General features: G+C 35.7%; 5 protein-coding genes and 2 long non-coding RNA genes across 9 annotated transcripts; 3 read left to right on the top strand and 4 right to left on the bottom strand.

The window, feature by feature from the left end:
- Window positions 1-1,345: 1,345 nt before the first annotated feature.
- On the top strand, window positions 1,346-16,977 carry cd4-1 (CD4-1 molecule). Its single transcript, XM_042740594.1, has 11 exons — window positions 1,346-1,459; window positions 9,018-9,133; window positions 11,768-11,861; window positions 11,963-12,118; window positions 12,217-12,360; window positions 13,221-13,481; window positions 14,270-14,647; window positions 15,431-15,685; window positions 15,774-15,880; window positions 16,005-16,051; window positions 16,479-16,977. The coding sequence occupies exons 3-11, from the start codon at window positions 11,810-11,812 to the stop codon at window positions 16,513-16,515; spliced, it is 1,437 nt and encodes a 478-aa protein (XP_042596528.1). The 5' UTR covers window positions 1,346-1,459; window positions 9,018-9,133; window positions 11,768-11,809; the 3' UTR covers window positions 16,516-16,977.
- A 5,871-nt stretch (window positions 16,978-22,848) lies between these two features.
- On the bottom strand, window positions 22,849-24,308 carry LOC109072065. Its single transcript, XR_006156813.1, has 3 exons — window positions 24,144-24,308; window positions 23,890-24,034; window positions 22,849-23,185 (listed from the first exon to the last, which is right to left on the bottom strand). It is a non-coding gene; the product is annotated as an uncharacterized LOC109072065 (long non-coding RNA).
- Window positions 24,309-38,354: 14,046 nt separating this feature from the next.
- On the top strand, window positions 38,355-43,475 carry LOC109070700 (C-X-C chemokine receptor type 3-like). Its single transcript, XM_042740591.1, is given in 4 exon segments — window positions 38,355-39,187; window positions 40,844-41,227; window positions 41,601-41,842; window positions 41,844-43,475. Coding segments are annotated over 3 exon segments (1,107 nt in total). The 5' UTR covers window positions 38,355-39,187; window positions 40,844-40,846; the 3' UTR covers window positions 42,328-43,475.
- A 7,692-nt stretch (window positions 43,476-51,167) lies between these two features.
- On the top strand, window positions 51,168-54,859 carry LOC109070701 (C-X-C chemokine receptor type 3-like). 2 transcript variants are annotated; one of them, XM_042740592.1, is made up of 4 exons: window positions 51,168-51,915; window positions 52,510-52,579; window positions 53,378-53,758; window positions 54,198-54,859. In XM_042740592.1, exons 2-4 carry the CDS (start codon window positions 52,565-52,567, stop codon window positions 54,804-54,806), a joined length of 1,005 nt encoding a protein of 334 aa, XP_042596526.1. In that variant the 5' UTR covers window positions 51,168-51,915; window positions 52,510-52,564; the 3' UTR covers window positions 54,807-54,859. The 2 variants fall into 2 exon arrangements, with proteins under 2 accessions (XP_042596526.1, XP_042596527.1); XM_042740593.1 differs by having other exon boundaries at window positions 51,169-51,915; window positions 52,739-53,758.
- A 566-nt stretch (window positions 54,860-55,425) lies between these two features.
- Window positions 55,426-57,651, bottom strand: LOC122139954. Its single transcript, XR_006156681.1, has 3 exons — window positions 57,293-57,651; window positions 56,344-56,422; window positions 55,426-56,247 (listed from the first exon to the last, which is right to left on the bottom strand). It is a non-coding gene; the product is annotated as an uncharacterized LOC122139954 (long non-coding RNA).
- Window positions 57,652-58,180: 529 nt separating this feature from the next.
- cxcr3.3 (chemokine (C-X-C motif) receptor 3, tandem duplicate 3) lies at window positions 58,181-62,689 on the bottom strand. Its single transcript, XM_019119134.2, has 3 exons — window positions 62,358-62,689; window positions 61,498-61,848; window positions 58,181-60,417 (listed from the first exon to the last, which is right to left on the bottom strand). Exons 2-3 carry the CDS (start codon window positions 61,840-61,842, stop codon window positions 59,659-59,661), a joined length of 1,104 nt encoding a protein of 367 aa, XP_018974679.1. The 5' UTR covers window positions 61,843-61,848; window positions 62,358-62,689; the 3' UTR covers window positions 58,181-59,658.
- A 3,248-nt stretch (window positions 62,690-65,937) lies between these two features.
- On the bottom strand, window positions 65,938-68,909 carry LOC109071960 (C-X-C chemokine receptor type 3-2-like). 2 transcript variants are annotated; one of them, XM_019088255.2, is made up of 3 exons: window positions 68,816-68,909; window positions 67,912-68,040; window positions 65,938-67,829 (listed from the first exon to the last, which is right to left on the bottom strand). In XM_019088255.2, the coding sequence occupies exons 2-3, from the start codon at window positions 67,942-67,944 to the stop codon at window positions 66,723-66,725; spliced, it is 1,140 nt and encodes a 379-aa protein (XP_018943800.1). In that variant the 5' UTR covers window positions 67,945-68,040; window positions 68,816-68,909; the 3' UTR covers window positions 65,938-66,722. The 2 variants fall into 2 exon arrangements, with proteins under 2 accessions (XP_018943800.1, XP_042596524.1); XM_042740590.1 differs by having other exon boundaries at window positions 67,912-68,036; window positions 68,816-68,857.
- Between the last annotated feature and the right edge of the window lie 3,180 nt (window positions 68,910-72,089).

Here is a 72,089-nt window from a genome sequence, read left to right as displayed (position 1 = left end):
TGCAAATGGATCATTCAGTATTCTGGGATGAACAGACAGTAGTGCAAGTAATAACAAGTGAACTATTTTTGTTTGTTTGTTTGTAAACCAGATGTAGTGATTAGGAGGGGTGAGGAGTCTGAGTGTTTGGTGTGTGTGTGAGTGTGTGTGTGTGTGTGTGTGGGGGGGGGGGGTGTCAGAGGGCAGAATTCAATAAGGAGACAGCTGTAGGGAAAAAGCTGTTCCTGTGTCTGCCAGTCCTTGTCCAGAGGCTCCTGAAGCAACTTCCGGAGGGCAGGAGGTTAAACAGTCTATGGTCAGGGTGAGAGGAGTCCTTAAGAATGCTGCGAGCTCGACGTAGACAGCGTTTTCTATGGAGGTCCTCAATAGCAGGAAGTGGTGTCCCTGTGATGCGTTGGGCGGTTTTCACCACCCTCTGCAGTGCCTTGCAGTCAGCAACTGAGCAGTTCCCATACCAGACTGTGATGCAGCTGGTCAGGATGCTCTTGATCACACACCGGTAACAGTTCACCAGGATGGCTGAAGACAGCTGGTTCTTCTTCAGTGTCCTGAGGAAGAAGAGGCACTGGTGAGCCTTCTTGACCATGCTGGAGGTGTTTGTGGTCCAGGACAGGTCCTCCGAGATGAAGGTTCCCAGCAACTTGAAGCTGGAGACATGTTCAACAACCATCCCGTTAATGTGGATGGGGTCATGCGTGCTTCCTTTCTTCTTCCTGAAGTCCACAATGAGCTCCTTTGTCTTGCTGGTGTTAAGGTGCAGGTTATTGTCGGCGCACCATGCGGCCAGGTGCTGTACCTCATGTGTGTGATACTGCTGTCGCCGGTGTTCTAATATAGAACCCAGATGCGCTGCGTCTTGTTTACAAGCAAAGGAATGCACACACATGCATAGTGGTACTCTCATCAACGGGACTGATGCGGAAGAGAAGAAATTGTTGAATAAAGTCATTATTTTTGTTTTCTTTGCACACAAAAATCTTTGGTGAACAAACCCTTTAATACTTTTTGTAAGGATATTGTTTTGTACCTTTTTTTGAGTTAAGGATATTCACTATTTAGAAAGGCAATGACATTAATGTAAGAGAAAGGAGCTTTAAGAAAAGCCATCTGATGCAGACAGAAGGCCGTTAGTGTGATAAATCATGTATGACACTGATAGGCTATAGGAGTAAGTACTTAACTGTCAGAGTAAACACAAAGGCTATCTGATGCAGACGGAAGGCCGTTAGTGTAATAAATAATATGTGACACTGATAGGCTATAGAAGTAAATAGTACTTAACTGTCAGAGTAAAAACAAAGGCATACGATACCACAGACACATGAGCGTAGAGCTACGCAAATCACGTTACAGTTTCCTGTCGTGTGTGTATGACAGAGTGTGTTTGGAAGAAAATGTCAGTGTAGCTCTAAGACCCTGAACAGAACACACACTCATCTCATCTCATCTCATCACAACTGTAAGTATTGTTCTGTTACTATGACAAACACAAACCATACTGCTTTTTGTTATTAGCCAGTCTGAATGTCTTTGTTTTCTCATATAGTGTAAAGTGTTTTGTCTTCAGCTAAATGTCTGACACAAATAGTGAGCTATAAAATATTCCAAACAAAATGACAGTGCTGGAGATGTGTTTGTAAGTTGGTGTGATGTTTACAAACAGCTTGTTTTGATCAGTACAATCATATGGTCCAACAGACATTTTTAATACTCCATTGTAGCGTGAAGTTTTGCGCGTATGTTTCAGATGCCGAACTGACGTTTCTGATGTGCTGTTTGTAATAATGTAATAATGGTATTGAATGATAAAAAATTTAATTGCTAATAATATGAATAACCATTTGAAAAGGGATTTTTAGGTGTACTGGTATATATTATTTACATATAAATATTTGGGAATGTTTTTCAGATAATTTAATGCATCCTTATAATGTTTTTGCGTTTGGTAATAAGTGTTTGTAGATTACATCTTATTACTCTCATTGTTAGCCTTCTTAATGCAGAATATTAACAGATATCCTATTAGAAGTTTTATTATTGTGTTTAAGTCTATCTGGTCTGTAGGCCAAGGCCTCAATATGGACCGTTAATTGAATATTTAAAATGATTTGTTGTAGACAAGCTAGACCCTTGAAAACTGGATGAAGATTAATCCAAAGACTTTATATATTGTTCAATTTTAATGTTTTGTAGTTTTCTGTGATAAGCAGAATATTTTTTGAAGTTTTAACAGTTTTGTGATACATTGAATGTTTACACGGTTACATTGGATCAGTCAAATTGGATACCTTTTGTAAAGGCCTTTTTGTATTTGCGACATTGAATTTAATTCATATGAGGTTACTGAGACACTATTATAAAAGAAAACAATGTGCACATTTAAGTAACGTAAACAAGCAGCAATTTTTCTTAACCTACATAAAACATAATTCACAAAATAAGACGATTTTACATTTATAAGTATTTTTATGTTAAACATAGTAGACATAAACATAAACATAGCCTAAATAAAAAAAAAAAAAAAAAATTGCAGGTACAGAATGCCAATATTTCTCTATCATTAGTTTGATACTGTCTGTACAGGAAACAAAAACTGAGGACAACTTATGCGCATAACAGCAATGAATAATTTATTTTAACAGACAACATCCTCACTTCTACCTAGTTTTACTAATGAAAATCCATCCACATTAATTGCAGTTTATCCAATTCCTTGTCTATACATTGCCCACAAAAGTCAGACTTGAAAACTAATGTCATTGCATTATATAATAACAAATATAACATCAAAATATAAAAGCAATTGGCATCTGAGAACAAAATGCTGCTAGCACTTTGCTCTTATCTTTTCTGATTCCTATTGCTAAAACAGTGTTAGCAATGGCAAGGTTTGGATGAAAGTCTGCCAAATGTATACCCTGGCTTTAAAATGTTATTGAGTGGCTGCATGAAGTAATTTCCCTTTAAGGTTACACAGGTGTCTTAGCAGATGAAACCACAGGTGTAGCTTATCACATTAACTCGTCTGACAACCTAAAAGCATCCAAATACTTCTATTCTTCATCTGTACAGTAAATCTACTATAATATTATTTAATATAACTCATCAAATAGTTTGCTTGAAAATTGTGCTATTGAAAAACCAACAATACAATTTAATGTTATATTTTGTTATCTAATGCAATGACTTTCATATGTTTGGCTTAGGTGTCCAAATACAATATGAAAAATAAGGTACAATAGAAATACAAACGGATGCCCGATGAAAAACAACAACCGTGCATCAGTCAGACATCTCTGTCTTCTGTTGAAGATCTAGTTTTGTTCTTTCTGAGGAAAAATTGCAAACAAAACATGGAAGAGATACTTCGCAACCACATTAATTTAAGTTTTTTTTCAGGAGTCCAACACTGTAACACATTGCATCCCTTAAGTGAATAAAGCATGCAAGCATGTCGAGGATGTCATGTAGGCATTCTATTCATCAGTGTATACTATTGTACTCGCAAATGTCTGGATATGGACTAACTTTACAGAAGTCTACTGACCTTAAGCATAAAACAACATGTCTTTTAGGAATTCTATTGATCTTTGTATTATATTGTAATAGAACAACAAAAAAACAACAACAGTGCTTTGAACAAGTAGTGTTCAGAGGAACATGTAGGAGACACAACTAAAATGAAGCTTTATTATATTTTCGTCTCGTTCTGTCATGGCATGATAGACCGTTGGAAAAAAAGAAAAAATAAACATGCAAGTCATCACTTTTTAACCTCAGTTGCAGTTAACGCCACACAGTAAAATCATTGACATATATTTTTAATAATCACCTTGGGTTAGACTTTATATTAAGGTGACATTATTATAATGTAATTACACAAGCAAGTACTGAGTAACATTAATTAACTAGATATACTTACTATATAGGGTTAGACTTGAGCTTTGGTTTTGGCTTGAGGTAATTATGCATCATTTACTATAGCATGTACATGTAACAAGGGTAATATCATCACCTTAAAATAAAGTGTTCCTCATCTAATGTTTTTAGTTATTGTAGATACAGCAGTATTAATGATGAAAGTGTAAAAAAACAGATTATAACAGTGGATTTTGTCTCTAGCTGTTTGCTGTCTAATTCAGCGGCCGGTAGTTGTGGAGCGGCTCATAAAAACACTTGTAGGTCAGACACAAAATGCTTCTAGACATACACTGAGATAATAAAAAAAATCTGGATCAAAATAATTAAATGAGCGCAATCATGAAATGTAATATCAGCTGTTTGCACACACCTTACGTATACCAAATACCTTACAATGGGTAATTATGCACAAGACTCAGGCAAGGAATTGTTTGGTCACCGTCGAGATCATTTGCTATCATGTTTTTCTGCCTATATGACCAATAACATAATATTATGCTAAATATAATACATTACACTTATGATTATCCTTATGCGCAGGAACAGAAAGTACAGTATGTTGTTTATCATTTAAAAAATTATATACAATAAGCCATTAGCCAAATACATACATACAGATAAACATATACACAAGGTTCAATTATGTACATACATGCATTTATATCAGCTTATGAAAGAAGTTTGAACGACATATATATGCAGTATGCCATACATGTACAATAATCTTTAATATAGCAGCAGTCCTACATTAACGTGCCGGTCGTTAGATGCTTACACTGAAAAGAGAAGGAAAGAAGAAGATGTGGAACAAGTGTGTAACATGTTTAGAGTATTACTTTCATTCAGATTTACAGATCTTAGAATTAATACCTTCTCATTTTGTTATTTCAGTAGCTGAAATTTTAGTTATTTTGTGTTATCAAATGAAAGTCCTAACAGTATTTTATGTACTCTTAAATAAAGTCACAGGACAACAACATGATCTCTTGATCGTCTGAAAATTCTGTCTGGCAAAAAACATCCTCCTCTGACTGTAAATAAGGAAAAATAAGCCAGCAATTGCCTTGAAATCATTAAGTCAAGGGAATTAGATATAAACAGTCAACCAAGTGAGAAAAGGAAGAGTGAAATGTAATGCAAACTAAGAAATATTATAAATGTGTTTTATAATAAATGGGTGACTCTTTATTTTCATTAATGCAGTACTTGACACATATTGTGAAACGGTGACTTGAACAAGTCTGAAAATAGAGTGCACCTGTGTTTGATTTTGGTGTTTGTGTGCTGCTGTTCTGAAGGATGGAGTGATTTTCATAATGAGAGCAGGATTCCCTCTTTCACAGTGTGTCATACAGACATTTTTCTGTATTTCTCATCCTCTCACTTCAGCTTTGTCCCACACACATACCACACATTTTGTCAGAGGGTTTTCCTACCTGACCCTTAGTTTTATTATATAACAGAAAATGCAGTTCATTAGAAAGAAATTAGCATGTGGCTTTATGGATGGTCTGGGACTACTGTTATGGGTGAGGCATTCAACAAGTTCTACTTAGTATGTTTTTGAATGCATGTTTCACTGATGTCTAGTGATTTGTTCAGCTCAGTGTAGTAAATAACCATCATCATATCCAAATGTGAATTGTAAAAAAAACAAAAAAAACAAAACATTTTTTAATGTATACTCTGCATTCAGAGGAAAAAACTCCACGTGAGAATGAAAATGAGATCACATAAATATAGGAAATGACACAGCAGATGGCAGATTCCTGAAAATGAGTGTGACCTTTTTAAAAGCATTTCTGTGAAAATACATCAATAATAATAACAATGATTTGCAGACTTCAGCAGAAAATGCAATAAAATGACGTGAATACAATTACGCAATGGAACAGAATCACGATCTCTACTGTGAGATTTCGAAATTTGCAGTCTAAAATATGATCTAATCTTCTGTACATTAATCTAAAAATACACATTTTCGTAAGCATCAGACCAAATGTCAGTAATCTCTCCTTCTCTCGACATCTCTTTCCACTGACATTTAGCCAAGCTTGCATTTCAAACCTACAGGACTTCATTAAATGGAGGAGGTTAACTGAAAACTCAAGAGCGAGAGAGACAGATGCAATTTGTCTTTCTATGTAATTTCCATTAACTTTTCCGAAACAGTTTGTCTACCATGTGAAACTCTTACTGTAGAAAACCAAAAGCAATGGCGTCCATCTTAGTCCTCTTCAGCGCTCTGCACACCTCAGACTTCTTCAACATTTCCTACGGCCCACAGTCTAAGCAGATGTGTGTGAATCACTGAAAGTTTCTGAGGATTCAGATCTGTTAGAGGGATCCCCTCTTAGTCACATAAACATGACAAGAATCTCTTACAATACATGCATAAAATTCTCACTAATTTTAGCTGACCACACAAAGACTGTAGATAAAATGGCAACAAAGAAGAAAGCTGTAGAGTTGTTCGCCCCAAAATACCTTGACACAAGTAACAAGGGTAAAATGTGTGGGAGACGAAGACAATATCAGCCTTCAGTTCTTCAGTCGAGTACACACCGAAATGACTTGCTGAAGGGGAAACACGTAACGAAAACCTGTATGGGACATATTGAAATAAATCGCCCACTTTTCCTGCTTTCTTTCTTTCTTTCTCTCTTTCGGTAATGATTATGTTGGTGTCTCAACACCTTTTCAGTCTATGTGAGTAATGAGGGATCCCTCTAAAATGGGTCTTTCCTTTCAGCTCTGAGAGAAAAGAGATAGATACATAGTTAGATAAATAGACAGATAGATGTGAACTGTGATATAAACAACTGTGTAAAGCTAAAGGTACTGTATTTTTTGAAGAAGACGAACAGAGCACGGCAGGAAGAGAGAATGACAGAGGGGTGAAACCTCAGACACAGATGTGAGGCAGGCAACGTGTTTGTTTCAACCTTTATGTGGTTCCCCTTAGCAAACCACTCCTGTCCTACAGCGCTAAAATATGCTCTACAGTACCTGACGCTTTCTCGTGCTTTACTTTAACGTACTTATTCTTCTACAGCAGGATGCTTTATTCACCCTTAAACATGTTACAGTTTTAAATACTGATGCCACTGGAGAATGCACAAATAACTTGTTTTTGTGTCTGGTCTTAAAAAAACCCAGACAAAATCAATGAACTGGTGCTTACACCTGAATAACTGAATATGGCCAAAATATGAATATGACCAAAAAAACAAAGATAAACCTTACAGTGTTGGTTCTCGTTAAGAATGGTGTTCTTTGCCGAACACAAACAAATGACTGAAGTATCTTCATTTTTAAGGGTGCAGCTTGTTTAGATAGGTGTGTATGAAGCCTTGTGAATCACTTATGGGCTTTTAAATCCACTGTAATGCAAATGTAACAACAATCATAAGACTTATAAAACAATAAATCTGTGCTTCTCTTTTACTAAAAATCACTTTGTTGACTAATGTAATTCCATAAGCTTTCATTTCAGTATTTATTTCATTTGTGTTCCTCTATGGAACCGGATTGGTTTAAATCAGCAAATCTTATAGCAGTAGTGAAACATTACAGATAAACCTTCTTTCAGGCATAAAAAACAGCCAAGTTAACATATGGGATTTGTAAATTTTTAGAGGAAGTTGAGTCGTGATAAATTGCAGCATTTTAATAATATCAGAAACAATAATCATTAGTTTATCCATTACATTGCTTCATTAAAAGGCATGATCTATATATATGAATGCATTTAATCATTATGTGCCTCATAATATCTTATTACATAAGTATGCATTAAATGATAGATGGATTCAAAGAATTTACACTAAACAAGTTCACGAGTCGCATTTACACTTTAATATTTTTTACAAATACTTTCTCTTTTCTGTTTTCCATATGTTTTTTAAATGCACAGAAAAATAACATAGATCAAGAAAATATTTGTTGTAATTTACAGTACTGGGCATTTTTGAATATTATTTTAACTCTCTGTCAAATCAAATTTATCTGTGCAGGTACAGTTATCCAGTTTAAAGTCTGGATGTGGTGTTTTATGCTGATTTAGCAAAACACAGAGATAGTTTGTAAAGGTTACAGTGATTCGAGTTTTAACACAAAAATTTACAAAGAAGGATCTGTTCATAGTGCAGTCGCTATACGTTGTAACATGCCACCCATATTTGCTCAAGCCGTATACGCACTCGGGGATTCAGATGAAGGTTGATATTAGAATAAAGGATCTCTTTGAATCTCTTTAAACAAATAATAGATTAAAAGAATGTGTAAATGTAAGGACAATGGAACAACTCAAAAAAAAAAAAAAAAAAAAACACCCCAGAGGAATAGAAATTGTTGAAATGTTTATTCTGTTGGGCTCGGAGGGTCAGCACTGATAAAGAATTTTATTTATAATAAAAAGTGTTTTTAAATGGAGGAGATTTGATTATTATTAGAACTTATCAATAGCTCTGTAGCAATGCTGGTTACTAATAAAACACTGAATTTAACAAAAAAATATATAGACAAGATAATAAAGTCAATTATACAATAATCTGGGAAACAAACAAATCAAAACAAACAGACAGACAAACTAAACATAAAACTACATAAAAACTAGCAGTTCAAAAATAAAATAAAAGTAAAATAAGTAAAATCAGAGAACGTGTTATTCTTTACATGATAATCAAACACATCCGGTACGCAGACCAGAAAAACCTACTTGGAAAAAAATACGTTTTTTTTTTTTTTTTTTAAGTGTAACACAGCGATGTTTAATTTTTTTAATGTATTGTGGGAAAACGTAGAAAAAAATTACATTTTATCAGTTAATTTAATTTCATGATTGTCATCCCACATGGATCTGACTATACATTTCTGTTTTATTCTAAATGTATTATTAATTTTTTTTTATTAGTCTAACAATAATGTTTTGGAGGGAGAAACAATACGGTTAGAAAAGTAACTTGTTTGACAGCTCAAGATATTCAGTGGAAAAAAAGATTTATTTATTTATTTATTTATTTTTATTTTTTTTTCAAATCTACTGAATTCAACAGGCTCATGTCAATAACCGGACGTCTTCTTTTACCTCTCAGGCCAATCAGACGGAGGGGAGGCGTCAACGAAGGTTAAATAGAAATATTTTGGCCTGTAAGTGAACACATCCGCTGCACGACTTTGAAGAGGAACGATAAAGAATTTTGCTCATAAGGTGAGTATATTTACACATAAATGTTCATTTAAATATACCCTGTTATTTACACATGCCAACTTTAATTATTTTTTATTATGGATGATTTAATTTACTGTTTTTATGTCTTCTCAAGATCAGAATAGGGATTAAAATCATTTTTAGTGTTGATTCTTTAAAACCTTTTTAAGTTATATATAAAAAAAAAACTAAATTAATCTGCATTATTTACTGCGAATAAAGTCTGGAATACAGTAGAAACTAATGGACAAATTAGTCAAATTTGTACTTACATATTTTCAGTTCAATTAATCTGATGGCATATATTATACATTGATGAAAAACTTGGTTTATTTGAAAGTTTCAAACAGAAATATGAAAACCTTCCAAAACACAATATATAACACTAGACATCAAATGTACGGGATGTAAAACAGAAGTACATTCTCCTAGTGTAGGCGATGCTGAGAGTAGCTGTGAAAATGAACAGCAGGACTGTCTTCCGCTCTATTATAACATGAACAATTAATCACATATTAGATCAATGTTTATATTTCTAATCTGAGCATTAAAAAAGCTTGGAATTCCATCAGAATAATTTATCATAATCTCTAAAATTCATTAAAAAAAACGAACATGAATGAAAATTAACAGGCTTAATCCATGCATCAAGTCCATTCCTTTTTTCTAAATGTTTTGTCAGGCATTTAGAAATTGAAGTTCTTGGTCTTACTAATGTTCCCCTCCCTTCTCCTCCATCTCTGTGTGTCTGTTTGCTGTTTAACCTCCATCCTGACCACAGCCCTGATCATCTGTCTTTCTGGGTTACTTGTTCAGGTGCAGTCTCTGGCTGTCTTTATCTCTACATCTATCGTTTGTGTGTTTTTGTGTGCTTCTCCTTCCTCTGTTTCTGTTTCTCATTCTTCACAAACTTTTCCCTCATTTCTCACAAATTTCTGTGCTCAGCTGGAGACTTAAAACTTAAAACTCACAAGGTTACAATTTTCCCATTAGACATTTTTGTAATAAATGGCAGAAAAAAAATCAAGGCAGATTTTAATTCTGAATCAGAGCATTAAAAATATGACTGAAACTATTATGAATTTATGTCTCAACTAATGCTTTTACATTTACTTTTATTCATTTAGTGGGCGTTTTTATCTTACATTCCCGGGATGCAACCACTGCTCATTGGGTGATGCTGATTTAATTTAGTAATTGATAACAGAATGTGTCTGAAAATGGCACTTTTTTATACTGAAATTCACTTTCAATTCAGCCAAATCATAGACGCATAAATAGCCTGTACCACAAGGCCCAAGTGAATATTTAGTACCCCACTCTGCATTAAAATGTATATTTCCTATAACTAATTGCGCATTATTGTGGATTATATGTTTTTGGATTTTTAGTACTTGTAATAAAAATTTAACTGGCATGAACAGAAAGTCACAAACTGTTCTAATGCAGTATATTTTGCATACTTTATTGCTTCAAATTATGCTGCAAAATTATATTTACTATTTACTATAAGAAAGTACATTTGTCACAAGAAAGTGCTACTTTATTTATCAATAAAGTGCATGTAGCACAACATACCTATATCTTGTTTTATTTTACATATCAATCTAATTATTAATCCTACGAATCTTGAGCCACTTTTTTCTTGGTGGTTCTCAGTGGTGGACAGGCAAAAAAACAAAACAAAACAAACAAAAAAATACAACAACAACCATTTTAAAACCAAAATCACAAAACTTTTTAATTGGAAGTGGAACAATATTGCCTGTATATGATTATTTGCCTATATTTTATTATTTCTAATTATTTATATTTTCCTAAGTGTTCATTTATGTTGGAGTATCTGTATCTTAAAATAGTCATCATTTATAATTAGTTATGCATTTATCAGATGATTTATCCAAAGCGACTTGTGTTGCATTCAAGTATATACTGTATTTTAAAAAATTTTGCATTCCTTGGGAAATAAACCAAGACCTTGGCGTTACTAGTTTAGGATTTTTTTTTTCTCGAAGAATAAAACGGCTTACAGAGTGTAGTCACAATGATATTGCGTATATTCAGTATAAAACATTGTAACAAATAAATTAGGTGTCTGCATCAATCTCTTCAAAAGAAGTAAAAAGAGAGATTTGTGTGAACAAATCACACTGCACAAAAAGAGAAGAGGGAAAGGTAAGATATGATATGAATGGCATAAAAAACGCAGTACTAGAAGAGCGGCGCTTTTTTCTGTGTGTAAGCGTGGAGAGATCCGCCTTTCGTGGAACGAGGGAGGAAGAGAGGGGGTGTTATGGAGGAGGAGGTGAAGAGGTGAAAACGAGAGGGATAAGAATCTACTCCCTGTACAATCTCAGCCCACCACAGACACACCTCCCTGCGTTTTTTTCTCGCCATCTTTCTAGCTGTTGTTCTTTTATGTTTCTTCACTGACACTCGTCTTCCTTTCCGTCTGTAACCCATAGCCCACCACAAAGCTTCTGTCTCCCCCTCACTATCCTATGACTGTTTTTCTCAATCACTCAAAAAAAAGAAAAAAAAGAAAAAAACAATCTGAGCCCACCACAAGCCCCTTCCTTCCTCTGTATTTTTATGTTCTTTTTTGATGCATTTCTCTGTGGCTATGTCTTACAGATCACCCTCCATCTTCTCTGGCTCTGCTCTGAGGACAGAATCATGTTGTGTTGGATACTAATATCACTGTTTGTTGGATTTCTTAACGCGCAAGGTAGTTGCATATATCTTGATAGTTGTTATATGACATAGGGTGTGAAATGCAGTCTGTGTAAGCATTCTTTTTTTCTGTCCAATCTGTTCTTCTATCATCAGAAAACCCCATGGTAATTTATGCTCAGATAGGAGGGACTGTTACCCTACCGAGAGTGAAGGTAGAAGAAAATGAAAATAATGTTTATGTGAACTGGTACCGTGGGTCAGAAAACACCCCAACTATCATGAAGAATCCTCAGAGTGGGATCCAAAGGGGTGAGATGAATGTTTTTGAGTTCATGCATTTTCACTCTACAGTAATAATCAGGCTTTCATGTTTGATATAACCACACATGTATGTTTGTCTTTTGTAGCGAAAGACGTGAAGACACATGCTAATCTGTTGCCAGATTTCTCTCTCCAAATCTCACCAGTACAGCATTCTGATTATGAAATTTGGCGCTGTGAACAACATGTATTAAGGACTACTTCAGAAAAGACCTACAAACTGTACAATGGTAAGAAAGAGTGTGTGTTTGAGAAACAAGTAGTAGAAAAAAGACAAATTATTTAGTCAAATAATCTCTTAAAGGTATAGTTCACACACAAATCTGTCACCCTCATGTCATCTGCCACCCTCCTGTCTCTTTCTTCTGCGGACCACAAAAGAATATATTTTGAAGAATGTTTTGAATTGTTTTCGTCTATACAGTGAAAGTCCAAAAGTGAAGGTCCAAAATAAGCATTGGACCCCACTGAGTTTCATTGTATGGGAAAAAAGAAAGAAAGAAAAAAAAAACATATTTCAAAATATATTTGGTGTTCCACAGAAGAAAGAGTGGAAGAAGAGTAGTTTGAATAAACAATAAAGAAATTTGTAAGGGCGAACTATCCTGTTAAGTGCTCTCATTTAATTTCCCAAAAATACATGTGAGAAATAAAATGATTCATTCTAATACATTTTTCAAATATGAGGAAATGACACTAAGCATACTGTTGAGCTCGTTTCAGGATGTGAACACAGAAGGAAATTCCCCCCCTTTGTCATTCAGCGGAACTGCAAAATAAATAAATAAATAAAAATAATGCATGCCACCTTAATCTATAATTTTAAACTATTCATCTATCTTCTTATTACACACATGAAGGCAATGGATTAATCAGGTGTAATATGACCACTAGAATTATATTAACCTAAATTCTGCACAACATATTTGGCAGTATGAACAGAAATAAATCGGTTACTCCAGTTACACACACACACTTTGACATTATTGGTATTTTGTAGTGTAGGCTATAACTTTACACATTACATGATAAGATTCTTCTAACACTGTCAAATTACACCTTTCAACATTTTTCTTCTTCTCTGTTTCAGTCACTATACCCAAAGTGCCTGCTGTGATAGCTGGTGACCCTCTGTCTCTGGAATGTAAAATGGACTCTAGTCCAGTTAAACCCAAAGTGACATGGATTCCACCTGAAAACTCAGATTGTGATCCAAGACAATATAACACAAAAACCTTACCATCATTTCCCATCAGTTATGCATCTGTCAAGTGTCATAGTGGTGTATGGACATGCAAGTTGGAGTATGATGGAAGAGAAACAGAAGCAAAAACAACTGTTTTTATAATAGGTCAGACTATTGTGTTATTAAACTCTCTCTCTCTCTCTCTCTCTCTCTCTCTCTCTCTCCCAGTGTATCTATCCATTTACTTGAGTTTGCTCATTCTCAAAGCAATAAAGAATATAGGTCTACAATACACAAGAAAGATACACTCTTAATAATAAAGGTGCTAAAAAGGTTCTTCACAACGATGCCACAGAAGAACCATTTTTTGTTCCACAAAGAATCATTCAGTCAAAGGTTCTTTAAAGAACCATCTCTTTCTTGCCTTTTTATAATCTGAAGAACCTTCTTTCGCCACAAAGGACCTTTTGGGAAACAGAAATGTTCTTCAGATGTTAAAGGTTTTTTTATGGAACCATTTAGATAAAAAGGTTCTTCTGTGGCATCGTAAAGCACCTTTTATTTTTAAGAGTATACACAATGATTACAGTCAGGATCTATAAGCAGATGAAGGAATGTAGTGGATTAATGAGAGAGCGCTGATAAAACCTTTTTTAATCTCCCATTATAACCCCATCTTAAATATAAATATATAATATGCTAATATAATTGCTGCAATGTATATAGGCTAGACTACTTTATTAAATAGTTCAAATGAATTTTCTTTTTCAAAAAGTGACAGTTAGATTTATTTAATGAATTCAATTTAGATACCCCTTCTATAATAGAAATAAAGAAATAAGAAAGAAAATTGTTTATTTATTTTTATGACACAACAACAACAAACAACAACAACAACAACAATAATAAAAATAATAATAATGTTTCCTTTATTTTTATTTATTTTCTTCCAGAACTCTCCCCTTTTCCAGATACCATTTTTACCTCGTCCTCGTCCTCCACAGTTGACATTCCTTGTTCCTTGTCTTCTAACATTCCCTGGTCGGTCTTGAAAGAATTTGGCCTCAGGGGTGGTAACTGGAGCTTCACTCCTCTCAGCTACCCAAATTCAACACAATCGCTCCTCGAGCTCAGCATGGATCCGGTGGTCAGTTGGAGCATCCCACAGGGCGCAGACAATAAAGTCAAGGCAGAAAAACGGGAGTTGAAAGACCAGGATCTATCGATTCGTAATCTGCCTGTATCAGAGAACGTTAGGGGGGTTTACACATGCGATCTGATATTTAACACCAAGAAACTTAGCAGGAAAGTCACGGTGGAGGTTCTGAAGAGTAAGTGAAATGACAAGTCTTGAGGGTCTAGTAACTAATGAACAAACTACTAACTTAGCTACTTTCAGTCAGTAGTATGCCAGAACTTATATAACAATGTAGTTTTCACAATAACGAGCTACGGTTTGCAACAAGTACCCTACAAAATGAAAAAATCAATGTTTGTTACATTGGTACTCATGCTGTTCCATGGCCTCTTAAACAAGCGGTATTCACTGAACGGATCTCTCACATGTAATGTCATGTGCTTTAGTACTGTTAAGTTTTATTAGTTTTCCCCACAACATCTACATTGATTTTAATGTAGACATCTACATTTGATTTTCATATTCGAGTGGGGGATTTTTTAGTTTTTTTCTTTATAATCAAAGATTTTATTATATGCTAGGACAATATTTTTAACTCCTAAATGCATTACAGTTTTGTACTTGTAATCTGTTTAAATTTAATGACAAATCAATCTCTCCCACCAGCTCACTAGAACAACTAGTAAAAAAAACTAACAAACAAACAAACAAACAAAAAAATTAAATAAAATACCTCTATCCTATATAAAACAAAGATTTTATTAGGTTATTAATATAACCATTTTCACCTAAGAGTATTATTAACTGGTATTCCTTTAAATGATGAGTTACATGTAGCTTGAAGTTGATTCCCCAGCATTGGAATAAAGGATTGCTGTGCATTAACTATGGCTTGAAACAGATAATGTTTGCACTTACAGTGCAAATATATCTTGCCTTATTTAATCTAAACTTTCTAAATTTCTCCTTCTATTAGTTTCCTCTTCTGGAGGATCTCGAGTATATGATGGCCAAAGTGTGAATCTGACATGCACACTAGGACATCAACATAGCTCCGACCTCGAGGTGAAATGGAGCTGCTCGTCTTGCTCCTTTATTTCCAGTCTGAAGCCTCCTCATCCATCTTCCCTGTCCATCCCTGAAGTGAAACTGAAGGACAGTGGGAAATTGACATGTGAACTCTGGAAAAATGGGAAGAAGCTGACCTCTGCTGTGCTTTCATTAAGGATTGGTAAGAGAAGTGAAAGAAAGAGGGAAAGAGTGATACATGTGCAATAAAAAGTGTGTAATACTTCTGCTGTCAATGAAATGTTTCGCAGTGAAAGCTCCCGTGGACATCTGGCTTTGTGTTGCCATCAGCGGTGGAGTCGTGGGCTTCATCTTGCTCCTTGTGATCGTCATCATATGCATTCGTAGACACAGACAGGTTAATGTTCACTTTGATACTCAGAGCGGTTTTATCCAGTTCAGCACACTAGGATGTCATTTGTAAAGTGTTTGAAAGGTGAAAATCAAATGCCTTATAGATTTTCTCTCATTCCTCTTAACAGATGATGATGTACAGACGACGCAAAACCAAATTCTGCTGCTGCAATAAGTGAGTTTGGTGGTTGTTAGATATGCTGCTTTCAAAATAACACATACAGTTGCCCTAAGATGTATTTACACACAAGCCTCAAATATATGAATGTCATTGGTACTTTTATTTTTAAATACACCTGTTTCAGGAATAAAACATATCACAAAAAGCTGTTTTAAATGATAAACTACAGATATTCTCCAGTATTTGGACACATTTCAGCTGCTTTATCACATGTTTATTCTGGTTACTCTGATAGGTCGTCTGTTTGAACTGACTTCATTTAAGTTGGTGGAAAAAAACTAAAATATTTTGCAAATATCACATTTGCAGTGTAATCACATTTACATACAAATTTAAGTGTCATACATTTTGCTGTTACTGAATATATGAACATTTATCATTCTAAAAATCATGTTTGTTTGTCTGTCTATCTCTGTCTCAGTCCCCAGCAGAATCAAAAGGGATTCTACAAGACGTGAGGATTTTCATTTTTATTACCATATTAATGTACAGTTGTCTGAACAAATCCTCCCTTGCCAGAAGTGACTGTCATCATTGTGCAGATGATGCTGGATTTTTATAATTGTGTCAAATACTTTCATAGCCACTTTATATACTAGAACATGCTTGATCACAAACTATGTTATATGCAACTCAAACAATATGCTGTATCTCTTTCTGTGTATTTAACATGATATCTTTTGTTTGGAGGATAAATGTGTTAACTGGATAAAACTCAGTGGCTATTGTAATCTAAGCCCAAAGTGCCTCTTTATATTGTTTGTATATTTTTATCCACTCCTGCTTACCTTATCTTTTGAATGCCCTTTTCCTTTTTTAAATTAACATTTTTGTTTGTTTGTTTGTTTGTTGTTTCTTAATGTCAGAAAACAGGACCTGAAAATATTGATGTAAAATAAAATATATTAGATGAAATAAAACTGTATGATCATTCTCGCCCTAATATGTCATTTAAACCCCAAATAATAACAGTAATACAAAATCAAACAATCAAAAAGCTGGTTCGTATCTGATCCACTAATAGCTGCAGTCTAATCTGGAATAATTATGTAGCTAAACACACAGGTGTATACAAGATTGATTATTTTTGTATTTATATTTACTGATGTAGTCACCGTAACAATCACCTTAAGAGCAGTGCAAAGCACTTGTGTTTTTAGGGGGCACACATTTATCTAAACCTGTTTTCAAGATTAATAGAAGTAATTTTACTATGTCATGCATCACATTTAGCAGACACTTTTATCCAAAGTGACTTACAAATTAGAAATACAACAAGCAATTTACCAGAAGCAATAAACACATGAAGTAAAAAGAAGTGTGATGTGGGCTCTCTTGGGCTCATTGAAGACCAGTCGTGCTCCTGCGTATTGGGATCATTTGTAGAGGTTTGATTGCACATGACGGACATCCAGCCAGAAGAGTGTTGCAATAGTCCAGCCTAGAAATGACAATGGCCGGGACGAGAAGTTGTTCAGCATGCTCTGTTAGGAAGGCCCTGATTCTGTTAGATACTGAAGGGAGGATTCATTCATAGCTTCTGTCATTTGACAAATGAACAAATGACTCGGGAGCTGCAGTAATCATTTATGTTTACTGCATAAATACTTACTGAACACTGCATAAAAGTGTACAGTAAGTGTACTTTTCTTTCTGCACTAACACTGCAAACTTTGCTTGGCTTATTTATCCTCTCTAAAATTCTCCTGTTAGTTTTCTCTTCTGGAGGATATCGAGTATATGAAGGCCAAAGTGTGAATCTGACATGAACATGAAATGAAGCGGCATTAAACCCCTAAATTCACTGCTTGTTTTCATTTGAGCCACAAATGTCTGTATTCTCATCTTGTTTAATTAGGCCCTATGTAGCCGATAAGTGACTGAATGGCCGTGGGCAGGGCCTATGGTGAGATGATGACTATTCCTTGATGTCTTGCCCTGGAGGTAGTGTTTATGCAAATGTGTTTGCACTTTTGATGTCACATGCCTACTCAGATCTAAACAGGCTGTTTTTGGAGCTTGATTAAATAAATGCTTTGTTTATAATGAGGAGGATGTCTTAAGCTATGAAACTAGCAGGATATTTTAATAGTACAAAGACTTCTTTTATTCCAAAAAAGGGCAAATTTGATTTCTTATGTCATGTAAAATGTGCAGAGCAGGGGGTCCCCAGGACCAGGATTAAAAACCACTGTCTTTGAGCAATTTCTTTTATGTGGAGTTTAAAAAGTTGTGACAATAAATTACTGTTTTCATCACTACCGCAACATGTAGCCTATTGTATCCAGTTTTAGACAATTGGTGTGATACGATTCCAAATTTAGGGGGCCCAGAGAGGGGGTTCAAAATAAAGGTGGTATATATTAGAGAGTTGAAGATGAAAAGTCAAACAGGTTTGGAAAGATATGAGATAGGAGTTTTTACCAGTTTGTTGGTGGTTTCTGCCACAGGTTCAACAGTCTTAGGATATCAATTGACAAAAATAGAAATTAAGAAATTAAATATTAACTTGTTTATTAAACTATTTTAGGCTATAAATTTCGCAATTGCGCTGTTCAGCCCCTTCCTCTGTATTGTGATGCTCTTTGTGTTGCATTTTTTCTATTGCTATGAATCCTCACGACATGTAGTCTGAATTCTCTCTGGCTCTGCTCTGAGAACAGAATAATGTTGTGTTGGATAGCCTACTAATAATGCTGTTTGTTCAATTTCTCAGAGCGCAAGCTAAGTTGCAAACATCTTAGGGTTGTATATCAGAGCACATGAAATACAGCCAGTATACTGATTCCCAAATTTGTGTAGAGAGTCAAACTGATTTATATAAACTATGACAACATATTAAAAAAATTTTTTTTTTTTTTTTAATAAACAAGGAAGTGACACGCCACCCACTGTTGAGCTCGATTTCTAGTCTTTGGCTCGATTCAGGATGTGAACACTTCAGAAGAAGTAGGTCGCCCTCTTGTGTTATACGGCCGAACTGCAAAAAAAAAAAAAAAAAAAAAAAAAATTCTGAATTAACATACCCCCCCCCCCAAATAAAAGTGATTATTTTATCTCTATTTTATTTGATCAGATAATCAAATAAAAGTGATTATTTTCACTAACAGAGAGGGCTGAAAACTAACCCGGGTTAGCACAAGCAGAGCACTAATAACAAGAAGTGAGATTTCAGTGATATTTTGACCACTGAACTAATGTCACGGTTTACATTTCAGATATCTTGTCACCTTATTCAGTCAGTAGTGCGACAGCACTTCAATAATAATGTAGCTTTTACAACAAGTAGGCTACCCAACAAAATGAAAAATAGCTGTAGGCTAATACTCAGAATTAATGGTTCGTTCAGACGGTTCTTGTATACGAACAGACAAAAAGATTAGAGTGGGCGATTTTTTATTTTTTGTTTATTTTTTGTTCTCTTTATAACAAAATATTTGTACACACAGTGTAATAAAGATTCACAGTTCATCAGTTACAAACCATATACTAACTATAAATTAATGTTTCTGACACTTTTCTAACTGCACGTACAATGCAATCACTTCTGACCTCGAAGTGAAATTGAAATGTCGGTCTTGCTCCACTAATCCTCTCTCCAGTTGTATCCTCTGACATGTTCATTGTGGTTACTCTGATTAGACACCAGGGGCCAGCATAAAGCCACCATGTTAAGTCTGTGTCTTAAGAACTAGTTTGATCAGCAGCTGCCAAGGGGTAGGCCTAATCAGTCTCACTTTTCCAATACAAATAAGACCAATCTACCTTTTCATTACTGAATTAAAAACGTTATGACGAGTCTTGAATAAAAAATTAGATGACTGACTTTTTAAGACTAGTCTAAACAGCTTATGCAACTGGCCCCTGTTTGAACTGACTTTATAGCCTAAATTGGTTTAAAATAACTGCAAATATTGTTCAGAAATGCCTAGCCTAATTTGTTGGCAAAAAGGGAATCTACAAGACCAGAGGATCCTCTGCTTTTCATTTTTAGAATCATATTAATGTACAGTTGATTGTCAAATACTTCCATAGGCACTATATATACTTGAACATGCTTGATCACAAGCAATGTTATATGTAATTTAAACAGTATGCTGTAGCCTATCTCTTTCAGTTTATATAACATGATATAATAGCCTATTGTATATTTGAGGATGAGGAGGATGTTACTGTTCTGATTACTTTATTTCAAAAGTAATTAGTAATTAGTTACATTACTAGTTACATTACTTTTTTTCTCCATGAAATTTATGAAATCCAAGCATACACACTCCTGATAAATATTTGTTATTACAGCATCAACATTCACAGAACACTGTTATTTTGAAACTAAAGCAAGCATAGACTGCTGCGTGCATGGTTTGGCAGAATGCCAGCAAAGAGCGCTGCATTTATAATCTCTAAAAGACATATCAATTCATCGCAATCTCACTAATATCTGTTATAACACACACACACACACACACACACACACACACACACACACACACACACACACACACACACAATATATTCATAATTAATTTTTCACAATTCCTACAATTCGTGTTATAATGAGAGGATTCGTGAGCAAGCAAATTTCAGCACTGCATTGCTCAACGCTGCAGACACGTAGCCTATCATAGCTTGACTCTCTGCATATGCTTTCACCTGTTAATCGTTTACATTTTATATTAGTTCATGTTGCTTTTGTGCAATAGATGAATAACAATTTATTTGTTTTAGATATTTTATGTTTAGATATTTCTATTTTGCGGGAGTCCCGAGAATCATTTTATTCTCCAGCATCCCGCACACACACACACACACACACACACACACACACACTAGTGTCTACCCGCTGGCACCAGCATCTTGTCCAGCGCCGCACTTGCGTCGGGTCTCGCGGAAGCAGGTCTCTAATCCACTGGCACTTGACTTGACAGTGCGCTACATCCTTTTTACAATCTCTAGAAAACACTGCATTCTGTCCGTAGTGACTATTTTGAAAATTATAACGCGTTAAATTACTCCGTTACTAAAAAAGTAATTAAATTACAGTAACCCGTTACTAAATAATGCGTCACTGCCCAACACTGGTTATTTCCTATCCAGTATAGAACTAAAACAAAGAATAAAATGTTGATAACAGCCTACTCTACTGTGTATTGTAATTGAGGCGCAGTGATTATATCTGTACATTTTATACAGATCATAATAAAAAGTGCCTCCTTATATTATGCTAATATTTTTCATTTACTACTTACCTACTTATACCTCCTTATCTTCTGAATGCTCTTTTGCATGTCTTTTGCACTTGAGCAATTTGGCCAGGAAGATCAAACAGAAATGTGAATACCAAGATGTGCATAGACAGATAGACAGTTAATAATATTTCGCTTATAGCTACTACGGTTACCACACCTCAAGACATCGATCCGATGATTTAGTTAAAGGGTTTCGTCCGGTTTTTGTACTTAAATCGTTACTGCGAGTAGGACTATTTCTTCCGCAATTCATCCAATGCCTCTTTTGCTAGTACCAAAACGTATAGCATTCTAATGCAGTTATTAATGAAGTTATTAGAAAGAGAGCGAGAGCGACAGAGACACACACACACACACATACACACACACACACACACACACAGAGAGAGAGAGAGAGAGAGAGAGAGAGAGAGAGAGAGAGAGAGAGAGAGAGAGAGAGAGATTGTGTGAATTAGGCTAACGTACCTCTGTGTGTCTCTAAACACTCTTCTGCTGCAGCGTCTCTAAAGAGCGCTGTTATTACATTGCTAGTGAGAAATGTCATGTGTAGCCTTTAAGTTGCTACACTGTATAGGCTAACTGATAAAATCGTCACAACACCTTTTTGTGCAAACTGCGTGACCGTTATTATAGCTTTACTATATGCGAAGTGATAAGAAACTGTAAAGCGGTCAGGAGAACTGCCTGGAACTACGTTCGCCATGCGTTTCCCAGAAAATAACTGCACACCTCAGAACGTTCGTCAGCCAATCAGATTCAAGCATTATAATACAGGCTAAAAATAATAATAATACAGGATTACTCTTGATTTTCTCCACTAGATGGCAGCCAATAAAACGTATTTCATTGCTGAGGCAGAAACTATAATTTCAGATATGAGATTAAAATTCAGTATTTTAGTTGAATTAATTAGAGTACTCAAATGTGTTGCTTGTACAAAATTTAACAAAAGTTTGTTATCATCTCATTAACATTTCAAGAGTCACACAGTAAAAAATGTACTGTAAAATGTACAGGATTTTACTGGCAAAAAAGTTGCCAATAAAATTATGTAAAAATGATGTTAATTGCTGTAAAATGGATTACAGTATATTACTGCAAAGCAAATTACAGTTAATTGTTGTATGTGAAATACAGTAATTTGTAGTATTTTCTTACAGTAAGATTGAATTAAACTTGTAGTTTATTTTACAGCAATATTTTGTAATTTAAGTAACTAAAGTTGCCAATAAAATCCTGTAAATACCCCTAAATCCAAGATGATGTTGTATTAATTTAACAATGAAAATGCTGTAAAGAATAATTTTAACAGTAAACTGTAAAATACTGATATAAATGCATTATCATGAGCTCAATTTTAATACATTTACAAATTAATAAAAACCAAGTCAATGATGTTGCAAATAAGTATTTATTAAAACTGGCAGAAAGACACTGCAAGGCTTTTACTGGTAAAATAAAATTTTCAGTCTTTCATCAGTTAAAATCTTATTATAAAAATAACATAGCATCACAAAATAACTACAAATACCTGTAAAAAAAGAAAAAAAAAAAGAAAAAGCCATATTCTGAGTAGAACATTAACTTTCTATAAAAATGAAAGTCAATCAACAGAATTTGTATAATTTTGGTAAAAAAAAGGATTAAAATAAAATGTTGGAATTAACATTAAATCACAAATTCTGTTGTTTGTGCTTATGTTCTATTAAATTAAGTATATTCCTGCAAAAGACAATTTAATAAATACATACTGAAAGTCCATCAACTTTCTGAGATGAGGACACACAAGGGTTGTCTCTCTTCTCTGAGACCTTTCCACTTGTTTTGCCTCTATGTATCCGTCTTGTATGCAGTGAGTGTTGTGATTCCAAGAAAACATCTGCACATAAAAACAAGCAGAAGCATCAGGATAAAGTTAAGTATTGAATGAAACTAGCTCAATAAAACAAATGTCAAAATTACTTTTGCAATACAATCAGCATTTACCAGCACTTAAAGGGTTACTCCACCCCAAAATGAAAATCTTGCCATTAATTACTTACCCCCATGTCGTTCCAAACCCGTAAAAGCTTTGTTTGTCTTCGGAACACAATTTAAGATATTTTGGATGCAACCAGGAGGTTGACTGTTCCATAGACTGCCAAATAAATACCACTGACAAGGTCCAGGAAAGTATGAAAGACATCGTCAGAATAGTCCATCTGCCATCAGTGATTCAACCGTAATGTTATGAAGCGACGAAAATACTTTTTGTACGCAAAGAAAACAAAAATAACGACTTTATTCAACAATTCGTCTCCTCTGTGTCAGCGTAGCGCCCTTTTGGAGAGTATCCACTGGACACAAACTGCATACGCTGTTCTGTGCCAGCTAGGTCACATGGACACGCTTTCTACGTTTATTTATGCTTTGATTTGAACGAAAACAGCGTATCCGTGTGGTGCGGCTGACATAATAAAAAATAATGACTCTAATAATGACTAAGTGATTAATGACTAAATTTTTATTATGGTGTGGAGTAACCCTTTAAACTAAATAAGTAACCTTTTTCACAAATAAAATTACTCAAGTAAAACATGTTACCTTTGAAAAAAATCAAGTGTGCAAAAGATGCCTGCTCCCGGGACGCCAGACTGAAGTTTTAATAAGACTGCAAATCCAGCCACAAAGATGAGGTATGAATTCACAACCATCTGACCCTCAAATAGTCAAAAGCCAGTGGGTGCACCTGAAATGTATAAATATAAGCAATAATGTAACCTACAATGCAGTATTTCAATATAAAATGTAATCTAAATTACAAGTTTATCAAATGATTTAAAGAATTAATACATTACCTAATATAATCAGCTTCAGAGTCTTGAATCATCAAACATTTCTCCACATCAGCTGCTATTCTTTGCACCTACAAGAAATAAAGAAAATAATCTTGTGATTTCTTTAAATGCATTTACATAATGATGCCAAAATGAACACCCAAAAAGGCATATATTTTAAAATAAACAAACTCTTACAATTTATCAATAAATTAAATTATATTATTACATTGTAGAACTGTACCACCAATCAAATTAAATAATTTACAATGCAAAATTACAAATGTGTTATGACATTAATGTTTTACATAAATTTTTGAAAATACAATTAATAAATGTAGGAAAAATGCAATGATCCTTTTTAAACGTGAAACTAAACCGCCATTAGGTGGTAACATAATGAGTGAGTCAATTGAGTCATTCATTGTACTGATCCGTTCAAAATGCTGAATCATTCAGCAAAAACACCACTGAGTTTTGATTTGAGGCTGAGCAAAATAGTTTTGCTTTGATCTTTGTTCGGAACTATTTTCGTTGGTGAAATAGAACAACAGTCAATATCTAAAAAGTAAGTAACTTGTTAACTAATTGTTTATTGAACTATGTATTTGCAATCGTGATACTCAGCAAAACAGCTCACTTGTTATGCTACTTATATGTTATAAATAAACTCAACAGTTGACATTTACCTCACGTATCTTCTGTGAGTTTATGTGTGCCGTTAAGCTTGTTTTGATGTTGAATGTAACGTTAATATATTCAGAATCAGTCTCGCGCTTCGATGCTTCCTTAGTCTTTTTTTTTCACTCGAAGTTAAATCAGGCTAACTTGTCCAGTCGGGCATATAAAGTTGTCTTTCACATGTAGTTATAGTAAGGCGTCACGTCAATATGGGACAGTTGAACTAATGAAATTTCACATATTTTGCTGTTCGTCAGTAATTTCGACAGATAGTAGTTACTAATGCAATCGTTGCATTGGGCTTTGCGTTAAAAGATAGGTAAACTCTACTTTAAATGCTCTCAATAAGAAAATTTAACTGCCAAAATTAGAAAAATGCAGAATTTGGCCTAACTATGCTATGATAGCAATTTCCAGCTTACTGCACAGAAGTTATCAAGGTCACTTGTCTAAATGTCATGATAGGAGGCTTTTGTGACTTGATATCGGTTATACATTAACTTAAATACATATAAAAGGATATATTTCTTAAGTAAAATTAAGTGAACTTACCAGGAATTATGAATAAAGCTTCTGATCTTTAGTCGTTCTCACGCTGCTCCAGTCGGCTGGATTTCAGATTTGAATGATGCGCGCAATCCCATAATGCCACACTACAGTAAGTTAGTGTAAAAAGCATGAGCTACAGTGACAACACCTGCTTCTTGTAAATGAATTACAGTTGACATGGAAATATACTGTTAACAACTGTAAAACCTTATTTGACCCATAATGCATTGCGAATTACAGCTACATCTTGTAAAATGTTTAAACAGAAATATTCTGTAAAATTTTGCTGTAGAAACTACAGCAATTTGTTATTTTGTCATAATGCTTATGTATAGAGCGGAAGAAAATGTAAAGACGTTAATTTTTTTTACTATTAACAATTCAAATCAAGTATCAACGAAAAGTACCACACAATGTTGTCAGTGGTGAATCAGCAAAGTTTGTCATTAAAATATATGATAGAAATCAGTGCAGAAGATTTTTAAATAGATAACATATCATCTTTCCAACATAGATTCTCTTAGTCAGTTTTTTTCACCATTCATTCATCATTATGTTGTTCTAAAACCATATGACTTATTTTTTCTTCAGAAGAAAAAGATAACACTTGTTTTTCATTTTGAGTGAAATATTCCTTTAAAAATATCAGTGTGAAACACTAGTGAGAGACCACAGAATACTGGGTTTGACTATATCAAACGTAAAAGAAAAAAATCATAAAAAAAATTGTAGTGACTCTTGAAATGTCACTGAGATGATGAGTTTACAAGGAACACATTTGAGTACTGTAATTCTGTCCTTTACATCAAGGGTGCTCAGTTAAGATGTACCTTGCTGAATAGCCTTGTTTGGATGAATTTGAGTAGTTGTTCTTCAGTAAGACAAAAATAATACTAGTTAAATTCAATATGCAAAGAGTTAACACTATAAATTGAGAGAAGGAATAGGGGCTTAACAAAAGTCATATTTCCTGTCTGCTTTCTGTTTTGTTTTTTTTCGCACAGCACAGGAAACCACAGGTGTAGCAAGTATGGAGACTCAAGCACAAGTCTTTTTTTACAGATGTAATTTTGTCACAGTAACAGCCTTTCAGAGCAAAATACACACATCACTTAAAAGAAGTTTATAATACTGGTCAGAATGTTGAGAAATGGTTTGCAGTGTGGTCATACTCAATGCCACAGTTCCTCCATCCCCCTCTCAAAATGAACGTGAGAATGTGTTAATGTGGTGGGGTCTTTTTCTTATTGTGTTGATATAGGAAGTGAGGGGTTATTCAATCAATATGGCAGGGTTGTAGCAGTTGTTTCTATAATTGTTTTTCAAGTATGTCTGAAATTGCTTGCCCTGACAACAGTCAAAACCATTCAGCTGTGATTCAAATAAATGGAATACATTTTTTTTTAACTTAACCAAACCCATCTCCTACAGAAAATATATGAACAGCAGTTTTCCCTTAGCCTCAGCAACTCCCTTACTTTCCACTTACCTAATCTGAGAAAGAGAGAAAAAAAAATGATATTCTTGACAGCTTTGGGGAAGTTGTGGCCTAGTGGTTAGAACGTTTGACTCCTAACCCTAAGGTTGTGGGTTCGAGTCCCGGGCCGGCAATACCACGACTGAGGTGCCCTTGAGCAAGGCACCGAACCCCCAACTGCTCCCCGGGCACCGCAGCATAAATGGCTGCCCACTGCTCTGGGTGTGTGTTCACGGTGTGTGTGTGTTCACTGCTGTGCGTGTGCACTTTGGATGGGTTAAATGCAGAGCACGAATTCTGAGTATGGGTCACCATACTTGGCTGTATGTCACGTCACTTTGTCACTTTCACCAAACCGCTTTCATGTGCCTACCTCTACTAAAAAAGTGGCAAAAATGTGACATTTTCCTAGGATGTTATCATAAAAATACTGATACACAAGAATAACAATTGCATGAGAGTCTTGTTATGACAATTGTGCAGTGTCATTAGTGTTACTTTATGTCAAAGTAGTCTCGGTTCCTCAAATAAAACAAGACCATGGCAACAACACCTGCACTCAATATTATTTTGTTTTACATATTCACAGTTGTTTGAAGAACCCATACTGACATGAAATACTGGGGGCACATTAGAATGATGCAGAACAACAGACCTGTGCTGCAAAGATTACATACAATACAAATAAATAAATAGATATATTAATCAATATTTGTCTCATTTTCCAGTAACAATATCCTTATTATCTTTAAAATAAGTTACATTAATTTAAAAAGCAAAATTCCTTAATATATTTGTAAGAATGACTCGTGGTACACAATGAAGGTGCTTTTGTAAAGTTCACTTTATTTTTTAGAATTTAGTTTCAGTTTGATTCTACCTCTGTGCTTATTCTGACTCCGATTTCAAATGATTTTCAAAATTTAGACTTAGATTATTACTAATATAGTTATGTTTTAATTTTGGTATGATTTAATTTTGGAGATTAAAAAAAAGAAGAAAAAAGAAGTTTATATGGATTTTTACATTTCAGTGTCTGACACACACACACACACACACACACACACACACACACACACACACACACACACACACACACACACACACACACACACACACACACACTCACAATGGTTCCCATGTTTAAATGGCAAATTCCATAGGCATAATAGTTTTTATACTGTACAAACTGTATTTTCTATCCCTTTACCCTAACTCTATCCCTAAACCTACCCCTTACACAAAATTTGTCTGCATTTTTAAATTTAAGGAAACTTCATTTAGTATGATTTATAAGCTGTTTTCCTCATGGGGAGCAAAAAATATTCCCATAAGGTAAAACATGGGTACATAATGTAGGGAATACCAGGCACACACACACACATGTCTGACACATGTCACACACTATCCTTATGGGGACTCTCCATAGGTATAATGGTTTTTATACTGTAAAATTGTATATTCTATCGCCCTACAGCAACATAAACCTAAACCTACCCCTCACACAAAACTTTCTGCATTTTTACATTATCAATAAAACTCATTCTGCATGATTTATAAGCTTGTTTCCCTATGGGGACCTCAATTTAGGTCCCCACGGTGACACGAGTCCTCATAAGTCAATGTGTATTCAGGTTTAAGTCCCCACCAGGATAGAAAAACATGTAAACACACACAAAAAACATGTAAGTAAACACACACACACACACACACACACACACACACACACACACACACACACACACACAGTACTTACCAATGTCATAGTCCCCAAACAGATGTCAGCAACTTTAATATGCTAGTAATTGTGTAATAATGACTGGTATTTTCAAAAGTTTTAGTTAGAAGCATTTTATACTTATTACAGGAGTAATACCCCTGCGGCCACCAAGGGTAAAGTGCCTTGCTTAAGGGCACAATGGGAAACTAATAATCCGAAAGGTCATGATTCACTCTCTCTGAGGTTTGAACCAGTTTTCTAGCACATGATCTTCAACCGCTAAGCCAAAATCATGCAGTAACCTTTCTTTTTTTGTCCATTAATGTGTACATTACCTAATTTGCGATGTTTTTAATGATATTTTTATTTGAATGCAGTGCAGAGATCAATGTATATGTAATAGTACAACATCTATACTGAATATTTGAATTAAATAAGAAAGAAAGAAAGAAAGAAAGAAAGAAAAAAAAAGATTCAGAGAAGCTTCAGCTACTGAACTAGGTCAGACTTCCCCTGACTGCAGGTTTATTTACTCAGATGTAGCTAGTGCAAGAGTTTGCATAAGTGCCAATGATCGCTCAGAGGTTTGTTAGCGCTGGAGAATACCATGTGAATCCTGTTATGCTGTGTCAAGAATACATGTTTGCCATTTAATTTGGTTTATTGGCTTGGTGATGCAAAGTGCCAAAAACCAGTTCAATGACAATGTTGTTTAAAAGCTATAGAAATGTCTCAGTGTATTTACATACATTAGTAGTAAATGGTAACCAAAATCATTAGGTTACCAACATTCTTCAAAATATCTTATTTTGTGTTCCACAGAAAAAAGAAGTCACACAGGTGTAAGAAAAATTGATGAGGACGTCGAAGATCTCTGATGAAGAATAACTTTTATTACAGAGTAGCAGTAACACAGTACAAACAGCACTTCGGATTCAGCAGAGTCGAAATGAACCATGAACATCCTAAGATCAAACATTTTATACACTTAGAGTTTACTACTCTTAATGTGTATGAAGTTGCTCCTGTCATTACAGCTGTGGTCTGTATGTTAATTAAGTTCTTACACCTCTGAGGTGGTTCTCAGTGTCCCACACCTGCTCCCATTCTACAATTTGCTCAGGATGTGATCATCCCAAATGGTGTACAAACAACATAACTATTGACTTTCTTCTTCTCTATAATATTAAGGCTATTTTGGGAAATGAGCATGATCAAACATATTGTGGAGTGGAATCTGGGTCGGGGCAGACTATAGATTCTTACAGTCCCCCCTTTGATGGTCTTGGCAAAAAAGAAGGATCACACTCACTCCCGTTACACAGATTACACCTCCCTTCCAGGGCAGGTGCCCAGTGGTGGTGAAGCACTGCCGCAGGTTGTCTCCCTCTGGCCGAAGGAGAATCTTACCCGTCATTGGGTCATCACCTCATGCACACTGGTTATCCATCCAATTAGGCAAAATTATCATAGGGACTTTTCTCAAATTTGGCAAAATGACATACAAACATTTTTGGCGGGGTTTGGGAGAGGAGCACTTGAGAACCATAACAGCAAAAGGGATTTTCTAAATGTACTAAACATTATTACAGTACAAACCTGGCCAAAGGAGCAAACACATCAATCAACTGGCCACATGGTGTGTGTGTGTGTGTGTGTGTGTGTGTGTGTGTTTGTCTGTGTTTCTGTCTGTGTGTTTTTGTGTTTTAATTTTGTCACTTCCATTGTGTCCATTTTCTCAGTGTGGACGTCCTTTGTACACACATGCATTCAATTGACAATGTTCTGCATTGGAGTATGCATATGTTTGTCTCTTTCTGGTGTCAAGTGCAGAGAGTCTGTCTTTGTGCATTTTTCATTTCTTGTTTTCCATCTCAGTGATAAGAATGCTGTCCACAGTCTCTTGATTTTTTTTTTCTTTGTTTCTCTTTTCCATTGTCCATTCATTACAAGTCCTTCTAGCTGTTGTTGCAGTTTGTGAAGTTCCATCAGGTCCATCCATGCCATTGTGGGTCTCAGGGTTTCTAGATCTTTTAGGCTTGGAGTCCTGGATTTGTAGGTCTGGAAATCTCTCGATTTCTGGTTCTGATGATCACTTTGTTCTTTAAGAAGTCCCTTCTCTTGTGGAAGTCCCCTGGCTCCACTTGCCCTGCTGGCCTTCTTGAAGTCCTTTTTCTTCTGGAAGTCCCCTGGCTCCACTGGTTTTGCTGACCTTCTTTTCCTTCAGATGACTGGATCATCTTTCTCCAGGAGGGTACACATTTCAAACAAACATCTTGATGCTAATACCTGAAACGAGATAAAAAGGAGAGGTTTCCCCCCCCTTTCCCCCACAAGATTTTTTTCACATTAAAAACCAAAGCTACAGAAACTTAATCACAGAATGCAATTAAATAATTTCTCATTTATTAAATTTAAATATTAATGCCATTAACACATTTCCCAGGAATGTTAAAGAATCACCCCCTTTTGATAGTAAACATATTTTTGACTGAGCTACAGTCATGTTGTTAATGCAGTGCTGTGTCTGGCAAGGTGTGAATGGCTTCTTCCGTATTTCCTTTCCACAGTGCCATCTGGGTTTCTAAACTGCCTATCTTCTTAAGCAAATCACAATAGCTCATCCTTCTTTTGTGTGAAAAGTGACACTGTTTTGCCTTGTGTCCCATACTTCCACAAGGAAAACAAACAACTTCCTAATCTTTCCTAAATTACTCTAAACAATGCCTTGCTATGTGACCATCCTATCCACATGCATGACAGACAAAGCTTTGATGAGGTCTCTCGTTGTCTTGACAATGTCTAGCAATGTGACCAGCTTTTCCACATGCATAACAGAGAGTAACAACTTCTGAGTTTGCTCTTTCTAATCTCTTTGGTCTCTGATGGAAACCGTTTGGTAATCTAGAATATCAGGGCCTTTCGCACCGCAGGAACCTTTTCATAGTACCAGAACTAATTGTGGAACTACCCACTTTTTGGCGTTTTCGCACCGCTGGAACTGGGTGCGATTTTAGTACCGGACTGCCATTTTCGAGAACCAAATTAGCTCCTACTCTGGAGCAGAGTCTAACCAGCAAAACTGGTACTACTCGTGATGCAAGTATACATTGATTGGCCAAACGCGTAGGAAAACGCCCTCACCCACCATGATTTAAAACACTGTGTAAAAATACTGTAAATATTGCGTCAACTTATTTCGCAAGTATGGAGAACAGCGATAAATGGACGGATACTGAAGTGCAGGCACTTGTAGCAAATGTAGCACTGCCAGTTGTCGTTGGAGATTCTTCCTCCTTTCCATTCTTTCAATCACTTTACGTATACGTCAACATTCCATGTCCATTATTGTGGAACTGGTGAGACACAACAAAAACACAGCTCCGATCACAGCGTCCTCTATCCTGCTGTTGTTAATGTTGTTATTCTTTGTTTTCATTGTTGAACGTCGTGCACAAATGATGTCGCTTTCGACTGGCACTTCTTAGTACACACTGTCGGTGTGAATGCAACCCTTTAAATGGTACTGGGAAATAGTTTGCACAAAATTGTCCCAGTACTTTAATACTGTACATTTAGTTCTGGAACTAAAGCGGTGCGAAAGGACCTATTCTCTCCTGCCAAAGACAGGATCTGGTTGTCTGGATTCTGCAGCTTTCATTTGACTTTTTGCATTGAAAAACAGTGTCATTTTGGAAATGATTTGCTCATATGGTTCATTTACATCTACATGCATAGCAATGGCTTCTCGCATGTGCATTGGGCAAACCACTGTAACAGCTAAACATTTCCCACAACCTGGACGCAAGAGAATGCTAGAGGATGCTCTCCAATTTCCATTGTCACCACAGTTATCTTTCTCAAGTTAACCAAATTAGTTCCAGCAAGTCTAAGTAGAGCTTCTCTCCTTGCACCTTTGTCTGCTCTTTTGTCATGAACTTCTGGTGAGAGAGCACTAATTAATGAGCAAGAAATGCAGATCATAAGAAGTCAAGCATCTTCGTCTGACACACTATAAACATCCACTACCTTCTCCAGTTTGGACAAGAACTCTACAGGATCCATGTTATCAAGATCAAAAGTACCCACTGCTTTAACAAGACTTTGAAAGTCCATAAAAGACAGTTGTCTAACAGCTTGGCCATTTTCATTTCTTTGATCAAGAACGCTCTCATTTCCAGTCTGTCTTGTTTGCACTGGTGCTATTTGGAATCTCACAGAATCATCTGAAGTATTATGTCGTCTTCCTTGCAGTTCTTCTCTTCAGCCTCGCAATTTCTCAATGATATGACATAGCCACTGACTTGAGAATTTAGCAACTTGTTTTTTCTGTTTTCATTTCTGCTTTCAGCATACTGTTCTGTGACCACACTGCATCAGGTCAATTCAGTTACTTTAGAATTTCATCAAAATTAAAACAACTCAGTTTAAATTATATTAGAATCTTGCACCTTTGTTTCAGTTACTTTAGAAGCAATAGGTCTAATACAACTCTGCCCACACACTATGTTGGGATGATTCAGCTTCTTTAGAATTTTAACAGAATTATAACAGAAAACAACACATTTCAGTTACTTTAGGAACTTTAAAATTAAGCACTTTGCTTCAGTTACTTTAGAAACAACAACTGTAATACAGCTCTGCCACCACACTGCTTCAGGCTGATTCAGTTCTGTTAGAATCTTAAAGGGGTCATATGATGCTTTTTTAAAGATCATTATTTTGTGTATTTGGTGTAACAGAATATGTTGACATGCATTAATGTTCAAAAAACACATTACTTTTTAAAATACTGTACATTATTGTAGGTCCTCTATGCCCTGCCTCTCTTAAATGCATAGTTTTCTACGAAGTCCCTCCTTTCGACATGTGCAGTCTGCTCTGATTGGCCAACTGACCCAGTGCATTGTGATTGGCCGAACACTGCAAGCACTCGTCGGAAATGTGATGGCCCTTTCCATAATCGCGAGCTTCATCTTTCAAAATAAATGTAAAGACAGTTAATAATGTCCTCAGTTTTACCATCAGTTCAAGCCCGAAAGGGGAACAGAGTTGCGTGACAGACACAGTGATGAAGCTCATATGTGTTTGCAATACACAAGCCACAGACGGCAGCTGACTCCAATGTGTGACCCTGTCTCTCTCTTTCTCACACACACGTGCACGCACACACACACAATGCGCAAAACTCATTTGAACAGTCAATAGCAAATACTTTAATAACAAAACATACTTACAGTAGCTGATTCAGAAGTGCCAGATTGTCGTAGCAAAGTCAGAATTACCTCCTCTCCTAGGTTCACAAAACGGTCGTCCATAAAATGCGTTGCTGTTCTGTTGTTAGTAATCTTGAAGCTTTCTAAATGCATCTACTTTCGGAAGGCCAAATAAAGTGCTTTTGCTTTCGCCTAGAAACACACAGCATCTCCCTGACATGGCTGCTTCAACACTAACTGTGGTTACTGAAACTTCACGTTCTTTCTACGCGTTTTCAAATGTTCTTTCTTTGCGTGAACATTTGGGCGGCATTACGCAAATATTTCCACATAGTGACGTAGATATATGGGGGCGTGTTTGAATGAGCCATTTTAGGGGGGTGTGGCAGAGTCTTAACTTTGATAAAGAATATCTCTTTGGATTTGAGACTTTAATGGATAGTCATCGCATGTATCAGAATTAGGCTATCTATTTGCTCGCACACGAGCAGCTCCGTTTCATCTCGGAGATGCGTTCTGTCTTTGCGCTTGCCAAATTCCACCGTGTAAATAGCAAATCCGTCATGGCACGAGCGCAACTGGCTCTTAAAGGGAATGGAAGATGAGACTCTGATTGGTTTATTGCACGTTACGCCCCAAAAAACACCCATTACTCATTAAGAGAATAGGGCCAACCTGTTTAGACCATGCGCCCGGGCGTGCCAACCGTTTTTCCGTTGTTAAAATAGCAAAAGTGGATTTGGACACGCCCTGAGTGCACCTGTGCCGTGCGCTTTGCACTTTGCATTTAGATCGTTAAAATAGGGCACTTAGAGTTTACTACCCTTAATGTAAATGAAGTTGCTCCTGTCGTTACAGCTGTGGTCTGTATGTTAATTAAGTTCTTACACCTCTGAGGTGGTTCTCAGTGTCCCACACCTGCTCCCATTCTACAGTTGGTCACCATTTGCTCAGGATGTGATCATCCCAAATGGTGTACAGAGACAACATAACTGTTGACTTTCTTCTTCTCTATAATAAATAAGCCATTTTGGGAAATGAGAATGATCAAACATATTGTGGAGTGGAATCTGGGTCGGGGCAGACAATAGATTCTTACACAGGTTTAGAATGACATGAGTGTGAGTAAATGATGACAAAATTTTCAGTTTTGGGTAAACTATCCCGTTAAAGGGCACATATTATGCAAAATTCCCTTTTACATGTTGTTTGAACATAGCATAGACCCTGCATAGACAGCAATTGTAATGTTCCCAGGTCCAGAAACGTAGAGAAGAATTGTTGAATAAAGTCATTCTTTTTGTTTTCTTTGCACACAAAAAGTATTCTTGTAGCTTCGCAAAAGTTGAGCCACTGATGTCACATGGACTGTTTTACCGATGTCCTTACTACGTTTCTGGACCTGGGAACATTACAGTTGCGTTGCTGTCTACGCAGGGTCAGAGAGCTCTCTGATTTAATACAAAAAAAATCACAATTTGTGTTCTGATGATGAACGAAGATCTCACGGGTTTGGGACGACATGAGAGTGAGTAATTAATGACAGAATTTTAATTTTGGGGTGAACTAACCCTTTAATACACAGATAAAATATAACATGCAATTTTTTTCCCAGCTGTTTACCTTCACAGATATAACTGACTGTGTTTCTGTAACTTCTATGTTTTTTTAACATAAACTTGTGTGTATTTGTTTAAGTGCAATAAGACATGAAAGTTACTAGTTAGTTAGTTAGTTACTAGCTAGTACTAATTTAGTTTAGTACTCATGCCATGTGACAGCCGCTTTCTGTGCACGTGCTTCAGATGTGTGCGCTCAGAAAACCAAATAAATGAAGTTTAAACTGATATGGCTTTAAAACCCATAATTTCAGCATGATAGATATGATAATGAAAACCAAACAGATGTTTTTTTTAGCAGAGTACCTGAGGTATCAGCTGTAAAAGCACACCCCTATTCTGAAAAAGGGGGCGGAGAGCAGCAGCTCATTTGCATTTAAAGATACATGCCCAAAAACAGCCTGTTTCTGCTTCCAGTCAAAATAGTCATTTTCAGAATGATATAATAAATTATCTGTGGGGTATTTTAAGCTGAAACTTCACAGACACATTCTGGGGACACCTGAGATTTATTTTAAATCTAGTAAAAAGGGGCATAATATGTGCCCTTTAAAGCCCTAGAAGTCCTGAAAGGGGAACATCACATTCTTACTTCAGTTTAAAGCAGTTTAAATGTTCCTGGAGCTGATGATGTGATTAATGTGTTTTTTTTTATTATGATGAAATTTTTGGTGTTTTGGGGCTTTTAGAGAATGTTTTTGGGAACCACTGGTTTAACCACAAAAATCTTCATCTTTGAGTTCACTGGCATTCTAAAAGTGCTGAAGTCCTTTTACTTGTTTGCGTCCCTCCACTTATTTTTGGACACCCCAACTGTCAGGCTGATAGGATTTCCGATTGAATTCTGCAGATCTGGTCTTTTGGATAGCTTGTTTCAGTGGATGGATGCACCTGCTGGTGTACTGGATCAACCAGTTCCCTGAAAAGTACAAAAGCAGACTTTAAATTGCAAATGCAAAAGTATTATAAATTACAGTTACAGTTTCTCAGTTATTATCAAGTTTTTGCTAGACAATAGCATTTCCCAGAGTATAACTGAACATATGAAATAGAATTGTGAATGACAACTGATCGTTATCATGTTTCCTCTATTTACCACTATCTCCTCCTCCTCTGTGTGTCTTACCCATCTTCATGCTTTGACTTTTATTGATGAGTAACCCTCAATAGGTCAATCATTTCAGCAGCTTTCAGCAGTTAGCTGTGGTAAGTAATGCCCTGTCAGACAGCATTTATTCTTATTTTTGCAATTTTCTTAAATATTTTTCTGGATTACACATCTTGATTTGATGTTCCTTTTTATTTAGTAACATTGCAAGCTAAAACGTGTAATTTATTTCATAGACAAAAATGTGAAACTGAATAATGTATCACTTCAGATCAGTTCTCTTATTATTACCAAACAATCTTTTTTTTTTTTTTTTTTTTTTTTTTTTTTTTACTTTTAAAATCTAGTCTGATGAAAGTTAAACTAAAATAAAGCTATGTTAAAACTAGACTATTGGTAGCACTGTAGCCTAATAAATAACAAATAAAATACACAAATAAGATTAAGTTATTTCTGTTTCTTAATAAAGCAGGAACTGATGTAATAAAATAATGTTTGTTTTGATATATTGGTCTGAAGTAATGCAAGAGGAATAAAATACAGCTCATGTAAATCATTTTCAGATTGTAGAAAGGCAGTGTCAGTCATCTGAAGGCACTTTGCATTAGCTTCCTGTATTCATAGTTTCCATGTGACTACACATCCTTACAGGAAGTTTTTTTTCCACTGCCTGCCAGTTATTTTTACCAGTTTTTTACTAGGTAGTAAATACTGATGTATTAAGACTTATTTGTATTAAACTTCTTATTGATGATGTGTATTATATACAGGCAAGCATACGTGCCCAGAATACGTATGCAATACATTAAATTGCACAGTAAGCGTTGCCCTTTAAAATCATTAAAAACTATTGCTGTTCATTTAAAAATGTTGCATCTGTTTCTGAAAAAGAAAAAAAAATAGCTAGTGATTGATTTGATGTTTTTGTCTTTAAACTGTTTTAGCACAGTTATTTAGAATAATTAATTTATTAAGTTATTTTATTTCATTGTTTTTGAAGATCACAGCCACGTTCTAATACTGCTTATTAGTTTCTAAGTAAAAAGAGGATTTCTGATACCAAGAAGCCAAAACGCATGATCTCCCTCAAAATGTGGAGCTGAATTGAACATGGTACCCATTTTGCAGCTGGTTGTTATTTGCTGTGGGGACAGGATGAGCCAAGCTCCTGTGGAGACTGGCCTGGTCCACAATGATTAAATTACAATGCTGTCTTTATACAGAGATATTGTACAACTTCTGAAGGTTTGGAATGTAGCACACAAGCAGAATGGGTACATTTAGGAACGCTTTATAGTGTTTTTTTTTAATCTGAAGCTCAGATTTTCAGAAAACTCCTTTTGTGTCCTATAGTAAACAAACATAAGAATGAAATGATTAAGTGATGATTAAAGGAAGACAGATTTTTTTTTTCTTGGGTAAAGTAATGGAACCCCTAAGAAACAGGCTGACTATGGCACTAAAGTGATGTTTAAAATTCGTTACAAATGTGACATTTCCTTTAAAGAGTGTGTTGCCCTGCTATGTCCAATGAGAATGTTTTGGTTTGGTGTAGGGTGGTATTTAAGGGTCTGAGGCTGTTTTCTAGGGTCATGAGGTTTGCAAGTAAAACAAAAAAAGAGAGGTGGTACTTCCTGACCTCAGATGCAACTTCAACGGTGTTTGACGTACTGTCACACCCGTTTAAGAAAGTCACATTTGACAAGACTGTATTTAAAATAAGCATCTGATCTGCTGGTCCATCTTTAGCTAAAACCATTCTCTAGAAATATGCTCATCATCTCCCGGTTCCCTTTTCTTTTGCTTAAAAGAACACGTCCAGATTTCTCTTCTCTATTCTTCATTACATTTTTTTTATTTGTAGCTTTCGCTTGGCCTTTAGTAGTGACAGGTTCAGCCTGACACAAAAACAAAATCTGTGAACGTAAGGTAGAAAACCAAAATCAGTCAACAAAAAGTACACATGAATAATTGTGAGGAGCGGTGTACAAGTGAGAAAAACGAAAAAGACTGAAGAACAGGACGTGGTGTAAGGTGTGAAAAAAAACATCCCGCTGTATGAGCATCTGTGACATAAGGATGAAACAAGCAGACAGAACAAAAGATGTTCTACTTTGCAACTCTTACTTTTACAAAGTCAGCAATGGAGAATTTCATAATCAAACTTAGAGAAAATAAACATAAATATCTGTAATACAAAAACAGATAACAGACTATAAATAACACATTTGACTGGATTTTATGGTTTTCTGAGTGAAATGTTCTGGAAAAAAGCTTGTAAATTGCAAATACACTGGACTGGAATATTATAAGTTAACATACAGAACTACATTTACCATTTTTTAGCATCTCTGTATTTGTCTGGTGTTTTATTGGACAAGAAGACCCATAAGATTGATGAACAATTAACTTCTGAACAATGACTGTTAGCCTGTAACATGCATCATACATCTGCATTTCCCAAAGCACAAACTTTCATTGAGAAATCAAAACGAACATTTGAAAAAGAACTATGAATGACTGACAACTGATCTTTATCTTATTTCCTATTTCATACTCTGGTGCTCCCTGTCACTGTCTCCTCCTCCTCTGTCTGTCTTCTATGCATCTGCTGTGACCTTTATTAATGAGTAACTCTCAATGTGCCAATCATTTCAGCAGCTCTCGACAACTGTGAGATCCCACACTTACACAGGTACGTTTTCTTCTTTTCAAACCTTTTCCTTTTTCCGACTATTTATTATACATCTCCTTCCATCATATATCCACACATCTACTTCACACGTTTTATTGCTCAAATAAACATTTTATATTTGTGATAATTTTACATTTGAATATATTCAGTGACATTTATTATTTTATTAATTTATTGCTATAATGCTTAGTGCATTTTCTTTGCATACTAATACGCAATATGAAAGAGTTTCGAAGGCATTTCACTTCCAATTTTAAATAATTATTATAAGACTTTAGTTAAGTTAATGTTAGATGAAGTTAAATCACGTTTTATTAACAGATCGGGAGGAGCGCGTCAGATACTTAGATTAACACAGGTGGACCACACTTAAGTTAATCAGCCCCATGATATAAATACAGCAGACTTACCTCTATCCACTGACGGTTTATCAGCATCCCTCTTCTTTATAAGCGTGAACTCATGAAATGTATTTCCAACACAAAGAGACTGATTTTTTTTCTACTTCAGCATGACACAAGGGAAATACCAGGGGGTTACAAACATCACCTCCATAGATTTCAGGTTTCAGATTCAGACATTCAGAGCTTTATTGTAAAACCCATGGTTTCCCAGAAACACAGGGTTCATGACAGTTGAGGTACTACACTATCCAAACTAACCACAAGCTCATCTTCAAAGAAATTGTAGCCTACTTTAGCAGGCATGACCACTCAGGAAGGTAACAGACTGCTACCTCAGTGCTAAACCTGAAGGTCACAGGAGATTTAGCATGGTCTCCTCAATAGTGAGAAACTAAACTGCATTATGACTGATAGGCATCAGAGATGAATGTGCTTTGGGGCCACTGTGGTTTTACATTTTCTCTTATCTGTTCAATTGAGTGATTCACAGAAATTGAAAACACCTGATTTAGAAAATTAACAGTGCCGAAACCGCTGTAACTGCACTAGCAAAATCATTGATTTTGTTCCATAATACAAATGAATATATTTCTGAGGGTACGGATAAATATTAATATATTCAGCAGTATACATCATTCTGTCATCATTTACATGTTGTTTCAAACCGGTATTTTTTTTAACATCAAGAGAACACCAAATATATTTTTATGAGTGTTTAAACTGATTTGTCCATAAAATGAGAGTCAGTGGGATCCATATATAAATATATATATATATATATATATATATATATATATATATATATATATATATATATATATATATATATATATATATATATATACATTATAAAAATTTGAAACAACAAAGGGTGAGTAAATGATGACAGAGTTTTCATTTTTTGGTGATTGGTTCCTTTAACTTGAGCTTGAATCCTGTATGACCGTCAAAGTGTCTAATTATTGCCCCCTTCTGGTAAAAAAAAAAGAAAAACAAAAGTTTTTTCAGCAAAGTTGCTTCAGACCTAAGCTATAAATTAAGTAAATATATGGCTAATTTGAAATTTCACCCTCAGACTTTAAACCGTATGTTCACACAGAATGCTGCTATACACAAAATATCATATTCACTAGTTTAACATCTAAAACACCTAAAACACTCAGACTCATGAACACTTATGAAATATTTATATAAATAAATAGTATATGGATGATAGAAATAGATATGAAATCTGAAGTATGTTTCTTTGCAGAAGATGAATGCTAATACAAAGATCACCATTAAAGCAGAAGACTTTGACTTCTACATTGATTACAATGGCAGCTACAATGAGAATAATAATGATTCCTGCTGTGGTGGCTCAATCTGTGATCAGGAGTCTTCCATGTACTTTGATTCCATTTTTATTCCGGTCCTTTACTCTCTGGCGCTGGTAGTGGGGCTGGTGGGAAATGGGCTGGTTCTGGTGGTACTGTGGAAGAAAAGGCTATACTTAAATGTTACCGACATCTTCATCCTCCATCTGAGCTTAGCAGACATTCTGCTGCTGCTAACGCTGCCCTTCTGGGCTGTAGAGGCAGCGAATGAGTGGATCTTCGGCACAGTGCTTTGCAAGCTGACTGGAGCTCTGTTCAAGGTGGGCAAAAGAATGTTTAGGGTGCAGTGTTTATGGTTTTGTGCTGATCTTTGCATTATGTTTAAATAATTAAATTCTAGTGCTCTTCATTTATTGTTTAATGCATATCTTTAATTAATAATTTCCATGAATTACAAATTTATACAACAGATATATTATGTGGGAAGAATTAAAAGGATATTTCTCAAAAATGAATGAATGAATGAATGAATAAATAAATAAATAAAAAGTTACTCTTCAAAAATTATTTTTGGAAAAATGCATGTAAAAAATACCGAAACAACATCAGCAATATGCATCAGCAATATCTGTCCCTTTAAGAATCAACTTTAGGTTTGCAATCTTTTGTTTCTCAAACATTTTTCTCCATCAGATCAATTTCTACTGTGGCATTTTCATGCTGTCCTGCATCAGTCTTGACCGTTACTTGTCCATCGTCCACGCAGTGCAGATGTATTCTCGTAAAAAGCCAATAGTGACTCACTGTTGTTGCTTGATGGTCTGGCTCTTCTGTCTTCTGCTCTCCGTTGCTGACTGGATATTACGCAAGGACTACAAGGACTCCAGACGTCAGGAGAAAACACAATGTGTTTTTGTTTGTTTTTTATTGTTCTTTCCATTTGGCTGCTCGTCTGCTCTACCATATTTTGGGTTTCATTCTTCCAGCACTACTTATGATGTTCTGTTACTCTTGCATCCTGCTGCGGCTGCGGCGTGGCTCCCAGTGCAAGCAGAAGAAGAGGGCCATCCATGTCATCGTAGCTCTGGTAGTAGCCTTCTTCATCCACTGGACGCCCTACAACATTACCCTCATAGTTGACACCATACAAACCAGTGGGACCAACAATACCAGTAACCAAACATCCTGTGAAAACTTCACATCGTTGGATATAGCTCTCACAGCTACTTCCACACTGGCCTACTTACACTGCTGTGTCAACCCAGTGCTTTATGCTTTCGTGGGGGTGAAATTTCGTCAGCATCTGCTGGACATGCTGAGACCACTGGGCTTCACACTGAAGGTCCCAGCAGGCCTGGTGTCACGGAAGAGCTCTGTATGGTCAGAGTCAGTGGACACCTCAAACACATCTGCTTTTTGAAATATTACATGCCATCAAACTGATTATGCATGATCAGTCAGCATGACATCTTTTTATGCAATCATTAACATCTGTATTATTCAAAGTTGTTTGGCTTTAAGTACGCAAGTGTTGCAATTCACACCAAGGACTATAACTATAATAATAACTAGTCTTAATAATCATTATAATTGTATGATAGTATGGACATCCTGCCCACAGCTATAACGATAATGACATATAAAGGAACAGTATATCACTTGGATCACTTTGAGAATTATTTTCCAGTTGATGAATGATAGAAAATATTGACAGCCAATCAGAATGGATGCAACTTTAAAGCGCTTGAGCATTTAAAGCTACAGACGGTAATACTGTAGTGCACATTTATAATAAACAAACTATAACTTTTGTTGGTGTGAACATATTTATCTTAATAGTGATCTTTATAGTTGTCATTCTTGAGGTGAACATGTCTTAAGTCTCATGACAGTGCTTTTTAGTATGCAGACTGCATTATAAACATGAATATAGAGCAGTCTTGTTTAATCTTAATTTTAGATATTTCTCTTTGCATGTGTGGCAGCTACCTACCGTTAAGAACATGATATCGTTATTAAATTTATTCAACGCCAAGTTGGGGGGCAAATGACTTTTTACAGTGAATAGTTTCTCAACTGTCTTGCATTTCTCAAGCATAATGACTCCTTACAGCTCACACATTTTAGAGAGAGATAAAAAGTTTCTATTTTTGTCATAATGGAAAGTTTTTTCCAATAATTCAGACTTTAGTCAGAAAATATTTCTATTTTACTATTGTACATTGTTATTGTGTTTATTGTCTAAAGTGTTCCTGATTTTGTTTGTTAATTGTCTTGTTTTTTTTGATGCTGTGGTGTATTTTTTATCTTGATTTGCTGTAAATACATTTTCAAAACATTCTTTGACTTGTCATGTGAAGCAGAACTGGGCAAATGTGTATTTTGGTGCTTATTGTCTTATATGCGCTTATATTTTGATGTATAACTTAGTTGAACCCCCATGTCTTTTTTTTTTATTTGTATTTTTATTTTTTTTTGCTAGCATAAAACCTGTATCTACAATGTGAGAAGTCTTCTTTAATTATGTAAACTGTGATATAATAAAAAGAGAAATTATGTATGAATATATATGGGAATTATGATTTATCCAAATTAAAATAAGGTAACAAATTAGTTTGCCTGCTTAATATGAGGTAACAAATTCATAAAATGTGGTCAGGATTTAACTAAAAATAGAAGGAACAAAGAAAATGCCATGAATCAATAAACTGAATCAATTAATTCCTAACTTGTGGCCATATCAAGGCTAAGGCATGGGCTCTACAAGACCCTTGAAGGTGTGCTGTGGTATTTGGTACCAAAATTTTAGCAGTAGATCCTTCAGGTCCTGCATGTAGGCAGGGCCATAGCTGGGGTATACAGGGCCCCAGTTAAAACCACTGTGGCCCTGCAACAGCAGAGGGCCCCTAGAATCATCACCACATTTCATACACTAGCAAGGGCCCTGAATGTAGATTGTGAGGCAGAGCTGCCTTGGATCAAACTTCTTAGCACATGCCACAGATGCTCAGTTGGTTTGAGAACTGGGAAATATGGAGGCCAGGGCAACACCCTGAATTCTTGAATTCATCATGTTCTTTATACTATTCCTGAACAATGGGCCTCATTCATGAAACACAAGCAGAACAATTTTTTTTTGTGTAAATCATTCGTAAAGCCGTTCTGACATAAACTTTCAAATTCATGAAAATGTTCGTATTTTCAAAATGTTAGTTGGTATGAAAGAAATGTACACCTGCTCCCTACCATAAATGGTCGTAAAAAGTTCGGTGCTCTTTTTGACACACTGATGACACTGAATTTTGATGCACTCATAATAATTACAAGTTCATTTGCTCTTGCTCTCTTTAAGAGTTTTTTAGATTTTTTTTAGGTTTTTTTGTAGCTGAGTTGATAACATAGATAACAGTTAACTGTAAAAGGCATCATTGTCACTATTTATCCAGCTGTAAATAGAGGAGGGGTGGGACAAATACAGACCAACCATCCTACTTAAACAATAAATGGAGGAGTCAATATTACTGTTTAATGCTTTTTTATATTTAGTAAAATTATTAAAAAATAAGATACTAGTGTGACTGGGGATGTTAATTTACCACCAGGAACACATTTAGCAGGTTCACTTACTTTGTAGTTTATTAATTTACTATTAAAAAAAAAAGAGACTTGCTCTGTTGAAAAGTTTTTGTACAAGAAACAGTTCCAGCTCACAGCTTTCACAAAATAGACCAGAAAAAGTAAAACAGATTTTTTAAAATAAAGGGAACAAAACAAAACAGAGAAAGATACGCAGAGCTTGTGATATAATTTAAATCTCACAGCTCTATATTACTGTCAGCACTGTGCTGGAGGGAAGGACGGGGAGATGCAGATCAAAGTCTTTAATTCAAGCCACACAAAGGGTAATCCACAGAAGGAATGGTTGGAGAGCCATGTGCATGGGTGTTGCTAGGCCATTTTTAGGGGGGCTATATAGACAGAGGACAAGGTGTGTGTTTATCGATAGATGGTTATAATATCTGCATCTGTGCATCTTTGTTATAAATCCAATTTACAAAATATCATGGGGGAGCAATAATCAGTTTCCCATCTACTGTAGCCTATGTTTTTATTGCTTTCACCCCTCATCACACCACAGCTGTTTCCTCCAGTGAAAAAGAAGCACATATGAAGGCATACTTTATTAAATGATCATGTTGACATTAAATTGACATTTGAAAATGTAACTTTCAGTATAAGACATATTCCAGTGCATCTGTGCGTGTGGCAAAGAGGTTTGCATAATTGAGCTAAGGAAAGAGGGTTGTAGCCAACTAGAACCTCAAAACAGTAACATTTTGTGTTTGTACAGTAAACAAGTTGTGTGAGATCATGAAGACTTGAATTTGCCTTATTATATTGGCTTATATATATTATATTATACCCTCACTGGGGGCTGAGCCCCTCTCAAATGAAAATCCTAGAATCGCTCCTGCACATGTACATGTCATAGTAGACCTGACAAACACATACTGAACAGACTGGGGCTTAAATACACAGGAAACGAGGACTATAGACAAGGCACACCTAAACCAAATGACAGTTAATGTGAGACAGAAACTAGGTCAGGCAGAGCACAAGGGGCAAGAACACACACATCAGTCCTGGGGTGTGACAATTTCTCAATGTATAATTAAGCAATACACAGTTTAGTTTAGTTTCACAGTCCATTTGCTTGTCAGTGTTGGAAACTCAGAAGCGAAGACCAGGAGACTCTTGGGTATCTTCAGCAGGACTCTTTATTGCGAATGCGCTGCGGGGCACTGCAGTCATCAAAAGTCTAACTAATAGCAGTAATGCTTCGTCGTTTATATCCATTCAAGGCGGAGAGATACATTCAGTAGAGGTGGAGACAATCTAACCCATAGCATGCAAATGAAGTACAGGAATCAGCCCGACACTGGCATTTTCCCAGCCTTGATCTCATCAGCATAACAGAGTCATTCAAATGCAAGGATGCTAATCCAATCAGTCTGACAGTATCGCCATACTTTCACATTATCACAGAGACAAAGGTAGAGCTGATTTCAGTTATTTAAAAACAACGATTTTGCCCCCTTCTTTGCTGAAAAATATAATATAAGGATTCAGTATTGATTAAAGGGGTCATATGATGCAATTTCAAGTTTTCCTTTCTCTTTGGAGTGTTACAAACTGTTCGTGAATAGATAAGATCCCTAAAGTTGCAAAGACTAAAGTTTCAAATCCAAAAAGATATTCTTTATAAAAGTTAACACTCGTCCACTCCCTCCTAAAACGGCTGATTTAAACATGCCCCCACGTCTATGTTACATTGGGGGAAGATTTGCATAACGCCGCCCAAATGTTCACACAAAAAAAGAATGCGTAACTTTCTAGTTGTTGCCACCTCCGCTGCCATGATGTGAAGCGTGTTATGTGCGAAAGCGAAAAATACTTTGTTTGGCCTTCCAAAAGAGGACACGACTAGAAATCAGTGGTTAAGTTGTATTTACAACACTGTTCCAGAACAGTTCAACCCAAATATTCAGATGTGCGCAGCGCATTTTATGGAGGACTGTTTGCTGATCCTGGGAGAGTAGGCTAGACTAAATGCCAGCAGTTCTGACTCACAGCCTGTAAGTACGTTTACATATTCAAAGAATTTGCCACTGATTCAAACAGGAGTTCTGAGCAATGTAAAGTAGCGCTTGTTGTTGGTCGTTTCTCCGATCACAAATGCAGACATGGTTTTATGTTTACACGGCGCGATGCAACGCAACATGTAAAAAGACAATATAAGTCATTATAATCCGTAATTAAATGTCGAGAGCGCATTATTGTAGCGCTGGACCTTTACCAGGCCACCCGACATTGATGTCCCAAAACGTCAATTTGTGGTCCACAACACCCTGCAGAATTATGGAGTAGTCCCAAAACATCAATTTGTGGTCCACAACACCCTGCAGATTTATGGAGTAGTAGCCTTTTCTATTGTAGAAATCAGACTTGCTAAGATGTGGGGCTATGATAGGCACATGTGAGCCATCTATAGCCCCAGCACATTGGGGGGAAAGCCCTACTTGTCTGTAAAGCCGTTTATTACATTTCTCAGGTTGTTTCCTGTAGGTATTTTTATCAAATTTGGCTTTGTGATTTGGAGAATGGAGACTACTTGCTGCGTCACGATACATGCTGTTGAGAGGCCGATACCAAACAAGTGTGAAATGGATCGATATTCAATATTTGTAGCAGGCCTCCAAAGCATAACTGCAACTCTTTGTTCCACAGTGAGAGGAACTCTGTAGCAAGTTCGCTGTCGCTCCAGGCATTGTCTAAGTTTACTGCAGAGGAACATGAATGAGTCTCTTCTCATCCTGACATTCCGCAACCAATCGTTGTCTGTCCAGTTTTAAGTGCTTTCCCACCAGACATGAGACCTGGGTTTTGTTCAACATGACCTGGTAAAAATACAGTACAGTGCAATATACATAAAGGTTGGCATTATAACACTTAAATTGCCCTACTTTGCACTGATAATAAAAACAAAACTATATATTAATAAATGAATAAAATTATTACAGTTCAAAAGACAATATGTAATTCTGTAGTTTTCTGTTTATGAAACTTTTATGTACTAACCATTCAAATGAAAGCTGAAACGTCACAAGCAGTCCTGTGAAAGCAGCAGCAGTTGTTGATAGTGTTGGAAGAAAGTTTTCTTTTTAGTTGCTATCCTTTTCCTTTTCCGTTTTTTCAGATGCTTTCCTTTAGTTCTGATTTGTCTGACTCTTTCTCTGTTTGTCATTTGCTTCAAAATGTGCCACATCCATGTGATGACAACATGTGAAGACGCCATCTTGAATACCCAAAATCCACTGCTGCACAGAAAGCTGGGGTCTGAGTTTTTATAAAGTTGTGGTGTGAACAAAAATGGGTCTGAGATCTCTTCACTGCTGAAAAAGACCAAAAAAAAAAAAAAAAAAAAAAACAAAAAAAACAACTGGGTTCTCTTTTGAGTCCACTAGATTGTGAACACCAAAAAGACCAAAAGTTACTTTCGGCTGGTTCCCTTTCTGGTTCACTTGAAGTTAACTGGGTTTGGTTCTTTTAAAACGAACTATATGTGAAAACACCCTGAATGATCAGCATCAGCTATTTCAGACTCTGAATCAGGACTAAGAATTGCCTCAACTTCCTCATCATGCAGCATCTCTACAAACATTTCAGCCATTAATCTAGAATGTCTGGGATCAGCCATACAAACACTCTATATCAAGCGTGCACAACAAGCAGTTGATCATGTATATACCGTTTATATATTGTTGCTGTCAGACAGAAAACTTGTATGTCCAAAACCATTACTTCCAGGAACACTGAGAAACATAAAAGGTGACCAATAGTATTGATTAGATGACAAAAAATAAAAATGATGGAATGTGGTTTCCATCTGACAGTAATGATATATAATTGTATATTATAACATATTATTTTGACTTTTATTTTGTTGATCTAGCTAACATTAGCTAGCTAAAATAGAATATGTCAACAAAAAGCTAGCTAATAGTATTGGACATGTTTCTCTGTCTCACTATTAACAGATTTCAAGGTCAAGGTAGCCTTAGCCTAACATTCAAATATCCAGTTATCTTTCACAATATATCAAGTATTTTCTGTGGTAATAAATTATAAAATAAGACTAAATGCATCAATTATACAAAATTCATTTTTGACCCATGTGTGTAAAATTGATGTAGAAATACAAAAACAGTTTTTTTTTTTTAAATAAAGTAAAGAAAGGACAAATAAACATGATGATTTGTGGAAATCTAAAATATGATATTTAATGAATACCTGGAATAATAAATGATAAAATGTATTTCTTTCAAAGATTCAGCAAAGAATCACTCAGGCATGATTGAAATAACCAACTCAATCTCACGGCCAATTCATACATATTTTACGAGGTGGCTAATTTGTATGAATTTGTACGATTTGTCTCGACCCCAGTGACGGGTAGGTTTAGGGGCGGGGTTAGGTTTAGGTCATTCGTACAAATTCATACAATTGTGCAACTTGTAAAATACATACAATTTAACAAAAATCTTATGAATTTGTTAGAGTGAGGTCATACAAATTTTTACGAATTAGCCACCTCGTAAAATATGTACGAATTACCGTGAGATTGGGCTGAAATAACATAGGAAATGAATATGGGTCGTTTTAGACCCATGTGTGTAAAACTGATGTAGAAATACAAAAACTGTTTGTTTATTAAGTAAGGAAGGAAAAATAAACAAAATGATTTATGGAAGTCAAAAACAACATATTTAGAGAATAATCTGGAATAATAAATGATACAAAAACATTTATTTCAGCGATTCAGCAAAGAAACACTCATTCATAACTGAAATAACATAGGAAATGAATACGGGTCATTTTAGACCCATGTTGTGCATTAGAAGGGTACTGACACAAAAAGATTTGTATTCAAAAATAAGAAAGAAAAAATTAAAATAAGGATTTGTGATGATCAAAAACAATTTAATTGAAGAATTCCTGGAATTCTGAATGATGAAATTAATTTCTTGCAAAGATATAGAAAAAAATAAACTCAGTCGGGTCACTTTAGTCCCATGTTGTGCATCAAAGGGTTAATTCTGTATATTCCACTCCTACAACTCCTGCAATTAAATTCCACGGCTTGTCTTTTTTCTAACTATCCCTGTAAAAAGGATTTGTGGTGTCATATAACAATGTGTGTATTTCAGCTTCAAGGATGAAACTCTCGTCATCCATTTCTGGCCTCCTGGCAAAGATATAGTGATGTGAAATATAGCTGGGAATCTGCACAGGGTGTTTATTTGGACATTGACAGGATTGTTTTACTTTTATTTTGTATTTACTGTGCGACTTGGACACGGCGTCTGTCAAAAACAGGCTAGGTGCCTATCTAGGCACAGAGAGCTGCTTCTGGGATACTTCTAAACTGTTCTGCAGCACAGCTGGTGTAAACACAAGAATTGACTAGAGTGGCCGCAATCAGCTCCGGTGGCCGTATTGGAGCCGTAACACGCCGCAGAAGTGTACAGTGAAAATGAGGTGTCAGACATGTCAGACAAACGCTGAACAATTTCTGTTTCAGAAGAGGAACTGGGGCAGGCACATGTGATAATTTCTGTGTGCTTGTAACAATAACATGGTCAAAGCCTTACCACAACTTCAAGTATAACTATCAAGCAGAATTTAAAGTCACTGGGGAGGATTACGTGTATTAAAATGTGTTTTGGTAGTAAAAAAAAAAAACTGCTAAAAGTTCTCTCTCATTCTGTGTAAACAAATTCTGTTGTATTTAGAAGCAGAAGCAGAAGCAGACACTGCATAATATGAAGACTAGAGCAGAGGTGTCCAGCTGCTCCTAGAGAGCCACTGTCCATGTAGAATTTAGCTCCAACCCCAATTTAACACACCTGAACCCACTAATCAAGGTCTTACTAAGCATACTAGAAACTCAGATGTGTTGAGGCAAGTTGGAGCTAAACACTGCAGGACAGTGGCCCTCCAGGACCAAGTTTGGACACCCTTGGACTGGAGCATATACAATTCCCCATTTTCTCTCTATGTTGTCATTACTCTCCAGGGAATTTATGCCTGAAAATTCCAACAACAGTCTTTCTCAATTACCAATTCAGCCTGTACAGAAAGTGCTATGAATATCACACAGGAAGAATTTTTACTTCTTCCAAAATATATAGATATCAGTTCACTTGAAATTGCATCAGTAGCTAAATTTATGGGGGAAAACCTTCCTCTAAAAATACTGAATAACTATTGAATCACACCAGTGTAACATTTCACACACTCACATGGCCATGGCTCAAAACTTTAAAGTCTGTGTTTTATCAAATATATATATATATATATATCACACCATATATATATATATATATATATATATATATATATATATATATATTTTTTTTTTTACAAGAAAGGAAACCAAATAAATGCTTACATTGTTGCCAAAATCACAGACACTACGCACATTTTGTTAAGAATTTCCTTAGGACAAACTCTGAAATGTCTCAGGGACATGACAAAATGCTTGATTTAAGATATATATAAGACATTATTTATGAAACAAAATATTAAAATGCAATAATTATTTTTATTCATTATAATGGGCATCCCAAAGTTTTGTGGAAAGCTTCTAACGATTCATTTTGGTGAACCATCACTTTAGAAACTCTGAGGGACTGAAATATTACAGAATGCCAGGAATGACCCAAATCCTGATGAAGACTAATTAAAATGAAGGTAAACAACCCACCCACATATATATCACCACTTTGTCACATCAAAACTAAACTTGAGATGACATGATCTGTGGGTTTTTTAGTCAGCAATCAGCTTGGTGAAATTAAAGGTACATCATGTCTGTGATCAGTGTCTACCGAGCTTTGATGACTGATGATACAAAAATATGTTGACTATTGGAAATAACAGCTGAACATCAGTTTATAAATAAAATAAAAAGATGTAATCTGAAATTATTTCTTATAGCTGTTATTTTGCATATTTTGTCACATAATACAGAATGAGCACCTGCATGTTTTTGCTTATTTATTATTCTCATTGGGTTAACATTTTCCCCTTATACATTATGCCATTTCCAAGAATGCAACTTCCATTCTCAAAAAAGAAGTGAGAGTGTGGCAGTGCAGAAAATTTCATGTGACCATATACTGTTTGACTTTGTTGAAATGGGAGAAGTGAGTCAATTAACGAGGGTGAGTTCTACATGAACACAGTTCACATGAGAAGGTTTACAGAGAGGAGTCAGAATTACGGGTTTCTGTGTGAAGTGGGAATTGTGTCTTCCAGCTGACTCTGTGCCTCTGGGAATGCTGTCTGGTGCAGCTTGGAGATCAGAAATTGGAGACCATCTGCTTTGTTGAGCTATCCAAAAGGAGACTGCTCTCTTCAGCCACCTTCCATTCTGCTAAACTTGGTCAGTATCTCAACACTGCACCCTCACACTAGCATTCATCCACACGCTATCAGCCAGACAAGCCACACACACAAACACTATTCACATCTGCACTTTTAATGAAATCACTCCTGGTAGTGAAATTAACTGGTTAAGATATTATGTTTTGTTTTGTTTTTTCAGATGATTGCTTATAAAGTGTTTACGTGTTTTGTTTTCTGCTTTTTATACCTGTCTGACACCCAAATTTTTCTTTAAAAACAAAAAAGAAGAAGAATAATAAAAAGAGGAAGAAAAGAGAATAGGGCAGCCACCACCATTACAAGCTTTTAATTTCTTTATTAAATGAAAATAAGATTGTGGATGGAACATTAAAAAGCACTGTGTACCTTACACCTTAGACCATGCAGTGACTTGAAGACATCTTTTAAAAAAATGTATTGTTAAAAAACTGACATGGGAACAGAAATAAGCATTTTGCTTCCCTTTTGGCTGATATGAAATTTGAAAGAATTTAAAAGGAGTTTCACTTTTGATTATGATGAATAATTGTAGGAATTGAAAAGTACTATATAGTTTTCCAGCACAAACAGACTGACTTTATTTCTACTGCAGGAAGGCAACAGACTGCTACCTCAGCCACAAACGTGAAGGTCACAGGAGATTTAACATGGTCTCATCAATGGTGAGAAACTTAACTGAGATGAATGTGCTTTGTGGCCAGTGTGCTTTTATTTTCTCTTTTCTTTTCAATCGAGTGATTCACAGAATATGAAAACACCTAATTTAGTGCCAATGTTGCTGTAACTGCATTTATAAATTCCTGTATTTTGCTCCCAAATAGAAATGAATATATTCCTGAAAAGGTTATATGCTATATGAATCCTAATACATGGGTACTATACAACATTCTATCATCCACATCATCAGAGGAGCCCAATCCTGTTTCTGGAGATCTACCAAGCCTGATCAAACATAGCTGTCTGTAATTATCAACTGAAATCTATAATAAATGATAATAGAATTGTCATTTTTTTCTTAATTATTATTTAACTTGAGTTTAAAGCCTGTACAGTGTACACCAGGTACTACGTCTCATCATTGCCCCCTTCTGGTCAAAACAAGTTACTTCTGCAAAAAGAATAGTGACAAACTAGAGGGGTGCCCAGTCCTGTTCCAGGAGATCTACCATCATGCAGAGTTCATTGCCAGCCCTACTCCAACACACCTGTATATAATTATCAAGTTCTTCTGAAGATCTTAATTAGCTGGTTCAGGTTTGATTAGGGTTAGGGTTGAACTGGGGGTTGGAGTTGCAGAAAGTCAATAAATTGCTGCCACACACACAGATTAGCGCATTCACTAGTTTAAGATCTCACACATAAAACACTCAGACTCTTGACATTAAAATACTATTGAAAATGGAAGATAGAAATAGATACTCATTCTGGTATGCAAATTATGTTTTATGGTTTTTTGGCAGAAGATGAATGTTACAAAGATCACCATTAAAGCGGAAGACTTTGACTTCTACATTGATTACAATGGCAGCTACAATGAGAATTATAATGAGTCCTGCTGTGGTGGCTCAATCTGTGATCAGGAGTCTTCCATGTACTTTGATTCCATTTTTATTCCGGTCCTTTACTCTGTGGCGCTGGTAGTGGGGCTGCTGGGAAATGGGCTGGTTCTGGTGGTACTGTGGAAGAAAAGGTGGATCATGAATGCTACCGACATCTTTATCCTCCACCTTTGCTTAGCTGATATTCTACTGCTGCTAACGCTGCCCTTCTGGGCTGTAGAGGCAGCGAATGAGTGGATCTTCGGCATAGCACTCTGCAAGCTGATTGGAGCTCTGTTCAAGGTGGGCAAAAGTCTATAAGGTCAGTTTTTTTATGGCCTTGTGTTGATTTTGTGAAATTATGTTTTGAATGGTATGAATTACAATATTCTATAGAATAGATATGCAGCTGGTGGTATTGAAGGAATATTTCTTTATATTTAATGTTAAAGGAATCTTTTTGATAATTTAAATTTAATTTTCAAATTTAAATACTATGTGAACAGTGAATATTTTAAACACTTTTATGGATTGGCCCTATTCCATTCCATTCTTCTTTTAAACCCAGATATATTTTTTTTTTTTTTTTTTTTTTTTTTTTTATATATATGGAAAATTATTTTTGTGTGACAACATTATGCCAAAAATGCTGTTGATCGAGCTTAACTACTGTACCAGGAATATTATTTTAAGAATCAACTTTGGGTTTGTAATCTCTCATTGTCAAATCTTTCTCCATCAGATCAATTTCTACTGTGGCATTTTCATGCTTTGCTGCATCAGTCTTGACCGTTACTTGTCCATCGTCCACGCAGTGCAGATTTATTCTCGTAAAAAGCCAATAGTGACTCACTGTTGTTGCCTGACGGTCTGGCTCTTCTGTCTTCTGCTCTCCATTCCTGACTGGATATTACGCAAGGACTACAAGGACTCCAGGCGTCAGGAGAAAACACAATGTGTTTTGTATCATTTATCTGATTCTTTCCATCTGGCTGCTTGTCTGCTCTACCATATTTTGGGTTTCATTCTTCCAGCACTAATAATGCTGTTCTGCTGCTCTGGCATCCTGCTGCGGCTGCGGCGTGGCTCCCAGTGCAAGCAGAAGAGGAGGGCCATTCGTGTCATCGTAGCTCTGGTAGTAGCCTTCTTTATCCACTGGACGCCCTACAACATCACCCTCATCGTTGACACCATACAAACCAATCAGACCATCAATCCCAGTAACCAAACATCCTGTGGAAACTTCACATCGTTGGACGTAGCTCTCACAGCTACTTCCACACTGGCCTACTTACACTGCTGTGTCAACCCAGTGCTTTTGTGGGCCTGGTGTCACAGAAGAGCTTTCTGAAACATCATGTGCCATCAAACTAATATATGTACAATCAATGTCATCTTTTTTCTGAAAACTTTTCATGTGCCATCAAACTAATTTTATTAATATATATTTGATCTTTTTTTTTTAATCTTGCTTTCAGAAATTTCTCTTTGCACAATTGGAAGCTACTGTACATTCTCGACTGTTATACATTTCTAATGCTTACTTGATGCCTTACAGCTCACATATTTTAGAGAGATATAAAACAAATGTCTATTTTGTCAAAAAGGATCACTTTCTTACTTGGCAGATTTGTTCAATGGATTGTGAGCAGCTGAAAATCACTGTGAAAATAATGAAAAATTATATTATTATACAGCATTAAATTTCAATGTAATAAACCTCCCTGCATCAGTTTCAGTTGTACTAATATAAAACCTGTCTCTTAATGCTGTAAAACTGCAATACAATAGAAGATAAATTATGAGTTGTGGTGGGAGAAAAGAAGCTCAGACTCAATGTGTGGTGAAATAACCCAGAGGGGCATTTACTGAGTGACAATATTGAAATTAGTGTAGGTGCTTCAAGATGCAGAAGAGGCAGAGCTTCAGATGTGAAGCATGCAAAAGTGAAGGCATGGAAACCTGCAGGAATCTTGTGGTCTGGACTCCTTTGTAATCACTGGAGCCAACGGGAGAAAAGAACAAGAGATACCATTTGCCTGGTCTTGTGAGATCTAGCCTCCCCAAAACTTCTTTCTGTTGTGTTTATCCACCTTTTTCTTCTCATAAGAGTGGGCGCAGCCATTTGTACTTTTTATGGGTCTAGCTTCCGATCTCAACCACGTCCAGCTATTTTAACTCTACAAAACAGTTTGTTTTGCTGCTTGATATTGAAAATAGGTGTGTCTTACCATATTATTTTAATGTATTATTTTATTTTTGAACACACTGGTTTGAAGTGGTAACAGTTTTACTGTTTACTGCACGTTGTTATTCTTCTTGTTATTTCCCTATAGCAGTTAATGAACTGAAAGTCTCGCCCATAAGCTTACTTCCGTGTTAAAGAAAATGGAAATCCTCTTTTCCTGATTGCTCTTAGGTGGCTTCTATTCCCAGACAATTGGATTCTCTCCACCTTTATGACAATGCTGATGAGCGCTTGGGGAGCTCGCCATGATATATTACCACATTGTCAGTTTTCTGCAGTATGAGATCAGTGTGATGTGTGATAAAATTAAACATGCTATAGTAAGCAATGCTCTTTATTACCGCGTTCTATTTATGTCGTGCTGTCACAAATTGTTTTATATTTCTATATTCAAAATGTTATATTTAACATTAATCTCATAACATTATTCAATTGTAACTGTGTATTAAATAGATTTTGATAATAGGTACTGATTTTATTTAATTGGTATAACCTGATAATAGTGTAGCAATGTCCAGTCCTGGTCCTGGAGGGATGGATACCCCTGTATAGTGTTAATTGGTGTAATTTAAAAGATGTTCAACATTATGCATCTTTTTGTATATAAATAATTTTGAGAGGGGTATTCTTTTTCCCTCACCTGCCTCCCAAAATGTCTGTGCATGGTGATTCAGAATCAGTAGTAGTGATTCAATCCTTGTCTCGTGACCATGATTTAACTAAATTAAAATAAAGAAACAAATTAGTAAGCTACAACGTCCCCACGATTTACCTTAAATGAGTGAACCAATTAATAAAAAGATCTATTTTTTCAGCATATCATGCGTGGGGCTCCCTATTACAGCCAGGTACACATAGGCCTACACCTAAAAAAAAATGTGAAGCATATACTCCACTACACGTAAAAATATCCCCAAAATAACCACAAGATGTCACTGCTACAGCAACTGTCACAGTGCATTCACATTTTGTTTAAATGCTTTATATATATATATACATACATATATTGAAGCATATATATATATATATATATATATATATATATATATACATACATATACATACATATACATACATATATAAATCCACACTTTATACCCAATGACAAGGCAAAAGAGATTTGTGATAACTTTGCAGATTTGTGATAGCTTTAAAGAGATAAAACTGATAAAACAAAAAACAAATATGACATTTCTGATATTCAGATGTGTTTGATACAACACTTGAAATGTAGTTCAGATGAGTCCCATTTCTATATGGATAATCTTTGAGATGTTTCTACACTTTGATTGAAGTCTACCTGTGGAGAATTCAACTGACTGGACATAATTTGAAAAGGCACACACAAAATGTCTAACAGCCTAAAATACATCTCGGAGCAGGAAGGAAGAAAAAAAAAAAGAAGAAAACAAAAAACAAAAACAGGTCCAAGAGACCATTTTTACACCAATTGCAGACTTAATTGAACATAGTATAGAGCCTTCACAACAGGGATATTTAATTCTGTTTGTTAGGTGACAGATGAATGTGAACATACAGCCATAAGTGTTAATTATCTTTTGAGTTATAAAATAGTAATAGTAAAGTACCTATATTTAGCACATTTCATGAGTTTGCCTGCCTGCCCATTCTTTCTTGATATATTATGGTAAACTGGAAATGGTTTGCTGTCCTTGAAGGAGTCTCCAACCTGAGGTTCATTCAGACAATGGGACGATGAAATGACTGCTGCTCTATACGCTGCTGAATGACAAAACTGAATGATTAGGCTCCTCCCATACACGACCCAGTTCTCAAAAGTTGACAAACCAGTCTAAGACATGTCAAAACAAGTTTGTGTATACACATACTGTAAGAATTAAACAAGTTATTCTAGTGCTCTTAACCATCATCTACCAGGGGTACTACAGCACACACACACACACACACACACACACACACACACACACACACACACACACACACACACACACACACACACACACACACACACACTACATTTTTGATAGCCTACTGGACCAGCCAAAAAAGAAGAACTACGAAAACACATTTCAAAACACTGGATGCAAATCATGGGTAAAGAGCACTGAATAAAGAAATAGAAAACAAAGATCTACTTAATCACATTTTACAAAAAAACTGTCATACGCAGTAACACAAACACACAACAGGACAGGAAATGAACACAGAAAATGCAATTTCCTTTTACTGAAACTGTAAATATACATATTCTATATCTACTCTCATTTTGTTTATTTTCCTTATTGTAATGATGACTCATGGGAAATATCTGATGGGTTATTGATGATCTTTTTGTCGCATGACAATGCAATCATGCTGTCCTCTTCACATTTATGCTCACCACATGCTCTGTTTCAGAAGAGGAACTGAGGCGTCACGTGGTTATTTTTGTGTGCATGGCCTCAGAACACATTACAATACAAAGAACTTTCCAAGAAACCAGTCTAAACAAAATGTACTGTCACTGGAATGGATCATGTGTATTAAAATGTTTACAGATATGTACTAACCGCTCAGTTACTCTCACTACTATAGACAGCCACTTCTGTTGTTTAGGATGATGACATCCTGACAGTATTTCTAAAGGACACTACATTGCAGTACAGTACAAAGAATAGAACATAATTGCACACCACGTTGTCTTCTCTGTCCATGGGATATTCCACTAATGACAATACCCAAAAAAATTATTTCTGAAAATCCCAACAATGGTCTTTCCCAATTACCAATTCACCCCATACAGAAAGTGCTATGATTATATCACAGGAAGAAAGTACTTCCTCCAAAAGGGTTCAGAAGAACACTTGGTTATGCAAAATGGGAAAAGAATACTTTATGACACCATCTCACAGAAAACTACACACAATTATGTCAAATCATTATTCTCTCGGCATTATTTGATGACCAATGAATAAAGTCCTTTTCAATATATTTTCTCTTTAATAACCATAAATACTGAAGTGAAGTGAAGTGAAGAGAAGAATTTGGGAGGAACATTAAAATAGCATTGTGTTCTGTTATACACTTAACACTTATGTAAGTAACAGGAAACAGCCTTCCAGAGACCACTGACTTGAAGACATCTAAAAAAAAAAACCTGAACGAAACTGCTAAGCAGGTTGACTTCCTGTCATTGGAGTCACAATTCTAAAATAAAATCTTATTCATCAGCAGATCCACTGATTCTACTTGTTACATTTTGACACAAATTTTAAAACAACTTCTCCCACCTACAACAGATTTGGTAGATGAATGTAACATGACATGAATGTAACATAGACGATGTTTAAATGGTTGTAAAATGTGACATTTCATGTGTTGTGTAATTGTAATTAAAATTACAATAATTGTTACATAATTACATATAATTTAAATGGCACAGTTAAATATACACATATTGTAATTATATATACGCATACATGTATGTACAAAATTGACAATGATTTTGTAATTGAGTGGGAATAAAGATATCTGTTGATCAAGCAAGTAGGCACAGAACCGACTAATGGCCAAATATTGGCTGATAATTTCAGTCCATAACTAAGAACATTATTCTAGCACATTACTCCAAAACATTTTCAACAAAACTAAATAAATACAACATTTGAACAGATAAAATAAAAAAATTCCCAGTATGATAATTTTACTGATGAAAATAAACAGAATTAAAGTGCAAATGAGTTGGCCAGCATTTCATGCCCTTCTTTCTTCATTTAATGTCCATCTTTTTCATTTCATCCTTTATCATCCATAATGAGAGAATTTTCCAGAATACATGTACGGAAACCTGTAAGGACATCAGCCATCATCGGGTTATTTCATACTTAGTGATATCTACTAACTGCTCACATGTTAAATGAAGAATGCATACCATATATTTTAGGAATTACGAGATACAGAACGTCCATCAGTGAATGTTTTATGATCCATGCTTTCAAATAACATGAACTTGGGATTTTATTGTTTGTGTAATCTCATTCATAGGTTGAAGTGAACCTTGTTCCTCCTGGACAGAAGCATTACCATTTACTCCACTAGAGTCCCAAAGCGAAACATCATTACTCTCCATTTTACAAGCACTGAATTTTATCACAGTCAGTACGCGATGCCGGAACTCTTTGGAGAGACAGAAGTAAATAACAGGATTAACAACGCAATGGAGAAGCCCAAAAACTGCTGTTATTTTGCTAGCTGTCCACTGCCTCCCTTCACAGTCTTCTTCCACTGCTGAAGAGACGCTATCCTTTGACTGAAAAGTGTTCACAATGAAAGTAATGCTGTAGGGTGTCCAGCAGATAAAGAAAACTAGTACGAGAGCTGCAATGATAGCTGTGCTTTGACCTTTCTTCTTCTGCTGGCACTTTGAGCTGTGCCGTAACTTCAGCAGGACGATGGAAAAGCAGAACAGTAGCACAAGTACCAGTGAAACCGAAAGATGTGGAAGACGAGAGGCAAGACGCCAGGAATCAGGCGGATAATGGTAAATACATTCCTGTTTACCCTGATCTGTGCTTCCACTGAGGAAGATCAAATCAGGGATGGACAGGAGCAGGCAGAGGACACAGATGATCAAGCAGCAACAGTAAACCACCACAGGCTTTTTACGAGAAAACAGCTGTACTCCATGAACGATGGACAGATAGTAATCCACACTGAGGCAGGCCAACGTGAAGATACCACAGTAGAAATTGATCTGAAGAGATAATGAAAAGGAAATTACAATATTACTAAAATAGACTGCTAATGACAAATAAGAAAGTGCAAAAATCGTTTATAAAAGATATTTTAAAACATGTAATTTCTTGTAAATGTATTTATGTTGGCTTCATATGGCTTTAAAAGCTTAAAAGAAACATTTATTTCTTTATTTTTAAAAAATCAAATATATATATATAAAAGGTACAAGATCTTTAACCAATATTTTGAATATCTTATAATATTAAATATCTTACAGTATTATAAGATTAAAGAGTAAGTAAAATATTTTACCCTTTATTTTGTATATCTAATAATTATATTATATATCTTACAGTATTATAAGATTTTCTCATTTTTATGGGAGTCACACCACATAACATTTTAAAACATGAAATAACCTTGTCTTGTAATATAAAGGTCAAATTATCTGATATCTTAATCTTATTGTCCTTGATACACAGTCATCTCTATGATATTATTTCTTGTTTTGTTTTTATTCTGCATTTTAGTTGCACCAAGTGACTTTGATTCATCATACAATGTTTACTAAATAGTAACAAATAATAATAGTAAAGTATAAATAGTAATAAATAGTTTTGTACATTGCTTAAAAATACTTATATTAGGACAGCTGTATCACCATATTTTTTACTTTGTATCAGCGCCCCCCCCCATATCAAAATTAATTTCAATTCAAAGAAGCTCAGCATAGAAGATGTGTATTCAAGTCATTCATTAAATATTTATATATATTTAAAGTATTTAGGATTAAATATATTGATTTGGACAAAAAAAGAAAGCCTCAAGTCACTTGTCTAGGTGTGGATGTTCAAAATATGACCATAAAACACAAAGTTACTGTAAAAGCTTTTTTTTTTTTTTTTTTTAACTCTTAACGTTTCTTTAACGGATGCCACCAGAAGATCCAAAACATGTCATTCCACACTTTGTCAGTTTGATTTCAGAGTGTCATTAACTTTCAACTATGTCTGATGGTTGAAATGTGTACAATGAAAATGCAATGACATCTACAAACTCATCAAACAGATACATTATCAAGCCAACAGTAACTCACCTCGAACAGAACTCCAGACAGTTTGCAGAGCTCTGTGCCCATGATCCATCCCTTAACCGCATCTACAGCCCAGAGGGGCAGTGTAAGCAGCAGCAGGCTGTCTGCTACACTCAGAAGAAGGACGAAGATGTCCATCACACTCAGGTTCAGCGTCTTAAGCCGCAGTACTGCCAGCACCAGTCCGTTTCCCAGCAGCCCACATAAGAAGCCCACAGAGTAAAGCAGGGGCATGAAGACCGCCAAAGCGCCAGAGACTGTGCTGGACGGACAGATCTCCTTGTACTCATAATTATCATAGTCGAAGGTGTTGTTTTCCTCAAACAGTCCGTGCAGATCCACCTCCATGTTTGACTAAAATAAAAACAGACCAAGGGTCAATGAGAAACTGTAGATTAATATCTGACTGCAGCTGCTCTTGAACTGAGTAGTCAACAGCGGCGAGTGTTTTTATGTGCAAAGAGTCACATGCTGGGTTTTCACATGATGTTGCAACAATAGCTAAATGGAAAGTAAAACCGTGGGTGGGACAGCTGACCGCTGTACAGTAGTAAATGAAACTGAGGAGGAGAATACGCGCGCACATACAAAAATAATCTAAATTCTGCTTTGACACGAACTACTGCTTGAGTTTGCTCATGCACACAGATATGAGAGTTTGTTTTTAGGTTTGTAAACCCTTTTAGCTGCTCTCGAACTGTTAATTCCGAAAGCTATGGTTATCAAAAACTGGGGTTGTTTGGTTCAAGATATCTGTAAAACAAACGTAGGCTACGTTAAACATGATAGTACCGCGGAACAGATGAAAACGACAGTGACAATCATGAAATGTTAAATATATGTATCTCTATGAAAACACTTACAGGTGTTGCCTTGTCCCTGTTCGTCTTTGTTTCTTGGTCTTCCTTTCTAAGCAGTCCGCATTTTCTTTAGTTTATGTAACCCGTCTATTGGGACTTGGGAGTATGTTTTTGTTCATTGTGATACATTTGGTTGCCGTGCACGCGCGCACAGAGTGAAAGAAAAGGAGTAGGCTAGATAACGATGATCCTGCCCTTTTTTAATTTCTTCGTCTTAACCCATTGCTTCAACCGGGTAGCTCTCTAGTTCCTCTCTACCTACTACCCCCGTGCACTCTTGCCCCCAGCTGGTTATATCTATAAACACATTACACTAACAAACTTGGTATTGTAGCCTACACGTCCTCCCGAGGCGATTTCTAGTGTTTGATAGTCTAAAATGCATCGAACCCCCAACTGCTCCCCTGGCGCCGCAGCATAAATGGCTGCCCACTGCTCCGGGTGTGTGTTCACGGTGTGTGTGTGTGTGTTCACTGCTGTGTGTGTACACTTTGGATGGGTTAAATGCAGAGCACAGATTCTGAGTATGGGTCACCATACTTGGCTGTATGTCAAGTATGCACCACTGCCGTACAAAATATCCCTTAAAAATCAGCATTAAACACTCAAGATTTTTTTTTTTTTTTTCAGCAAAGTATAAAAGTGCTTCACAACAGCTTTAGCCATTGTAGTAAATTCCTATTCATAGCAAACATATGAGAGTTAAGTAACATCTAAAATCTAAGGAGGAGAATGGGGTTCTTCTCATATACAGTAGATAGGTGAAATATAGCATATATATATATATATATATATATATATATATATATATATATATATATATATATATATATATATATATATATATATATACGAAACAGACAGAAACTGACTTCATTTGATGAATTTAAGTGGTCATAAAAAGTCACACTTTGGCTGTTGTCTGAACAAACACATACTGTAGAAATGAAGGTGTGAGAGTATAAAACAGGAGTGCCCAGTCCTGTTCCCGAAGATCTACTTTCCAAGTTCAGCTCTGACCCTGATCAAACACAACTAAACCAACCAATTTAGATCTTCAGGAGCAATTGATAATTATTGTTGGATCAGGGTCTAAACAAATTAAATAAAGAAATAAAATATATAATAATAATAATAATAATAATAATAATAATAATAATAATAAATACACAGACAAATAAATAAAAGTATAAATAAGTTTACATAAATTAATTTTTTTAAGCATAAAATCTAGAATTCTTTCACAGCAGTTATTTGCCTAGAACACTTCAGCCATCTACTGGGCATTATGGTCATAATATTATTTCGACCTAACATGAAGTCATGGTATTTTTCTTTTTTTCACTAGATGGCAGCAATCTTACACAAATAGCTATACACTCAGTGGCCACTTTATTAGGTACACCTTGCTAGTATCGGGTTGGACCCCCCTTTGCCTTCAGAACTGCCTTAATTCTTTGTGGCATAGATTCAACAAGGTGTTGGAAACATTCCTCAGAGATTTTGGTCCATATTGACATGATAGCATCACACAGTTGCTGCAGATTTTTTTGGCTGCCATGATGAATCTTCCATTCCACCACATCCCAAAGCTGCTCTTTTGGATTGAGATCTGGTGACTGTGGAGGCCATTTGACTAAAGTGAACTCAGTTTTATGTTCAAGAAACCATTCTGAGATGATTTGAGTAGCCTTCCTGCAGGTACTAAGGGGCCCAAAGTGTGACAAAAAAATATTCCCCACACCATTACACCACCACCAGCCTGAACCGTTGAGACAAGGCAGGATGGATACATGCTTTCATGGTCTTTAAGCCAAATTCTGACCTTACCATCTGAATGTCGCAGCAGAAATCGAGACTCATCAGAACAGGCAATATTTTTCCAGTCTTCTATTGTCCAATTTTGGTGAGCCTGTGCTTAGCTGACAGGAGCGGCACCCGGTGTGGTCTTCATCTGCTTTAGGGTTCGACGTGTTGTGCGTTCAGAGATGGTATTCTGCATACCTTGGTTGTAACGAGTGGTTATTTGAGTTACTGTTGTCTTTCTGTCATCTCTAAACAGTCTGCCCATTCTCCTCTGACCTCTGACATAAACGAGGCATTTTCGTCCACACAACTGCCGCTCACTGGATATTTTATCTTTTTCGGACCATTCTCGGTAAACCCTAGAGATGGCTGTGTGTGAAAATCCCAGTAGATCAGCAGTTTTTGAAATACTCAGACAAGCCCGTCTGGCACCAACAACCATTCCACGTTCAAAGTCACTTAAATCCCCGGTTCTTCCCCATTCTGATGCTCGGTTTGAACTTCAGCAAATTGTCTTTACCACATCTAGATGCCTAAATGCATTGAGTTGCTGCCATGTGATTGGCTGATTAGCAATTTGTGTTACCAAGCAATTGAATAGGTGTACCTAATAAAATGGCTGGTGAGTATATTCTCATATTTTCTTAATGTTTCATCTTAAGTTTAGATTTGTATTTATTTATTTGTATTTATGTATTTTTGTAGTAAAGGTGCATAGACCTTCTCAGAGTCGACTTACATAGAAAAGTTTTTACATATGTACGTCAAAATTCATGCAAGGTGATTTATTGATAGTTACTGCTCTTTAAAATTTCTGTAAATAATGATTTACTTGATAAAATCTTGTTAGAGTAGCTATATTAGACCTTTTTTTTAGGTGGTTTATAAAAACTTGCTCTTTACCAGCAAAGGATTAAAAAAAGAAAAATCATAACAGAATAAAATCATAACAAAAAAAGAAAAATCATAACAACAGAGCTAATACTGACAGGTGTCGAGCGCCCTCTTCAGGCTTTCATTGTCTATGGACGTCAGTCACCCTTGGCAAAAAAATAAATAAATAAAAAACCCGCTTCCAAACCGTCATCAGAGTAGACAATGCTTTGCTACTTTATATTTGCTACTTTTTAGTTCTGACATTAACTAAAATCTGCAGAAAGCCAATTTTGAAGGTTACGAAAGCTGTGAAATCTATACCTTCAGAGTTGAGGCTCAGTAGATAGGTGTAGTGCTTATGCGGGTCGTAAGAGTTCCAGTCTGACTCACATGTCCTGACCCCCCAGACTGCCTTTCAGCTTAAAGAGCATGCTCTGAAGTTGCAAGCACACTTTTTATATTATCATTGTTACCAACACTTATGTCAGAATTTCACTGCAGAATAGATCGGAATTAAAAAATTAAAATGTATTTATTTGTGGAAAACTGTAGCATTAATAAGTACAAACACTTCCAAAATGCTTTCTGAAAGAGAACTATTTTAATTTTTAGAAAAGTATTTTTAATAGAGATGAACAAAGGCAATTATAAAGGTGGGTTTCCTTTGTGGCTGTCGTTCTCAGAATAAAATAGATCTTCAAGTAATTTTAATACAGATGAAAATAGTTAAAACAAAATTGAAACAAGTAAATTCAATAGAGATGAAACAAAAGCGATTACAGCTTTTGCTCTGGATTTCCTTTGTGGCTGTCATTCTCAGAATTGAAACATATCTTCAGAGTGTCACATCCTCCATAGTCTAGAGCTGAGGAAGAGTAATAAAAAAAGTGACTCACACAAATCTATATTACAAGTTTAATGCAATCTACACTTTATCAGAGGTGGAAACACGGAATTCACAAAAATAACAATAGAAATGTTTTACAGAAATTACATTTGGAGAAAGCATCCTGTCATATTCATATCTGTTATGTACTATGTGATGTGTTATGTATTATGTTATGTCATTTACTTAAAATATCAAACAACAGGTTAATAAAATGATAAACTAAACTCATTTTGATGTTACAGCCTTATTTATGACAAGCATTTATAAAAAAAAAGAAAAAGAAAAAAAGTGGATGTGGAGTCTGTTTTCAGTTCCTGTTTGTGACACCAGACCCAGACAACTCAACGGATGATTCATTGTCATGATTACAGCTGCCACAAAGGCAGAATTGATGAGAACAATTCTATAGCATTTTTTTAGTCATTTTTTTTTTATGTTTGGAAAATACAAAAGATATAAAATATGAATATATCACTATATAGACCCTGTAGCTAAAATGCAGCAAAATTGGAAAGAAACTGATACATTTTTGGATATTCTCCTTCATATTTAAAAACATGCAGGTACAGTAGATCTTTAATAATAACAACAGAAAATTAACGACAAAGTCTCCTCCTCCAGAATAGAACAGATGTTAACACTGCATTAAAAAATGCCTTGCTTCAAAAAAAAAGAACATGAAAAGTTTTAATATCTCTCTCTTTTTTTTTTTTTTTTTTGTGGTTTCTGCCCGATTCCAGATAAAAACAACTGCCACTTCTATTCTTGCACTCTTGTTCGCATCATTTGCAGTCTTTTCAGGCCATGACAGAGAAGTACGAGGTGTTCTCACTATCCATCGAGCTGAATGATCCAGTATGCCTGCGGGCTGATCCCCGACCGTTTGCCCATCCTGCTAATCCGAGGCACCCCTGGGGTCCTAAAGCAGTCTTGCACATCTGGGCAAGCTCACGACGGAACTTTACCCCCACAAGACCGTAGAGTAGTGGATTTAAAGCGCAATGCGCCAACCCCAGGCTTTCTGTCACAAAAATGCCCACATCTAGCACTTTGTTGAGCATGCAGGTTTTGTCAATGACCCCAAGCATCTGCAAGCTGTCGGTCATCCGCAAGGCATTATAAGGTGCCCAACTGACTACAAAGACAATGACCAATGAGATGATGAGCCTCATGGAGCGCCGTTTCTGCCTACGAGTGGCGTGACAGAGTGCTTTGAAAATGCGTAGGTAGCAGTACAGCATGACCAGTAGGGGAAGTATGAATCCAATAATCATACTAATCAGCTGCATTCCGATATGCCATTGCTGGCTGTTCTCTTGAGAATAATCTATATGGCACATCATCCGATTTATGCCGTATACATTTACCACGTCACGGTAGTACACGTCCACCATCGCCAATCCTAGGCAGACGGTCCAGATGGTGGCACAGGCCAGCTGAGCGTGGCAGGTCTTGCGCCTCCAGCTGATATTGATGGCATGTACAATAGCCAGGTATCGGTCAAAGCTGATGCAGGCCAGGAAAAGCACCCCACAATAGACGTTCAGCGAGAACAACGCTCCAGCTATTTTACACATGAATACACCGAAGACCCACTCGTTGATCCACTCGACAGCGAAAAATGGCAAAGTTATAGCCAGTAGGAGGTCAGAGATGGCCAAATGGAGCAGGAAGGTGTCTGTCAGTGAGAAGGAGCAGGGGCTATGTCGAGACTGGCGATAGCGGCGGATCACACACAGAACCAGGATGTTACCCACTAGTGCCAAGATAAAGACTAGGATGTAAGCCACGGGGGCAAAGTGACCAAGAATGTCCCATGTTTCCTTCAGACTGCAGGGGGCAGCAGCAGTGTCATCGTCATTTTCACCATAGAAAGAAGAGTTTGGGTAGTCATATTCTGTGTACTGAAACAAGCAAAGGACAAAATTCTGCTAAATCAGATTGTTAACTTTTGTTTGTTTTTCTAAGTGATGTCTTAACACTCACCTCAGAGAGCTCTGCAGCTGTCGTGTGCTTCATGATGAGCTTCAGAGAAGTGAGACATACAAGTAAAACAGTGGGCACGAGATGCACTCGTCTCTCACGTTGTCTTGTCTATAAGTCTCTCCTTTCTTACTGAAAAATAGAGGGAAAGAGAGCGAGAAGTCAGAACACAGAAACTGAATCCTACTCATACAACCACTGCAAAGGGGAACTGGAGGCTTTGTCCACAGGGAAATAAAACTGCAATCATTTGATAAATTTAGACAAAAACATGTTTTTGAAATCCCCAATTTGCTGACGGCAGACATATTCAAAAAGTGTCTCGAAAACACCTTTACAACATCAAACAAAGTTGGTTGTCAGATCTGAAAGTGTGTGAAAATAAATCGTATACTTTTTTAGGGTAATTTATAAAGGGTTCTTGAGGCACAAGTAGGAAAAGTAAAGAGCAACTAGAGGGAACTGAAAGGGCTATGAATTAGCATTGCATAAATTTGGCATATACAATCAAACATAAAATAATAATATTAATAATAATAATAATAAATTGTTTCACCATTATCTGTCATTGCCATATATTTTAATTATTTTGATGGATGTGGTGTTAGTAAAAATAAAATCATTAAGAAAAGACAAGGAATTATTATTACTTGCAGTGACATTAGATTGAATTTAAAATAGAGGGAATATTCTCATTTGTTGTAATTAATTTCAAAACCAATATATTTTTTACACTTCAGTGAAACTATTTAAAGTCTGGTTAATTATAATTACACATATTTCAAATATTTTCAGAAAAAGTCTATATATATATATATATATATATTTTAAAGAAGTATCATAGTTGTATAAAGGACTAACATTAAATATTAGAGTACAGTAGAAGCAAAAATCTAAAGTCTTGTACCTGTTCTGTCTGTGCAGGGGTTGACCTAGATCAGATGATGGTCTGATTGTAACTGAATTTGTTCAGGAAACATGTTTATCTTAGTGCTTCCTGACCTTTTTTCTCTCTTCCCTTTTTGCTCTCTTCACAAAACATACTCTTACTGGAAATATTGTACACATCACATTAAAAGGTGCTTGTAAAACTAAGGAGAAGCAAAATATCTTCTCTTTTACTGTCTGTTTGATCTCATTTTTAATCTAATGATATTCTGATTCATCTTTCCTGTTTGCAGACAGGAAGCCAATAACCTCAGTCTGTTCTAAACAAATTAGTGATACATGATGATCTGTTGTTTAGACTATTTACATTTATGTAGATCATTTCTGACCAAACTAACATCCAAGTAAGACCATTATATTTGTGAGCATTATCTCAAAAAAAGGTTGACACATAAGACTTATCCATTTTAATGTATTTATATTTGCAGTATTTTTGATTTGGGTATACTGGTCAGTTTTAAACAACAACAATAATAATATGGTTTCAGAAGATTTTAATTTACATCAAACCATTGGAGACATAGTCTTGTGGCAGCAAAGTGTTGAATATGGATTTTGATGAGGGCATTGTCACAGTACAATTATTTTTCATCAATCCGACTTTCTAAATTGAGCATGAATGCACTGTAACATATACAGTAATATTGTAACATATAAGAAAACAATATCCTTAAACCACCGGGTAAAGCAAACGTTTTTTTTTTACTTGTTTACTGTAAACTGAGTGCATGACATACGCTTCTTTTATTTTCAAAGGACAGCTCTAATGTGTGTTGACACGTTCTCAGAAGTTTAACCACATCCTCTGGCCTCACTAATATAAATTCAAAAGAATATTACCACAGCCAGATTTTACTGTAAAGAGGCTATAATCTTTACTTTAAAGGTGTCATGAACTGCCTCTTTTTTGTTACTTTGTAGTTCTCTGAGGTCCACTTATAATGTTATCAAGATTTTTTTTTTTTACATCAAAAATATCATTTAGAAGTAATATGCTAGTTTTTAACCCCCCTCATCAGAACGAATAGCCGTGGTGGATTGTAGACTATTGTAGAAGTGAATGCCCACTGCTGTGATTGGCTCTTGTATGTCTTAGCTGTTTTTAGACTAACTTACAGGAAGTTTTTTATAGTATAGATATAGACAGTGTTGGGGAAAGTTACTTTTAAAAGTAATGCCTTACAATATTGCATTACTCCCTAAAAAAGTAAGTAAATACGTTACTTAGTTACTTTTTATGGAAAGTAATGTGTTACATTACTTTTGCGTTACTTTCACGTTACTTTTTAAATATGAGCAGGGCTTGATTGTTTTTAATATAAGAAGTTCTAATTATAGCAAATGTAAAAGCCCTTTCACACCAAAAAGTGTAATGCATAAACCTCAGGCTGAAGGAACAATAAATTCACGTCTGTACAGTAGAACACAGGAGAAGAAGGTTCAACACTCTTCAGCAATAAAAAAAAAAAACAATGAAGCACAATTGTTAGTTTATCTAAAGTCATTTTTGATTATTAGTATGGTTGAACTGGATCATTAAAGGTCAGCAGCAAAGACACTGTTAATAAAATGGGACTAGATACATTTGTGTTATTTAATATATTTAGTTATTGCAGGTTTGCGTCATATTCTGAGTTTGCATTTCACTGTTTTGATTAATTTTGATGAATACTAAATCTGTTTTTGTTTTTTTTTTTTTTTGTGAGTGGGATGAATTAATGAACATTCACATTTAGTCTAGAACTACAGTAACCTCATGTTCACACAGCGCACACAACGCCTCCATACTTCCGATTTCTCCCAATATGGGAACAGGAGGCTTGTCAGTCAAAAAATGGGAATACAAAGTAACTGGCGTTACTTTTTTGAAAAAGTAACTCAGATATTTTCTTGTAAATTAAAAAGTAATGCGTTACTTTACTAGTTACTTGAAAAAAGTAATCTGATTACGTAACTCACGTTACTTGTAATGCATTACCCCCAACACTGGATATAGATCAAGGGAATTTTGGTTTCTCAGTTCATGAACCCTTTAAAAATATAGTATGCTTATCAGAAGTAAATATTTTAACTCCAAAGTGAGAGTTATGTATTGAGCAATGACTGCATGGTACAACCATATTCTCTACAGTGCTTGATTCTTCTTCATGTTCAGTTTGAATTTTTTGCAAATTGTGGTTTAGATTCAGTTACAAGTTACCAATATCTACTGTATATAGATCAACGTGTAAAACCAGAGCAGTGTTTTTGGATCTCAAAATATACAGACATTAATTTAAGCAAGTCCACTTGTAGATATGACCTGAAATATTTATTCAAAAATCTATTCATAACATTCTATTCATGTATTTATTAATAGACAGTTCCAAGTTGATAACTTTGGCTTACTTAATATTATTTATTAGGTTTATTGATGATTGATCACAAATCAACCAACAATGACAGAATAATTATGACCTGCAATGATTCAGTCCACCACAGAGCAGCAGTATTCTCTCTTTTTGTCTGAACTGTTTGTTTCAAGTATGGCTGTAACCTGTGGAAGATGAACATTATTTATCGCAGAAAAATATGAGTAGATGCACATTTGCTTTATATTTCCACTTACCCATGCAAATATGTCAATATATTTATTCAAGTAAACCTATTTTGACATATAGTCCAAACAACTCAGGAACAATTTTAAATCCTTTATACTTTATTATTTACTTTTTTATTTTGTTTATGTCATCATTTCTGCATCACAGATTAAATAAAGTTAAAATACAGAAATGTCCACACAGCTCTACATTAACAATTGCTCATTTAACTGCACTCAGCGCTTCTTGTTTCTAATGCTAATGAAACAAGGGCTGAGTTTCAGATCCGTTACTTAAACCATATCCAATGCGTTTGAAACTGTGGAGTGTGACTTTGACAGTAGAGTTGTGTAACATATTATCTTCAGGCATTGTGAAATCATGTGGCTTACACACGTCTGTGTGTAGCTACAGGGACTAGAATAAGGAACTGACTGTAAAACTTGTACAATAGACTTGAAATATTCATTTAAATCTATGTTACGTAAAACAAAAATACACAGCTAAGTATGCATATCTAATATTTCTTCTTTTCACATATATATGATGCTTTAAAAACAAAAATACAGCATGTATTTTTCTTTAAAAAAAAATAGAGACCTAAAGAGTACTTTTAAAGATGAAAATACTGCTAAATGTTCAATTTCTTCTTTT

The sequence above is a fragment of the Cyprinus carpio genome, chromosome B16 (genome assembly GCF_018340385.1).
Source record: "Cyprinus carpio isolate SPL01 chromosome B16, ASM1834038v1, whole genome shotgun sequence".
Classification (NCBI taxonomy): Eukaryota; Metazoa; Chordata; class Actinopteri; order Cypriniformes; family Cyprinidae; genus Cyprinus; species Cyprinus carpio.
This window is presented reverse-complemented; position numbering and strand designations above follow the sequence as displayed.

Coding starts and splice junctions, on each gene's coding strand:
- cd4-1 (XM_042740594.1), top strand. CDS start 11,810: ATGTTGTGTTGGATACTAATATCACTGTTTGTTGGATTTCTTAACGCG. Junction 12,361..13,220: donor GACCTACAAACTGTACAATG/GTAAGAAAGAGT, acceptor TCTCTGTTTCAG/TCACTATACCCAAAGTGCCT. Junction 16,052..16,478: donor AAATTCTGCTGCTGCAATAA/GTGAGTTTGGTG, acceptor TCTCTGTCTCAG/TCCCCAGCAGAATCAAAAGG.
- LOC109070701 (XM_042740592.1), top strand. Junction 53,759..54,197: donor TGATTGGAGCTCTGTTCAAG/GTGGGCAAAAGT, acceptor TTTCTCCATCAG/ATCAATTTCTACTGTGGCAT.
- cxcr3.3 (XM_019119134.2), bottom strand. CDS start 61,842: ATGGAGGTGGATCTGCACGGACTGTTTGAGGAAAACAACACCTTCGAC. Junction 60,418..61,497: donor TGTCTGGAGTTCTGTTCGAG/GTGAGTTACTGT, acceptor TTATCTCTTCAG/ATCAATTTCTACTGTGGTAT.
- LOC109071960 (XM_019088255.2), bottom strand. CDS start 67,944: ATGAAGCACACGACAGCTGCAGAGCTCTCTGAG. Junction 67,830..67,911: donor CAGCTGCAGAGCTCTCTGAG/GTGAGTGTTAAG, acceptor TGCTTGTTTCAG/TACACAGAATATGACTACCC.